We start from the raw sequence: 57,453 nt of genomic DNA on the forward strand, positions 1-57,453 counted from the left end.
GTACATACATACATATGTAAACCCAAACGTTTTTTTAATCTATAAAACCCGATTTTTTTGAGATTACAGTACGTGCAAACATATTTATTCACAAAAAATAAATATACAAATAAACACATCAAATCGCTGACATAGCGCAAAGCGCACACACAAAAAAGTGATTACGTGCGAACAATGAATAAAAAACCTGAAGAAAGCAAAGTCTTAAAAAATCTGCAAAACAAAAATAATTTCAATATAAACTCATACATATCTAAAAATAAGAATTCTGCAGCGCTGGGAGTTGCTTTTTCAGCTAAAATCTGCACTTGAACTTCATTTCTTCAATCACACTATACTCATTCTAAATAAATAAAACTAAACAGGGCTGACCGCTCATTACTTGAGCCCACTCTCAGATTGTGTACTATTTGTATTTATGTGCTTTTGAATGTCAGTTCTTATGTGTCATGTTCGAAAATCTTGCGAATCGTTCGCCCCATTGGCGCACTTCATTTCGACTCAAACGAATTGATGCGCAATCTAATCCCATCAATACGAATCGCATATAAAAACTCAACGTTCGCGGTTTTGACAGCTTAGTCGTTGTTCTGTCGTTTGCGTCTTCACATTTGTGTGTGCTGTGATAATTAACAAGTTCGTTACTCAAGTCTTTCGTTTGCCAAAAATTGTACGCTAATATTTGACTGAAATAATAAAAATTAATTATCATCATTGTCATTGTATAGCTAATGAACATTTTTGTTTATTTTTGAAGATTTATAATAATTTAAGTGGGGAAAAAAAACCGAAAATATGAAATTCTTTGTTGAATGTGTAATTGTTGTTGCAGCGGCTGTGTTTGCCACCGCATCAGCTGAAGCCGGTGAGTAATTTCTTCAGCATCATTAACAGTTAGTGGAAAATCTTTATTCAGAATATATTTGCATAGTGCGTGCATATTGTGTGTGTATGTATTTCTTAGCGTGTTTGTGTTTCCGCTTATGAATACAAAAAAACAAAAAAAAATCGTTAAACAATTGTTGGAGTAAAGCTCAACGCCAAGCTATGAAACATCTGCAAAATGAAAATAAACCGTTTATTAATATTTCAGTTGAAGCGTGCTTTAAGCATACCGCAGATTTATTACATCATCATCAGTTTTGGGATTCACCAGAGCTGAACGTGCTTTTTAAGCCTTTAGCTTACTGAAGTTTTCACAAAGGCGTTACCATAATTGAAATTTATTAGTAATTATTGATCAGTCATTGTTCTGCAGATTGTTTGGCTTTGGTTTTTTCCATTGACAGGTTGAAATTTCATAATTAAAAAATATTTATGTACATACATATGTGTGTGTTATTAAAATTTAGAAATTGGGAATATACAGCCTGTGTTAGTTTATAAGCGCACCTTACAAGGCTTAATATTTTTGTTTTTTTCCTTAATTTTAGTTATTTTTTTAATAAAATATTTTTTTATTTTTGAACAAAACCATATTAATCCATATTTCAAACTTTATGCAATATTAAAGAAATCAACAAACTTTCGCTAAGATTTGAAATTTTTTAATTAGATTTCTTAGAAAGATTTTTAGTATGCAGTTTTGTAGTCTATTACTTTTAGTACATACAAATATAAGTTTGAGGCAGCTAGGACTTAGCGTTGATTTTTGTGTTGCACAAAGTTTGAATTTTGGATTTATAAGGTTTTTGTTAAAAATTAAGCAACATATGGATATCTTAATAAAAAATAGCTAAAACTAAATAACAAACAAATATGCAATTTGTTAAAACTTGAAAATAATTAGTGCGCTTATAATTTTGACACGGGCTTTATGCACATAAATACATTTATACATACATACATCTGTGTGGGAAAAAAAAATTGTAATTAATAATATTTAAATATAGGTAAAATATAGAATTTTTGCAGAAATTTTATTACTAAAAGTTAAATGAAGTTCATATTTAAAAATATACGAATGTATAGATGAGCGTAGTATACATTATTAGGTACCCAGTCGGAAAAATTAGGAAAACGAGACGCCCTTTAGGAGTTCTACAAGTTCCCTAAGAAGGTTAAAATTTATGTATGAAATTATGCGTTTTTTCGCAAAAAAAGGCAAAAAAGCGGAATCCATACCAAAAGTAGGTATTTTGGAAATGCTAATTTTTCTAGAAAAATCAAATAAAGGGAAACCACTTTAATAAATTGAAAAATTTTCAATTTGTTGATTTTCCGTTTTCTCAAGCAGCTTTTAAAATTTCTCTGCCCTTTAAACACAAACTTTATTCTAAAAAAAAGTGCTAAACTCTTCTTATCTCTTAGACTGCATACCACCAGATTCATTTAAGAAAAAATTACTTTAATTTTGGAATTTTGGTTTCACCAATCAAGTTTAACTTGTTTTTAATTTTGATTTAAGTTACCTATGCTCTTCACTTAAATAAAAATTAAATCAGCATAATCATACTCAGAGATGTCACACGTGTAATCAGCTGATCAATATAATAATAATAATAATAGATTGGCGCTTACACATATGTTAGTGTTTGGCCGAGCTTCTCCTCCGATTTGTGGCGTGCGCCTTGATGTTGTCACACAGAGCGGAGGGACCTACAGTTTTACCCCGGCTCCGAACGGAGATAGTATTTTTATGAGAAGCTGTTATTCATGGCAGAAATACACTCGGAGGTTTGCCATTGCCTGCCGAGGGACGACCGCTGTTAAGAAAAAACCTTTTTCTATATTTTTATTCGATGTTGCTTTGACCAGGGTTTGAACCTTGGCGTTGCGGAGTGGAAGCGCGCACTGCTTACCACTACACCACAGCGGCCGACCAATATAAACACACCATAATATTGTGTATCAGCTGTTTACTGTATACCAGCTCTGCTTTTTCTATCACTTTTAGCACGGTTAAGAGCTTATTGAAACTGAAAAAATTTAATTGGGAATTGGATTAAAATTTATCTCCACTTAAATGAGTTTGGTGAAACGCAGCCTTAGCAGAAAAAAGTATGAGCTAAGCTACAAAAAAGCTCAGTCTTGCTACACGCATTTAAAATCTCCTGTACCGCTAAAAAAAGTTTCCAACTTCAAAAAATAAAATTAATTTGTTACTTTTAGAATAGGTGGCAACCTTAATAAAGAATATTTTCAAACTAAAGTTTTCCTTAAAAGTCAGTCTTTTGACACTCATATTTTAATATTTCGCTTAACTTGTGTATAAATTCGACTTTTAAAACAGGTGGCAGCCCTCATTAAAATTAGTTTAAAACTAAAATCTTTTTACATCTCATTCGTCTGACACTGATACATATTTAAGTTAACTGATGAATTTAATTGAGCTTCATTTTTTAAACAGCTGACAACTCTCCTAAATACCGTTCAGTTATACATATTTTTTTAAAGCCATTTAGCTTGTTTCCAATACTTTTAGTAATCCACTTAACTTTGCAATTGGTGGCAAATAACTACTCAAGAGGTGACAATCCTCTTGAAACATCTAAAATTTCTAAAGCTTCAAACTAAAGATTTATTAACAATCTTTCGTTTAACACCCATATCTTAGTATATCAAAGAACTTGTGTATAAGTTAACTAAATTGACTTTAAAAAGAGGTGGCAACCCTGTTAAAAATATATACACTACCTTCATAGACCTATGTCGTCTGGCACTCATTATGATACATACTTCAATCACCTAATTGCCTTTATTCCAATTGAATTAAATTTTTTAAACAGGTGGCAACCCTCCTATACTTAATATAATATAAAATAATTTGAAAAGGTGGATTGGTAAAGTTTTTCGATTCGGTGCTACTTGTTTGGTTAGTAGAGTAGATCCTTCCCTTACATAGATCAACACAGGCTCCACATTAGGGAGTGGCCCTCAAGAGTATTTAGATATTTAAGTGCTCCAAAGTTTAACGTATTTTTTTTTTGCATAAATAGCCTGAATAGCCTCATAATAACCTGAATGGCCTCCAACGATGCCAAGTCGGATGATATCGGTGTCCAAATGACATACCCTCCACGGGAATTGTGCGCCTGACAATCCTCTGCTGCAATGAAGCGTATCCATGACACTGTGAATGATCAGATGCCTTCAGCTGTTTTGTGTCATGAGCCTCATGCTTCATACCATTATATGCCATAAGCAGTACCAACTTAATAAAACAACAGCGCAATCAATGAATTTATTTCTTCGGCCGCACTTAAATTTGTGATCTTCGTCAAGATTCCCTGAGAAGCTTTCTGTGAGATTTTAACTTCATGATATCTGATAGCGACCCATTTTCGTCGGATATATGTACATTAGGGTGGTCCTCAAAGGTAGGAAGCAAATTTTTACATCAGATTTCCTAAGCCTCAACCTCTACGTCAATGCTACTATAGTCGAAATAATCAAATATAAATTTTGGCCCCCATTGTAGTCGGTTAAAACCTGTCGCACAGGGATAAAAGTTCAGATTACCCTGTCAAGAATCCTTCGACTATAGTAGTATTGATTTTGGATAATATATGAAAAGAAAAAAATTGATTTTAATTTGCTTAGCCTCTATAGAGGAGACTGAAATTTGCCCCCCTGTGCGGCACCCCATAACGGGTTCCAATCGGGACCAAAATTTATCCGTGGTATAACCGATTGAGGGGGTGAGACTGAAAAAATTTTTCATTTGGGTTTAAGGACCGCCCTAATGTGCATATGTATAGTTCTGCACATAAAATACATTTCGATATTTTTTGTTGAATATGGTAACTTTTTCGGGTGATTTTGGAAATCAAAAATCTATAGTTCACCGAGTTTCTAAGTGAAGTTGGTTTTTTGGGATATACAATATAAATACAGATATACAATTTTCAAGTCAAGCCAAGTCTAAGTCTTGCATAACTGAGCTTTAAGTTTCTAATAATTCTGAAAAAATTGAGCTTTAATGAAATTTTTTGAAATTTGTTAAATTTTCCTGATTTGGGCACATTGACTTATATGGCTTGTGTTATAGAATTTACTATATTTTTTTAAAAATTGACGAAGAAACGTATCACGGAAAACATTGTGAAAATTGTGAAAAATGAAAGTGCACTATTTACGTGAGCGCCACTGTAATATGTATAATCAAAAAATCTGCGAAGTCAGAGATTCGTTTTCTGCTATTTGTGCCTGGTATAAAAGATTAAGTCGCACCAGAACCTAGCTAGGGCCTATTTACTTGTTTTTCAGAGTTGATTGCTCACTGCCAATGACACTCGTATATATAAATAGTTAGCTTTAATCGTCGGCATAGAACTTAGAAGCATAACTAATAATTACGCCTAGCCATAAATATCTGGACCCGTATACGCCATTGCTATTATTATTAATATTTAATATTCTATTAATAATAGAAATTATACTATTTATAAGTAAGATGTGCTGCGACGTAAATATGTACAATAAATATTGATGCTAGACCAGCTGCTCGCTGGCGTAGAACTTATCTGCAATGCCCGGGCTGATTGATTAAATTTACCTAATCAGTTACATTAGCCAAGGGAAAACCTGATTTTCCCATGATTACTCAAAAGCATTTCTAACGATTCCAAGTAAAAAGATGCTTTTAAAATACTTGAAAGAGTAAATGCTTTCCTAGAGCAACATTTCCAAAGAATTGAACGCTTTCAGTTTAAGCTCGTGCAAAAGTTCATTGCTTAGCTATTAAAATATATAAAAAGTACAAAAAAAAAACACTACTTGAAGCGTAAGTACACACAAGCGTACAAACTGGTATTCTATGACTACTCAAATTGAGAATCTTAACTTGCACTCGCGAACGAAGTACAAGGTAATAAAAAAGAAAAAATTCACAAAAATATGTAGATATGTATACGCAGATTTTAAATACCTGATGTTTTTTCGTGTAATTCAAGCAGGAAAAAAAAACGAAAGAAGAAAAATACGAGAGCTTAGAAAGTTGGCTGCGAAAGAGATTTTGGCGATGGGCTACTTTCGCCACTTGAACGTCCATAAGTACCCAGTTCATTAGATATAAAATAAGGAGAGTATGTATTTTTTTTTGGAACTCAAATATGTAGAGCTCCTCTTGTAAAATAGAATTTGCTGGTTATTGCTGGTTTGTGAATTAAAGAAACGATATATACATATGTGTACAGTGGAGTTTCGCTCACGCGTAGAACAATAAGTGGAAAATCGTCACAACCCAAAATGAACTTCAGTATTTTGCGATAACTCATTCAAAATATAATTTCGCTCGTATTTTTTCGGCCGATCAGCTTCGTTAATTTTTTAAAGTCGTTCATTACTTCTAATTGTGTTTTTTTCCTAATAAGCTTGCACTTCGAGTTATAGAGCTTTCACTGTATTTGGATATTTTGCTGAATAAATAAACAAAAACAAAAACAAAAAAACAGTAAAGAAACAAAATCAAATCACAAAAATATTGTAATAAAGCCAAATCAGCTTAGCAAGAAAAAAATACGTAACAAAGAAATCAGCTTACACTTCTACATACGTACATACATACATGCATTCAAACAAAAAAAAAAACCTAAACGAACATGCGCGTGTAAATTTGAATCTATTCAGACTTTATATACCCTGCGAAAGCCGTTCAGCCAGTGGAGGCTACATCAACAATAAACAAACAAAAAATATCTAAAAATAATAAATATACATTACAATATCGAATGTCATTGGGAGTCATTAAAATCTGTCGTTCATAACAGATTATGGCATAATTTTAATTTTCATAAAGTTTTTGCTTGCATTTGGAATCAAATTTTAAAATGTTTCTTTTTAAACGACTTCAAAAAAAAAGGAGGAAGGTTATCAATTCAACGGAGTCTTTTTCGATTCACAATATATCTTATAATAAAATAACGGTTACCAAATTTTTAGGGCATTTGTAACTGCACCAAAATGTTGCCAAATGCACAGAAAATATATAAATAACTCTTATTATGACCTTTGAAATGCCTATAGCCATTTTAACTTGTATGTTACATTGAGCAACTTTACGATTTTAAGCAAGGGGAATTCATATAAGGTGGCAGCGGTAGTGCAAAACCCAAAACTGACATGTATTTTGTTTTTGCTTTCGGTACACAAACGTCATCAAGGAAGAAAATTCCAACGCTCTTACTTTCAGTTCTGATACTTTTTCGATAACTTTTTTCGAAAAGGATCATAGAGAAATTAACGGCGCTCCAAAATTTTTATATAAATAAGTTGTGTAGTCAGTGGTGTTTTTTGCTTAAAAATTACTTGTTTTCTTATATTTACAGATGCTGGTTATTTCATTCCGAAAGCTTTCTACACACTCGATGCTGAGGGTCATAAGACACAATCACATCCCGTTAGCCCACACGTAAGTACAGCGAATTGAGTGTATCTATTAGGGGTAGTCAGTTATCATATATTTTGGGTTTTGTGTGTAATGAATTGTGAGTTCGCAAGTGAATTGATTATTTCAGGAATCCGAAAGCGCCGAAATATACAAAAAGGACTAAACAAATGAGAGTATGGCTGACTTCCAAAACGCATAAAACAATGCGCTCAAAGTTTTACATGTATTTTTATATGGGAAAAATAAAGTTGTTCGTTGCAATGGTATAGAGTTTTTTAAAATCAAGATTTTTCGATCGGAAAACTCTGGTTCTCTTCAGGAGACTTTCGGTAATAATAAAGAATTGTTTATTTAACCATTTTTTAATACTTACCATTGCATTTTTCGGGGTTTTTGTGGTTTTTTGGCGGACCTATAAATTATAGTTGCGATGAACAAATGGTTTTATAAACCATCGGGTATTATTATTGTTATTTCCTGCAGATAAATAGAGTTTTCTGGTAGAAAAATATTGATTTTGAACTATTCTATACCATTTCTACGAAAAGTTGTTTTTTCCCCATATAAAATACATAGCAAATTTTGGGCGCTATGATCCACCTCTAAATATTTTTTGATTTCAAAATAAAAAAGGGGTATATTTTTTTCGGTATAGAAAAATTCTAAGGGGGTGAGAGCATAAAAATTCCGACTTTACTTTTTCACATGCATTTTTGAACCACCTCAATGAACATATTAGTATAAAAGCGTGAATGTATTGCTATATTGTCTTGTATAAACCCAAAGTAAGAATGTCAGGGGCAAAAATATGTCGATGTATTTCTTAGATTCGATGGGTTGAAATGTACATTGATATTTTTCAACACATCGGATTTGCATAAAATTTTTATATATTATTTCACAACAATTTGATGAGTTAAAGCTAGAGCTCTTTTTAAAAATCGACCATACGGCTATTCAATTAGTCGATTAGTCGATTAGCAAATTTTTTTACGGTTGCTAGTCAAATAGCAGTCTGAATTACCAACAAATGAGGTAATTCGCTCTCAAAATTTTATATGGCGAATTACGTAATTCGAAGGGTAATTGGAGTACGAATTACGAATGAGAAAGGGAACTACACAATTGGGGTGTCGTGGGACAGCCGTATTAGCTATTCGACTAATCGATTAGTCGACTAACAAGACTAAAAAATTTATACTTCGATGCGTCGACTATTTTCATAGCAAAACATCGATATTTTGGAATAATTATTTGCGTGTTTACCGCAGAAACTCGTTAAGTTAATAATTCAGAATTAAATTCAAATTAACATTTACAAAAGTACTCAATATTATAGTTATTTTCAATACAGACATCTTCAAACACCCAAAACAACTGCTTTTCTAATAGGGATTTTTTAACTTTTCCCTAAACCGCGTAATTGACGAGTTTCGGAAATAGTGTACCAAGTGCAGTAGGATGGACCAATTGCAGTTACCAGTCTGTTTTTAATTCTAAGGGCCAAATTTACTGGCCCTAAGTTGATTTCTACAAATTTTCACGAATTTACTTCAATATGTTGGTGTTGTTGGTATGTTGGACAATATTTTTGTATGGAAAAAAACAAAAATATATATAAAATCAACGCGATGAAAGGGAAATTAGAAAATTTTTAATAAACTTTTTAAGGTTGGGACAAGTAGTAGCCTAGTCGAGTATGTAGATTAAAACAGCATTCTCAGAATTTTTAATTGACCCTCAAAATCTTAGGTCATCTAATGATGAAAACCTAATATTCGGTAGGCTGGAGCTTACACTTGGCCTTAACTTCATATGTACACGTATACCTATGGTCAAAATAATATCAGCTTAAAGTTCATTATTCTTTTATAAAAGTATAGCTCGATATATAACAACAAGCATATAAATCCAAATTTCAAACTTTGTACGAAAATTAGAAAAAATCTAAAAATTTCTAGAAAATAGCATCAAAGATTCAAACTTTTTAATCCAAGATAAAAAATCCGAGATTTTGAAATTTTGTAATTAACTGGCATCGTTAAGAATTTTCTTCTATATACAAAAATTAACAAGCATTCTTTACAAGACGAAATTACAACTCACGGAGTTGCTATCAAACAAAAAAATGTTTGCAATTTTGCTATACGGGTTGCATTTTTAGACCAAGTTGGGTATTACAAATACTGGACTTTCATTTTGAACCGATCCAAACCATTTTTTGTAGTGAGTTTCGGTTCGGTTTTGGCAATTCAAAATAAAAATGGTTCGGTTCGAAGCCAGAGAAAAGCGGCGGTTCGGTTCAAAACCGGTTTGCAGCCCTGCTACAAACAAGCTAAATTTAAAAATATTTTGTTATACACAATTTTAAAGGTACATATATACATAAATCTCATTTTCACAACATGTTTGAATTTTAAAATTGGATCAAAAATGAAAGCTCTTAATAGATAAATGCACCAAGTTTTTTTTTTTTTTCTTAATACATAACATAAAAATGGAGGGTTCAGGAACTATAATAAATCTATTTTCATGTTGTACTCGACCCTGCCTACAACCTACACTAACTTGGTTTCGGGTATATTTCGTGATTTTTTTTTTTGTAGCACCGTGCCATTTCCCTATATATCGAGAAGTTATGCACATAAAATTCTCTGCTATGACTCGTTTTCTTTGATAAATATGTGTCTATATATATCATCACGTCACTACAAACGAATAAAGGCGCGCTAGTGTTTTGACGGCGAAAAAAGGCGCAGAAATAGATTTTGCGAAAAAGATGCTTATGAAAAACTTCGGCGAAGTATGTTAAGAGTCTAGGCGCTGAAGTTTTTTATTCGAGGTTTTTCGTCGTCAACTTTTGAGCTCGCGCCTTTATTCGTGTCTAGTGACGAAATACTTTCTTTTAAGAAATAGTCAGCTTTTAAAGTGAAATTTTTTATATTTTCTTAGCTACTTACATATTGCGTTAGCTAAATTTATACTTTTATCCCCACAGACTGCTAAATACCTGCATCGCTTACGTCGTCAAGTTTTCAGTTCGTCCTCATCTTCATCCTCTTCTGCATCGTCCAGCAATGGCGGGCCGGTCTACTTCAGTACTCATAATACAGTATCGCATACACCAGCTGGAACCACAAGGTAAGTGTTAACGGGTTATTTGGAGTTTTAACTAGTTATTTTAAGTATTTAAAGAATTTCATATTCTTCGAATGTGTATTTATCATTTTTTGGTTATATAAAAATTGCCTATGGGGATTTTTATTTGAAGTAGAATTTTGGTTTATTTAGGAACTATGAAAGAGAGACTTGTTGAACTCGTAAAATATTTAAAAAAAAAGTTCAAGTCATTGCTAATGGCTTTTACTAAGAATTCTACAACAAAACTTTATTAATGACTATCCGCCCTAAGTTAGACAGGCACACTAAGCATTTCCTGAAGGAGCATCTAGCCGTAACCAAGGATGTGCAATCACCGAGTAGTTTTTCACCTCGACCGGGTTGTATCTCTAAAAGCCAGCACTCTTTTTTTTTGGTTTAAAGATCCAATTTCTTTAGTCAGTTTTAAAAAGTGTCGATTTTATATTTCTTGCGACTAAGCTTATGTGTGTAAGTGTTCGGCCGAGCTTCTCCTACGATTCGGGGCTGCGCTTTGTTGTTGTAATACAAAGGGGAGGGACGTACAGTTTCACGCCGACTCCGAACGGCGATTGTATTTTTATGAGAAGCTGTTTTTCATGGCAGAAATACACTCGGAGGTTTGCCATTGCCTGCCGAGGGACGAGCGCTGTTAAGAAAAATTCTTTTTTCAAAATTTTTTTTTGCGATGTTACTTTAACCAGAGCTTGAACCCAGGCCCCGTGGAGTGTATGGAGTATTAAAAATAAATTATCTGCACACCAAAAATCGTCAGATGATCAAAATTGTATCGAATTTGTATTGAATCGAATTTTATATTTAATGAACTAATTTATTACCATTTTAATTTTTCCGCAGCTTTTCTCAACGCTTTGGGGATGATGGCTCCTCATATGATTCGGCCCTCAGTTCATCCGGCGTGGGTGGTGGCGCGCACAGCTCATCCGGTGTGGGTGTTGGTTTGAGTGCGGGAACTAGCGCTGGATATGATAACAGTTATGGTAGCAACTATGCTGGCGTTCACTTTCCCACCGGCAGTAATAGCTACGGCGCCAACAATGCTGGTTTTGCCGCAACAACAGGTGGTGGGAACTACAATACCGGCTATAATTCCATACCAGTGGCCAGCAGATTTGGCTCATCGGCTTCGTCAAGTTCATCGGTCTCATCCAATGGCGGCCCGGTTTATTTCAAAACGGAGCAGTCAGTGTCACATACGCCAGCTGCTAATGTTAAGTAAGTATCTATTTTTTATGTAAAAGATTTGTGTAGTGTGTCGTAAAAAAGATAAGCCTAATTGAAATTAATTTCTCTTAGTAAATTTAGCAGCCGCTTTGGAGACGAAGACACACCACAAACAGTCAGCAAAACCGTCTCAACTAGCGGTTATATAGATGAGAAAGGCGTTCACGCTAAAACCACTACCACGAAAAATTAGTTTATTTAAATTCCTAATTGAGCATTTCGCCTTTTATATGTATTTGTAGTAGAGTTTTTTCGCAATAAATATATGGTATTTATTTTCAAACATTTGATTGTGAGTTTTATTTTTATGAGGGCGTTTTCTTTGCTTCCATATTTAATTCCGAGAAGGCAGAACAGACGGTGCCCTTGTTTTTACCGATAATGTCGATGTCGTCGGCATACGCCAGCACTTGCACGCTCTTATAAAGTATTATGCCTGAGCAGTTCAGTTCAGCGGCTGTTATCATCTTCTCCAACATCGGATTAAAGAAATCAGACGAAAGGGAGTCACCTTGTGTGAAACTTCGTTTGGTATCCAACGACGCGGAGAGCTGCTTCTTAATTCCCACGATGCTGGTGGTATTGCTCAACGTAATTTTACCCAGCCGTTTCAGTTTCACAGCGATGTCGCGGCATAAAGACCACTTTCCGTGGTGTGTGTCGACTCTATTCTCTCAAGTCTTTTTTTAGGTTTGGCGTATTGTAAAAGCCTGGTGTATGATGGATTGACCAGGTCTAAAGTCATACTGATAAGAACCAATCAATTCGTTGACAGTGGGTATCAGTATTTCACACAATATACTCGATAACACCTTAAACGCGACGCTTAGTTGGAGGGAATGGTGGTATCACCTTTCTTGTCATAGTATGGCGGTGGGACATCGACTCCGTCTTCATCGACTGGGGTTAGGGTTCATCTCTTCCACTGCTTTCAATTATACTACTACCATTCAATAAGGCGGAAATAAGTTAAGTATGTTTTGCATATCGGTCACTAGGTCCCCTCTTCTGCTCCATACATCGGTCCACCAAAGCTTGCGTCGCGCCCGATCGCAGCGTAGCCCTGAAGGCGGAATCTCTTCCACAACTTCTTCGGCGGCGGTAAGGTGGTTCCACTGCTTTCATATGTGCAGGAGGAGGAATGAGAGTTAAATGGTGAATAAATTAGCCCGTATATTGGGTGCAAAAAGTCAGTGGTTCGAGTCGATGTTAATCCCTGGGGGTGTACGCACATCTAAAACATTGGAAGCGTACCTTCCGCCTATTACAACATGATCGATTTAGTTTTTGGTTTTTCGATTTGGAGCCAGCTTCATCGATCTTTTTATGCTTGATCCTAGTACTGCGTACTAAAAAGTTTTGGACCTTGGCGAAGTCAATCAGCCTCAGTGTGTTTTCGGGTCTTTCGTCGACGGACGTAGAAGTATAGAAGGTAATGAGTAGGCTGGTGAGCTGGCGAAGGCAGGAGCCGGTTTGGATGAATCCGATATTCCAAAGAGAGATGAATTCGTATTTCCTTGAACTGGCTAGACGCAGGTGGTCAGATATACAGACCTGTACAATATAGAGAAAACTATGGCCAGACTACAACAAGACGAAGACGAAGATCAAGGCCAGAGGTTTTCAGAATTGTAGCATCCATTACGGGGCACTGGCCGATAGGCAAACAAATGCGACAAAAATAGGACTACTTTCGAATACTAGACGTAAAACATTAGGCAGAAACTTGGTAACATCACTAACCGAACTATCAGGAGCTACCATTAGCGAAATCGGTAGATTCATCAGACAAAATGTCCCCCGGGAGAAGTGCTTTAAAGTGGTTTAAAAATACTCTAATTGTGACCTAGACACCACTGCAACGAACCAAACAAATTTGTAGAAGAAGAAAATTATACAGATTTTATTGATAATGTGTACTTATTGGAAGGATACGTCTACATACATAAATTTGCAGGATAAAAAGAAGTGTGAAAGGACAGAAGTATTCAGCGAAGGTAACATACATGAAAATCCTGATGTCGGTGGAAGTAGCGCGTCAGAAGAGAAGTTCCAAATATTGTCGAATATTTAATTAGTATCAGTTTTCGGTGTGTTAATGAGCGAAACACACAACAACCGTTTTGAAGAATGCTAGAGCATAATCAAAGACATAAGAGAGAAACTACAACTTTATATTCAAGCATGGTAAAGTATATTGGTACACTTAAATACATACATATCTGTGTTCGTATGGAATAGTAGCTTATATCGGGGAGTTAAACCCTCGAGGAATACACGCGGTTTTAATTCACGGAGCCTACTATTCCATACGAACACAGCTATGTATGTATCTAGCTCCTTTTGTATATTTCAAACTTTCACAAATTTTACATTGTACTCTGCAGAAGTGAGAAAAATGAATAAGATGTACGCATTATAGTCATAAAAGTGTTCATATTCATCGGTTTAAAACCACCAGCGGTGAGCTAAGGATTAAAGAAAAGAAGTTATATATGATTTTTGTGTAATAACATTTTAAACATAATTACTATTATGAAATCTACAAAAAATGTATTAAGAACAATTTACCGTCAAGGGACGTTGACTTCTGCCGATAATTAGTAAAATACATCTACGAAATTCTTTACCGCGATCCATCCAGTTAGTATTGTAGGCGACTTCAGCTACATGTAGACTCTTTAAATCCAAAGCGCATAAATACATGCATACATACATATATGTTGGAAAATATTAATTTTACCTCATGAGCGAAAATATCGGCCAGCCAATAGGTTAGAAATATTAAAATAGTTAAAATAAGTAAAATTCCGATGCCCTTAATCAAAAGTGGCAAAGTAAATTCCTAGGGGTGACAAAGGAACATAAAAGAAAAACATTTAATTAATTTAAAAGCAGCTTATCAACTAATTTTGTTGTAGTTTACTCACCATTGACGTATAAACTAACATCATGCAAAGCGTAAGACAGTACAAACTTGCGTCTAGCAAACTCATTAACGAAAAGAAGTCCTCCAAGTCTTCGCGGAATCTTAAAGTACAATTTATTATGCGCGCATTCTTTCTTGAAAGCGCATTCTGTCTTATCATGCCATACTCACTTGATGATCCGCATATGATAGGCCACGCATAATTTTACACTCTCCAATGCGTCCTTTTCATCCATTAAACATAAATCTGCCAATTTCTGTTGTAGATGTCTAATTGCGAAAATGCCGAAATATATGAAGATTAGCAGAAAACTCACATAAGGAATATATGAGCACGTTGATACGGGAACAACCCAACACGATTGCAAGAGGTACATTATTTCATATGCAGGACTCTTATGAAAATCGATGCCTGGTAACTCGACATCGGCCACAAATTCTTTGAAAATATATATGTACATATGTATATACAAGTTTTAGTTTGGCTCATAAAATTCACTATTTTACTTACTGCCATAACCAGTAGCTATTGGTTGAAGCGCAATAAAAATATTAACAAGTATCACACAACGCATCAAATATTTGGTACAAAAGCGTGCCTTCCAAGTAAGTTCATGCAATTTTTTCAAAGCGTTTTGATCATTTTGATGCTGAAAGTAACATACATATATATTAAATACGAATGTCTCTCACTTTATAAAATTATGTGCGAATTGCGCGCGAAATTAAAAACCAAATGGCGAAGCTGTTAAAAAACTGCATATTTACCTGCATTTCTTGGTACCAGTACTCAATTACGTTGCATAGGTCCACGAATTTACGTTGCTTCGTTAAGACCACCATAGCGCGCAATATGGCCGTGAAGCAAACCATGGTGATAAAGAAGCTATATATATCTTCTTCCAAATCATTTTCACTCAAACAAAGCGTGATTCCGATCATCATACATATCACCACCGGCACAGAGATTAAGAGATAGGCCAATCGTCTCTTTTGTTCATCCAAAAAGCCTATGCGTATCCAAATAGCTAAATTCCAACTGAATAATTTTGTGGAGAATTGCATTTTTTCACTTAGCATTGTTTGCAATTTTTTTTACTTTTCTGCGCGGCGTCTGCACAATTTGTGTGTTTCGCAAGTATAGAAGTTGGATATTTGTATGGCTTTGCTAAATAGAAAGAAGTATGTTTTTTTTTTTGTTTTCAAATAATAATAAATGTGCGTGGGAAATACCATATGTTTGATATTTTTTCGCATACTTTCTAATTAACAATTTCGAATGCTTATTAATTAGATTTGCAAGTAATTAAAGCCTTTTTATGTTAATTTGAATAATTTCCACGAAAAGTCATTTTGATTTGCAAATGGTTGTGCTTAACGTTGTGCACAGCGGTGCACAGATTTGGTGTGGGTTTTGTGGTTCATCGGAAACAGCGAACGAATTTTCACAATTTCGTTTTTAATTTAAATGCCACAACATCTATTTACTTTTTGTGCCCAGGGCTGCCAACTTGGCTCAAACCTTGCCATTTTTGGCCCTATTTTTATTCGAAATGGCACTTAATTTTTCAATTTCCCACTTTATTTAAATACATTTTTGTGAAATTTTTTGCGTGTACTTAATTTTCTCAACTAAAATTTTCTAATTTCTATTTCTGGTTTAACTTACTTTGGCATTGGAATTTTATTTTAGGAATGTGTTTCTAATTTGAATGCTAAATGGGAAGAATTAAAAAGAACGGCACCTTTTTTGGCACTTTTATTTTTCTATTTGGCACATTTTGGCACTTTTTTGTCCTCTATATGGTACTTCATAGCTAAGTATAGTTGGCAGCCCTGTTTGTGCCCACACCGCCCAGTGGGAGATCCTCATACATTTCTTGGAAAAAATTAGTAGGAGTTGGTGTTGGGTTTCAGTTTTTCATACATACATACATACGTAACTTTTATGGACAAATAAATCAAGAAAAATACGAAAAATGGATGAGATTGATTTATTAGAATAATAAGCAATATATATATATATTATTTTAAATTTTTTGAGTCCTTAGAGGCATGTGTTTTTTCTTTAACCCCTGTGCGACACACGTTAATTGACTTCAATTCGGACCAAAATTTGTATGTGATATCTTCAACTAGGGTAGTATCGATTTTGGGTATAAGACGAAAAAAAAATTAATTTTAATTTTTTGAGTCTCCATAGAGGAACTAGAACTTTGCCCCCTGTGCGACACGTCTCAACCGTGTGCTTATGGATTTGACTTTGCACTTCTCACTGAACAGCCTCCTTTGGGAATCTTATGGTGAATTCGTTGCTACCAAAAAATGTCTCCTTTTGTCTGCCCCTTTCTCTTTTCGACTTCGATTCTAAATCAAAGGCAAAGGGTGAGAAAATTTTGTCTTCGTTTCTTAAGATGACACACTTTTGAAATGCAAAAAAGGCACTCTGCCCTGTGAAACTTTGTCAAGGGAGATGGTTGCCCTGAAAATCAGATGATTGTTTAAAACAACTATATTATGAAATTCGTGAGCTGGACAAGGACAAGAAGGCAAAAACATGCCCTTTTACAAGGTTATGTGTAACATCAAACACATTTTGCACCGGGGAAGAGCAAAATTTTTCGTAAGAAAAAAAAAAATCACCATTATATTAAGTTCAGACAGAAATTTAATTGAGTCAATTAACTTTTTCATAGAGCTACCACTTCTTGGTGTCCACACACAGTTATCCGCTCCATTAGCTACGGTTATGGAAAAGTTGGTACAATCGTACCTTTATTTAGTTTGAAAGTACATTCGGTACAACCACAGCATTTAAGGTACATTTGGGACGTAGTCAAATAAGTTTTCAGGAAAGCAGTTCTTATTTTTTTTAGTCACATTTCAACGCATTTTCTGGTATAGGTCACTTGTCCAATAGTCTCCCTCCTTTGTGAAGGGGCATACAAATGATACAAAAGGGTAGTAAAAGTAACGAAACTGTAGTCGATTACGTCAGATAGACAGAGAATATTTCTTTTTAAAACGTTAGATCGAAGAACTCGAAGGAAAGTGATCGAAAACATAGTTTTGTCTCGAACTGCTCGAAGAAATCATTCAGTTTGAAGAGATTTTTTTTATAGCCAAATTTGTTTAATATGAGTCCGGAAGTGGAAAGACTATCCTCTTATGTACTATAATATATACATATAAAATTACATATTTACTTTGAAGGTTCATTTATCTACTTTTAGGTAATGCTTTACCGCAAATTAGGTACAAGTTTTGATTTAAATTTTCCATCACTAATGGGATATCAACTGAGAAGGAGGACCAGAAACAAGCAGCTGATTGCTATTTGTTCAATAAATATACCTCAAAGTCATAATTAAATATACCTATCAGGGATGCATTAAAAAATTCATTCAATTATCACTCAATTAAGTACTAATGGAGCCATTAAGAATTGAAATTTTGTATGGTAAATCGCTCTAGTTTAGCGCCTAAAGGAAAAGGCTTGGCTAATTGCTCAATTAGCGGCCTGTCTGAACATACTTTTACTCAATTGAGGAACTAATTGTACAATTTTTTAATCTAGCCCTTTAATGGTTGATAAACGGAGCTCAATTAAAATAAGGCACATGCTTTAACATAGTGTGAACCTAAAATTAATAAAACATTTTTTGGTTGCAATAAATATACTCTTTAGGTAATGTATGCTTTCGTTTTTGTGTCATACATATGTTATTATAATTAGATTTTTTTAAACGGAAGTTTTTTTTCTTTTTATAATAGTTGATTACTTAATATAACTGTACATTGACCCAGTAATAATCCTAAATATCAATTTTTAGAAATCCTACTATAAAAGTACGTGAATAATACTAACAACAATTATTAAAACCGCTGCGAAGCTACTTATCCCGGCAGCATTACGGCTTTCCAAGTAGTGTAACAATTTTGGTAAACGATCCTCAGCCCACTTTAAGTTCATTTCCACTGTCTTAACGGCATCGAGCAGTTTTGAGACGGAGCCACCAAACAGATCCCCTTTATTTGCAACGAAATCATCCAGCTTTTTCTTCTGCTCCAGTGTGGTAAAATAGTTTGTAATGTCACTGATGACATTTGCAGCATTTGACCAACCTCCAATTCTACAACAATAAAAAGAAGGTGACGTCAGCCCAAATACATATGTACATATGTATGTATGTACTTTGATGATTTTAAACCTAACCTTTCTGCTAATTTTTCTATAGTATTGCTGATCAGCGCGAATACGACATCCACATTTTCTGGATTCTGAGCATACATTGGTGTAATACCCATAACTGCATATTCGCTAGTTAAGTTCCCACTCAGAATCTTGGCGTAATGAAATTCATAGAAAAAACGCGTACATCCCATGGCTCGTATCAGCTTTTGCTTCTCACTGGGCAATTTCTCGTTGTCGAACCAAGCGTTCAGTGCTTTATAATAAGACATAGTGCCATCTCGAGCGGCACTGCAGTAGAGGGTTTCATGAAAATCTGGTGTCGGCTTGTTGCCGGCCGTTTTAAATGCGTCAAACACCTGCTGCGCTTGCTTTCCGCAATCGAATAAATGATACATGCACGCCCAGCTGATGACCTTGTTGCGATTGTAAATATCGAGAACGGTGTCATTGGAGCGTCCGAAGCCCAAATGCTTGTACACTTTGGCCATAATGTCACTTAAATAGCTGATCAAGTGTTTGTGCTGCTGCACCGTAAGTCGCTGTGAGACACGCGGCAAATTCGAGAACATCGCATTCCACGGTAAGTATTCGGTCTCATGCGCTAAATATTCCATAAATTCAAACACCCTATCGTAGTCCAGCATAGCGACCCGCGCAAAATTAAATAAATCGTCAACTAGCTGCGCGCGATTAGTGGGCGGTATGCCACTATGTTGCGACGCTAACAAAGCCTTTTGAATTTGCAGTAGTGTCGTGTTGTCGTAGAAAACACGATAATAGTTGGATTGCTGCAAATTAAATATGATCCACTTGTTCGGTTTCTCGGTGTGGAAAGTCATTTCGCTGTTCCTCGATAAGTAAAATCGGGCAGTGAGATCATCGAAATTTGGATCTGTGTCAGAGGCATAGGTGATGGGAATGATGTAAGAGAGCGTGCTGTCACTACCATCACTTGAATCAAGCAAGAATCTCCTTTGAGTAAGTTTAATGGTGTGCTCAGCAGTGACATTTACAAAAAGCACCGGAAACCCGGCCTGCGAGGTCCAATCGTAAAAGAACTGATCCAAATCCACAGCCGGTGTGGAAGGCCAGTAACGTTTTAAATGCTTGAAAAAATCATCCGGAACAGTGTTTTTCAAATGGCTGTGAACGGAAGCAAAAAAAATTATATTTAGTAGGCACTTCAAGTTAAAATACAAAAAAGAAGAAAGTTAAAGTTGAATATTTCCGAAGAACAATCTTGCAGATCTTAAGTACAGATTTGTATTAGAGAATTGATTTAAAATTTTTTCGAAAGTTTGTTTTTAACCCAAACTACTCTAAAGAATACGTAATAGCCGTTAACAAGAAAGTTTAAATCAATTTTCGACTATTCCAACCATGGAAATGAATTCCCGACGCAAGTACAGCAAAAATTTGACTTTCGAAGAGTTCAAATCTTCCATTTTTTAAGGTAATTTTAAGGGTAAGGCAATAGAATTACCCAACGAGACTATTTTTCCTGAACTCTCCATCACTTAGGCTCTAAAATACTGTTACATTTATTTCGTTATCTCATTATCGAAATATTTATTAGATTTTGCTACAGAAAAAAAGCTCATTTTGCACACTGTGCATCGGATGCTTAGACAGATGTTCACAAATGAAATACTCATTTGAACTCATTTGTCCAGGATAAGGAACAGGAAAATGGAACCAGTAATTGTTAAGCAAAATAAATTAGTCCTAAGGACTACCCTTAAGGTACCACCTTTCCGACAAAAAAGAGCTATCGAAAACGGTTCACTTGGACTTAGGTAATCCGGCAACATACATAAAAAATATTCCGCCTCCTCTTTTTTTGCAGTCGGTTAAAAAATAGTACTAAAGTTAGGCAGTTCAGTATTTAAGCTATTGAAGCCTCAGGAGTAAGGAATTCCCCTGAGAAAAACTTTCTCGCGCAAGTCGCTTCTAGAATGGACTGCTCTTCATAGTTTTGTACAAGCAACAGCTGCATCGATGGTACTGCAACTGCGAGTTTTAACGAAAACTTTATACAAAAAGGCTCCAGGCAGGTCTAAAGATGATGAAAAAAGCAAGGATAAGCAAATCGAATGAAACTATTAGATAGAGCCGCAAAAAGTGGCTAAATTTAATTAAAATACCAATATATGGGTGACCCGGAAAAAATCGAAAAACGCAACCAAACAATTTTCTAAAAAAGCTTAAGTGTACTAACACCAAAACACAGCCTCGCTTTAAGGTACATTTGCGGCGAGGTCCACCCAAAAGGTTACGAACTCACTCACAATATCATCCAAGCCTCTGGGGGTAACTTTAACCCGCCAAGTGACATGGCTCTGGGATGGTCTGTGCAAGACAAAGATTGGTACATTTTAAATCATAATTACTCGAAGCATTTTAGAATAAAAGTTCGCTTCCTTTACGATTCATTAGATAAGCTAAGGCATTTAGGGTTTGGGACACAAAAGATATTTTAGCTTGCACGGTTATTCGTTCTGCTACATTAAGTAACTAACCTCTTCCCATTAGAATTTTTGATTGGCAATAGAAAAAATATGGTTCATTATGCTCTAAAAATAATTCGTGTGAAGATGACAATTTTTGGTCAATATCTTCGACTCACCCAAGTCCATTAAAGTTCAATGTGCCCAAAAAATAAAAATTATTAGGTACATTAAATAATATTTTTTTTTTACTAAAATTACAATCTACTTCAAAAGTATTAGCCCTACATAATTTGGTATATGGACCTTTTTTGTAGAGAATCGAAGTAAGCTAATAAAAAAGTTTGTGAGCACTGGAACTTTGATGGCCTTGGGCGAGCCTAAGATATTGACCAAAAATTTTAATTTTTGACGCAGATTGTTTTTAGAGTATAATGAACCTTGTTTTTGCCATTACCAACCAGAATTTAAAAAAATCGGATTTTCGGCCCACGCTAGTATACATACATATAATTACATAAATGTGTTTACAATTACTTACAATTCCTTTAAATAAGCACGAATGGCTGTATCGAATTTGTCGACACCCATCAAGTTAGCAATCATACGCAATATAGACGCGCCTTTAGCATAAGCTATACTACTAAATTTATAACCGATTTCTATTGGATTTTGTATTTCTGTCTCTGGGCTAGTCATCGGCTGGGTACTATTGACTGCGTCGATGCCAAAGATCAAATGTATTTGATTTACAACGAATTGTTGATCTAACTGATATTCCGGATAGAGCTGAGAAATCATAAATAAATTTTGTCATAAATATGGTGAGTCAAGAAGTTAAAATTAATAATAAAAAGCAATGAGCATGATAAATTTTATGATAGCTACCTTGTGTGCCATAAAGTACTGATAGTAGCGTGCGAACGCCTCATTTAGCCAAAAATAACTCCACCAGGCAAATGTGACGCTGTCGCCGAACCACATATGGGCGGTTTCATGTACGATTATGCTGATAGTGTACTCCTTATTTGACCAGCCATCGGTGTATCCTGGTTCGTTTATCAGCACATCGTCACTAAGTACAGGCATTTAAAGACAGGAAAACAGAGGAGATATAAGCTGCGTTCCAGATGCTTCACGATTTGCAGATTTTACAGTATTTGCAGGAAAAGCTGTTTTCTCCATTAACAAACCTTATGGTAGGTGGTCACATGGAACGGCTTCCTGAGAAAATGTGCAAACCGTGAAGCATCTGGAACCTATAGTTACCTATAAATAACCAAACCCCAATTCTCCATGCCATTATATGGAAATTTAGGTGAACCCGCTTTTTGCATAATACTTAGCCCCAATTGCTTGTAGGGGAACTGTGTGTATTCATCATAAGCTTTGATCGCTTGTTCTGCAACCTGATAAGCGAAATCGGTTTTATTTATATATTCCGCGCGAGTAATAATCTTAAGATCTTCACTTCCACGTTTTGCGAATTCAGAAACGATAAATGCAAACAAGTAGGTAGACATGGGCGGCGTCGCAGCAAAACGATCTAGGGCACGGTCGTCACTGAAAATGTGCAAAAATAGATTCTTATTTTTATTAGTTTTTTTTTGTCGAAACAATTCCTGAAATATTGCAAAGGTACAGTGATAATTCAAAAGATGTGGGTGTATATATGTATATATGGGTCAATCCATGTTAAATCGAGCAATGGTTGGAATCGACCATTTTTTATTTTGATGAATAATGGAAGATTTCTGAATTTTCTAGATTTATCAATTTCCTGGATTTTGAAAATTTATTTTTTGAATATCTTAGATTTTTTTTAAGTTAAAAGCTGATATTTTGTGGCTATATAAAAAAATGTTTATAAAGAAATTCAAAAAAATTGCAGAATTTCGAAATCTAAAAAATCGCAAAAGAAAAAAACGTATGTAAGTAAATTTTTGGCAAATTTTTTTTATACAATGCCTTCAACTTAGCTTAAAAGTTCCTGAAATTTTCAAGAACGTGATATGAATTTTTAAACAAAAAAAAATGTTTTGCAAATTCTAAATCAAAAATAAATTTAAATTGAATGAAAATTGTTTAACATAACTTTATTTAGAGTTTGCAAAAATAATCTTCAAATTAAAAAAAAAAATCATATTTATCAACGAAAAATGATATCGACGTCGACAACGACAACCATAATAGGGCCGAATATTTTATATCCTAAATTTAATCGCCACTAAATAAATGAGTTAATCTTAGCAGCAAATTAGTTTTGACAGTCTAGACAATCTTATCAGTGAGTTTTAATTTAAGTACTCACCCGTCTGGTATACTATCCAACAATTTGCTATTGAAAACTACATTGTATTGGGTTGGTCGACTTAGTTGTAAGCGGAACGTAGCCTTAAAGGCTGGTTCGTCAAAGCATGGAAATATAGTGCGTGCATCGATGCGCTGGGACTGCGTTAATCCGATCCATCTGTAATGCGAAAACATAAAAAAACAAGTAAGAGCAGCGCTGTCTTCGGCTATGCCGAAGGCTTCGTACCTTTCATGAACATCTGCAAATTTTACTTTGACAGATTACTGCTTTTGAATACATCTGCATACATCGATAGAGGAGTTACATACTTATATAAAAAATCGCATCTAAACAATCAGAGGTATGGAAGATATACTTTATATGGCACCAATCTAAGTGATTTTCACTGCTATGTGATCGGTATGTAAACCGGTAACACAATTTATTGGGTTAAGTTTCCTACATAAAGGAGATATATGGCAAAAACTGGTATCTGAACAATCAGTGCTATAGGAGATAAAGCTTATACAGTATAGATTTTGATGATTTTCTCAGTAGACTTTGTATTATTATTTATAAAATATCTTACGAAATTTATCGGTTTTAGCTGTTCAAATAAAGAAGTTTTACAGTAAAATCCCATATCTGAACAATCAGATGTATGGAAGATATATGTTGTAGTCATCCGATCCTTGTTATTTTCACTGTAAGTATTCTGTTGATAATGAGTGAAAATGGTGCGAAGTTTCATGTTCCTAGCTGCATAAATGGAGGAGTTATGATAAAAGACCTCATATCTGAACAATCAGTTGTATGGGGGCTGCAGGTTATAGTGACCCGATCTTTGTTATTTTCGCTGTAAGTCTTCTGTTGATAATGAGTGAAAACAGTGCGAAATTTCATGGTCCTAGCTACATAAATGGATGAATTATAACGAAAAATCTCATATCTGAACAATCAGTTGTATGGGTGCTATAGGTTATAGTTACCCGATCTTTTTAATTTTCACTGTAAGTTTTCTGTTGATAATTATTGAAAATAGTGCGGAATTTCATGTTCCTAGCTATATAAATGGAGGAGTTATAACGAAAAATTTTATATCTGAACAATCAGTTGTATGGGAGCTATAGGTTATAGTGACCCGATCTTTGTAATTTTCACTGTAAGTATTCTGTTGATAATGGGTGCAAGTACTGCAAAATTTCATGTTCGTAGCTGCATAAATGGAGAAGTTATAACGAAAAATCTCATATCTGAACAATCAGTTGTATGGGAGCTATATGTTATAGTGGTCCGATTCTGCCGGTTCCGACAAATGATTAATACATTATAAAAATACACCCACCTACCAAATTTGATACGGATATCTCGAAAACTGAGAGACTAGATTGCATACAAACAGACGGACAGACGGACAGACGGACAGACGGACATGGCTAAATCAACTCAGCTCGACGTTCTGATCATATAAGTATACATTTTAATGGGTCTATCTCTTTTTGTTCTGGTACTTACAAACATCGGACCAAAGTTATAATACCATTTCATGCTCATGAAAGGTATAAATATCAAATATTTTTGCTTAGATACTGAAATAGCTATTTATCATTTCACAAACTTTTCATTGCCGGAGCTATCGGTGTAATTAGCACGGAAAAATCCCTGCAGACCATCACGTATCTGCCCAGTGTACTTGAAGCGCAGCGTATAGTTGTTGTTCGATATTTGCTGATCCCCCAAATGCACTGTTAGTTTATGAGTTGTCTCATTGTAGGTTAAATCATCGTTGTCGAACGACTTTATAAGCCCACCACCGACAATGCTGCTGTTATAAAGCCAAGCGCCATTGATCTCAATAAGGTTTTTATGCAAAGTAATTTCGCGTATACTTGCGCGCGTGGAGTGCAACGTTATATTGACTTCGCCATCGAAAGTGAAGCGACGCGTTCCATCTGTAGCCAGCAGGTATGGCTTTAACCAAATGTCATAGGCGTCGGGTACCGCATCATCACCCAACCGGTACGATGTTTCGAAGACGCCGTTATTAGCTTTCACAGAGCTGCAGGCCAGCAACAAAAGAAGTATTGTGATTTTAGAATTCATTGGATACACATGCACTCATACGTAAGAGATTGGATCAATTAATCGAATAAAGCACATAATTAAAACTTCCAAAATACTTTTACTTAGTTAAAAAATTAGACGGTCGAAATTAAGAAAAATCCCCTTTGACCAAACTACGCATGGAGGCTGGTGAAGACGTTCTGCAATTTTTCGTATGATATTCTCATTGCTTCGTGCTTGGTATTTGGTGTCTGCTCATTATCTCTTATATTAGCGTGAATTAACAACAACGTACTAATCTTACAACCAACATGTACATATAAATATACATATGTATTTACATTAGGGTGATAAAAAATGCATTCACACTATTAAGTACGGAATTTTAATGCTTCAAACCTCTGGAATTGTTTTATATCGTAAAAAATAATCCTCCGTTTTTTTTTTTTTGTTTTGGAATCACAAAATATTTAGAGATCAGTCAAAGTTTCCCATGCATTTTATGTTTTCGTAGATATGGTTTAGAATCCCTTGTAATCAATATTTTTAAACCGGCAAACTATGTTTCTCTTCAGGAGACTTCAAAGAATAATACTCAATTATGTATTTAATAACTTTTTAAGATTAACGATTTTTTATTATTTTTTGGGGGGGATTTCGGGGACCCTTAAAAAATAATATTAGAAAATGTTTAAATAAACAATTACAATATTACAATACATAAACAGACAGGTGTGAACACTTACATTGTTTTTTCCCATATAAAATAAGTACATGGAAAACTTTGAGCGTTTATTTGAGGGTTAATTTTTTCGATGTAGAAATGTACTTTGGGTTGAAAATATTAAAATTCCGATTTTTCTTTGTTTGGACCACCGTAATGTACATGCACACATATATATAGTAAAAGTATGTTTACAAATTGTATTCTGTCGCTATCACTGTTTAATTTATGATTGTATTTACTCCAATTCGTACACATTTTATGATCATTTTGCATTTAACAGCGCAACAATAAACAAATTGCTTAGGTAACGATTGCAGGTGATAATCGGATAAGGCAGAAGATCTGCTAATATATTATTTAATGGCGCACATATACACATATGCATATACACAGTGCCGCCAAGAAAAAATCCGGTTCTTGTAATAAATGCATATGGGGGAGGCCCTCTTCCCTTACACTTTTTTTTTTTAATTTTTAAACGAATTTCGTAGTCAGAGATATTTAAAAAGTTTTAAATGGAAGAAATTTTTACTGAGTAAAAAATGTTGTTAGGATAAATATATATTTTTTCACTCAAAGTGCATTTTAATTTCTTTTTTTGAAAACAATGATTAATTTGTGTAGCTTAATATCCACATATGGCGAATTCAATAAGCATTTTTACGTTATTGACTTTGGGTTTTTCCACTAACCGGCCTCTGTATATTTTCTACAAAACGGTTCGCTTGTTTAGATTATCTTCGGTGCGCTTTTTATGGCGTTTTTGAGGTGGGGTAAAATACGACTATAAATCGAGTATATTTTTGTTTACTTTTAAAATTTTTTGGTAAATTTACACGATAAATATTTTTTTTTCGTTTACACATTTTCGTGTGTAAAAATCCTTTTTGTTAGCGGCTTTACACAATTCTACGGGTGAAATCAAACTGCTTTGTAGCTTGTACACACTTTCGTAGTAAATTTACGCCAACCACAGCACTCTAAAAAGTCCGAAATTTAAACAAACTATTCGCTGAATAATCGAACATGTAATTTCGCGAATAATAAGGTAGGAAATCAGTAACCTACCTTTTAGTTAGGAAATTTACACAATTTTTTTTTTACAGTGTAAGCATTTTCACTGTATGAAAGCTATGTAAAATAAACCCAGTTTATGCGGTTTGTAATTTTCGAATAACCCGAAAACCGGTTTTGGAAAAAAGTGAGTAATCGAACATCCCACTATTTACGCATTGGCACAAAGGCGTGTTCGCGTAAACAGCCTCGTAAAGTTACGAGTTTACAAGGTTTAAGACTTTACGTGTTTAAGAAAATCCCCTCTAAGTGTATTGTTCTTTGGCAAAGCTGTGCATCCTTGTCACGGTTTTATATCTGTGGCCATAAGCAATTACCGCCTAAATGTTCACCTTATGGGGAAACTAAAATATGTCCGTCTATAAATTTTTAAATAGCCTAGCTGGCGAGATGGGGATACACACACATACACATGGAATAGTAGTTGCAGAATACGATAGCATACACAACAAAATTTTTTCTTAAGTCGACTAAGGCGGTTATTGCTTATGACTACAGATATTATCCTAACGGCAAATAAGTTTTAGTTGAAGATCATTTATTTTACCACTATAGTTTTTACACTGAAATTAAGCAACAAAAACTTGAGTAAAAATGTCGAACGCAATTTCGAAGTTTGGCTTTAAAAGCGTTTTAATGTGGCTCTCAAGCAATAAAAAAAAAATCACTCAATGCTTCTCATTCTTTAATTGCAGCTCGATCGAAATTTTGTTTAATTTAATTTCAGTAATTTAGGTAAAATTATTTAAATACATTTTTTATATTTAGAGAAAATATGGAGTGGGAAAACATTATATGGCTAAATTTTTTAGGGAATTTGGTAGGGAAAGAATATATTAGCGTAGGAAAAAATAGGAATTTTTATTCGGATGCGCGGTGATTTATCAAACAGCCTGGAGTATGATTAGGAAACATCTCTCTATGTTCCACAAATCTGGTCAGATTGGCGGTTAATTTAACTATATATGACGACTTTGCCAGGTGAAATAGGTGAAATTAAATAATCAAATTTATCAAGCTAGCAAATTATAATTTTTATATTCCAAACTTAATTTTCAAAAAATTAGGACCCTTTGAAAACTACGAAAAAAATCCCTTTAAAACTGCGGCAGAACTCGTTAAAATGTATAACAAAAATATTTGTCGTAAGATTCGACTATGCGCCTTTGGATTCACCGAATCTCCCCGTTTACATAATCTGTTGTCAGAACCACGTTATTTTGGTGTTGTACACCGTAGAATTGAAATCGTCTAACATGATAAATGTATTGTTTAAAGAAGAAGTCTTTGGTCGCATCGTCTTTCTGTTCCGCCGAAGCTTGTTCGCAAACAAAGGAGATGTTGAAAAACCTCGATTTGATAGGGATTGCGGCGAGAAACTCCTTCACCGGGGTGATCGATGGTACACGTCGATGGATTCCCTCGCCCATCATGGAAGATGTCAGTGGCGGATCCAGCGGGGGAGGGGGGGGGGGGGCTTTTGGGGGTTAAACTACGTGTCAGTCAGTGGCGGACCCATGGGGGGTGTTTTAATACATAGACGCCATATTATACATACATATGTGCCATATTAAAACACCCCCCGACCGTGGGTCCGCCACTGACTGACACGTAGTTTAACCCCCGATACCCCCCGCTGGATCCGCCACTGGAAGATGTAGTAGACGTCGCAAGGGCATTTGGTTTGTAATGCCTGCTTTAGTATTCTCGGCGACACTAACCAACCGGGCAGACGCAACTTCTCAATTAAAGGTCCTGACACTCCAGAAGCATGTCCTCAAATGTTGGGCCTTTGTCTGTGTGCAGTGGCTGTCATCAAGAGAAGGGGGTGTCATACGAGGATTTTTTTTGCGTAACGAGGCTCAAAACAACGTGTGCAATGTATTCAATGAGATATTCTGGGGAAGAGGAATGCATTTGCTATTGAGTAACCATTTGGAGAAGGACTTGGCATTACTCGCTATATACAACTGACGTCGGCTGGCATAGATGAAAGTGACTGGCGTGTTTTATTGGAAATCGCTTAAACGATTACAGCGAGAAACGAGTGCCACCAGGTACCGCTGGCAGAGTTTCAGTGCGATAAGAATGAAAACTAAGTAACTCTTTTATTCCGACGTAATATTTGAAAATAAACCACCCAAACGTAAAATACCGCCTATGTATGTATGTATATAGTATATTGTTTAATTAATATACGTTTTTATTCCAGACTTGAATTCTTACTCACAAATTCATATTCAACTTATCATTTTTACATACAAAATCTATCAACGAGAAAACAGATTGACATTTTCAGAAGCTTTTAACCTACTAAATTACAAAAGCCTTTATATTTATATAGGAATATACCTATGTATTACTACTTAACGACCGAAGATGAATTTACTGCAGGAAGCGACCGACAGCCGCACAGACAACCAGTGTTAGTACAGCAAAAGTATTGGCAGTCGCACCGTTGCTCTTGCGTTTCAGCAAATAGTTCTTAAAGCTTGTTAGTCTAGTCGTGGCCCACGCTAAATTCTCCTCCGCCGTAGTCTCAGCCGCCACCAATGTTGACTGGGAACTGCCAAAATTGGACTTGTTCCTTTCATTAAACTCTTTCAAATTCTGAAGTTGGCTCTCAGTGGTAAAGCGTGCGGCTAGATTTGAAATTACTGTAGCAACTGTGGAATAGCTGCCCAATCTGTAAAATTAGAAGTTAAGTAGGCAGATTTTCCAGCATTGTATGAATGAAAATAAAAAACAATGTATATATAAATAGTACCTAGTATATGTTTAGAGAAGGAAAATACTTACGATTCAGCAAGTGCGTCATAGTTTTCAGTAACCAGTTTATAGACAGGTTCCACATTTTCATTGTTTTCAGTGTACAGGCTGCTTAGTGCGCTCGATTTATCCTGACGACGAATTTGATCGCCTACAATGGCCCAGAAGTATTTCTCAATGAGTTTACTATCCGTAACACATCCCAGTGTGCTAAGGATCAGCGTTTGCTCAGTTGCAGACGTGCTGGTCAAAAATTTGTTGAACAGTGTATCGTAATCGCTTTCATTACCGTAACGCAGAGCATTACAGTACACAGCTGAACGTATGTTCACAGGCACTGCTGTCGTATTGATTTTGGCAAAATGTTCTTTTGACTTTTGAATGCAATCTTCACGACCATACTTGCAGGACCAGGAGAGAATTTTTGCACGATTATAGATATCCAGTGAAGTATCATTACTGCGTGGCTCAAAACCGAGCTCTTCATAGGCTTTTGCGGTGAGTTCGAGAATGTACGAAGCGAAGCTTTCAGTGTCGCTGCCCAAACGAATGCCGATGTAAGAGAAGGCATTGAAGGCCGCAGTCCATGGCAGGTAATTAGTTTCGCTCTCCAAGTACTCGAGTACGTTAAGTGCCAATTCGTACTCGATAATATGAGCACGCGCCAAATTCAGCAGATCATCGACTATTTGCGCACGATTCAGCTGGTGGATATTACTGTAGTTTGCAGAGGTTAGGGCATGATGGATGGCATGCCAAGTAGTTTCATCGTAGTTAACGCGATAGTAGCCAGACTCTTGTACGTTAACAATGAGCCAATCTACGCTGTTCGGCAGATCCACATTTACATTTAATTTCGCGGCAGGGAGATACAATTTAGGCGTTGTGTCTTCGAAGTTGCTTTCTATGTTGGTCGTATATGAAATTGGGACGGTGTATAGTAAGTTAGGGTCTGATGTGCTCTGATCTCTCAGCAGGAAACGGGTCTGATTGATGAGGAAAGAACTCTTGTCACTAGACAACTTTACAGTGATGAGCGGGTAGCCCACTTGAGTGGTGAAGCTGTTGAATACGGCTTCTGAATACTGTTTTGTTTCAGCAGGCCAATAGTCTTGCCAAACCTCGAGAAGATAAGCAGGAACGGTATTATTGTATTTGCTAAGCGAGAAAAAATGAAATCTCAAATGAAAAACTGAACTGCATTATACAAGTTTTGATAAGACATACTATTTCGCCAAGTAAGTTTGCAACGATTTTCTGAAATTTTCTTCGCCTATAGCATATTTAACCATGCGGATAATGCTCGCACCCTTGTTGTATGAAATGCTGTTGAACATGCGACTCAAGTCCGAAGGCGTGTGAGTGTTTTCATCGCTCATTGGGTTGGTGCTATTGGTAGAGTCCATGCTCATTACCACTTGTAATTGATCGACTAAGAATTGTTGATCCAGCGACATGTGAGTTTCAACCTGCAGGATAAAAAACAAAACGAAATTCTTAACAATAAATAACTGCAGGCACAATATTCAATACGCACCATATGTGTGCCAAAGTATTGGAAGTAGCGTGCGAAGCCCTCATTCAACCATGTATAGCTCCACCAGTCGCATGTCACCAAATCACCGAACCACATATGGGTCTGCTCGTGAGCAACGACAGCGGCAATAGATTGCTGAGCACTTAGCGTTGTGGAGTTTGAGTCGTAAAGTAATGCGCGTTCTCTGTAGGTCAATAGACCCCAGTTTTCCATGGCACCGGCTGAAAAGTCGGGAATGGCAGCCATGTCCATTTTATCGTTGCCCATGCTATAATAATCAATGCCTAAGTAGTCACTCAATTTATCTAAAATTTCTTGACCAACAGTAAAACTGTATTCTGTCTGATCATAATATTCTTCGCGAGCAATTACGCCGAATTTGTCGTTTTTACGTTGCTTAAATTCGGAAACGATATATGCCAATAAATAGGTGGACATGCGTGGCGTTGGTGCGTACACGTCTTCCTCATAATCACTGCAATATTGGAAATTAAATTTCGTTAAATTAAAGCGAAAGCACTCACTGGACAAATTTAAGTATTGTATAACTCACGTAAAATTGTCTGTTCGTAAAATACGGGTATTGCCAAAAGAATTAAACGTTTTAGGGCGACGGATTGTCACGTCGAAGGTGGCCTTGAATTTCGGCTCGTCGAACGAGGGGAAGGCACGTCTCGCATGGTGCGTTTGGAATTGCGTAGAACCAATCCACCTGTAAGCAAAATAAGTTATTTATAAATGTGAAATTGGACGCATACCATGCAGAGGAATTTTTATAAATAGGGGCGGTGAAAAATAAAAGATTTTGTAAAAGTTAATGGGTTGTATTAGTTGAGCCGTATAAAACAGCGATGGGTAGAGAGAGCTTTTACTCTGCTCGCGCCTATACATAATGTACAGAAAGCTTAAGGAGCTTTGCCCGCGGGCAAGGCAGTGCCTATCAGTGATATGAAATAAATGCCAGAGAGAGCCTTTGACAATCACATAAAATATTAACTTACTTGGTATTATTATTGGCATCCACATAGGAGCTGCGGTAGAAACCATGCATATCATCATCCATGGTGCCATTATAGACAAAATGTAAAATATACGTTATGCCGGCTTGTATGGGCGTTGCCAATGTATATTGCAATTTGTCAGTTACATTATTCCATGTGCCCTCGCCCAAATTAATTTTAGTGAGGTTAGTTTCAGACCAATATTCGCGTGTTGTATAGTTTAGGTTTTTCGAATGTAAAATGAGTGTATTTGTATTTTCGGTTGAATTGATTTGGATTGTAACTTCACCATCAAATGTGAATCGTTTGCTGCCATCGCTTTCCTGCAGGTATGGCGTCAACTTCAGTGTGTAATTCCATGGACGAATCGTAAATGGTAAGCGATAGTCTTCGCCATCGGAAGCAACTGCTTTACCGGTTATTTCATTGAGTTCTTCGAAGGGGGCGGCGAGCGTGTGAACGTTTAAAAGTGCCACTACCGCGGCAATGAGGTACAGTTTGGACATTCTAAAAAAAAAATAATGAATAGATATAAATCAATGAATCAATACAGTTACTAAAAATCTGAAAATTAGGGGTTTCTAGCTGCACTTAAATTGACGATCATTAGTTTTTGGTAGCTTTTCTGTACTAATCATTTTTCTATTCATATATAAAGATAATATATGTATGTATTAGGGCTCTTTTCTCGCGGCTATTTTTTTCCCTACAACATCGAAATTTTGTGGGAAATAGCTATAAAAAAATCTCAGAAAATGTGAGCCCTCAATATTGATATTAAGTGCTCGACCAAGGCGTGCAAAGACTTCGCGTTTAAAATAAACGAACGCTTAGATTTGTTTTCTTCAAAATTCTACAGTTCAGAGGAATTTCATGGTATAAACTTGGTCAATGATAGGATTTCTTCAGAACTGAATGCACCAGCGAGGTAGTACGGGCCACTAAACCCATTTTTCATGCAATTTTTTGCCCCTATATCGTAAATAACAAGAACAACAACAAGAATAACAAGCGTTTTTTTTTTTTTGAAAAATTAGGAGGCGTTTATAGTTAATCATTGTAAATTCAGAGAACCATATTCTTGGAACCATTGCGAATATAGAGTTAAACGGAATATTCTATTTTTAGAACCCATCTGGGACTTAACTGTCATCATTGATGTTAATTGGAACTATGCAATTCGATGAAAAATTCTTCGGACCAACGACATACATAAGTGGAAATTGCAGATAGCTTGTATTTAATATAATACCTCGATATAGGGAACAGAGCACGCGAAGCAGTGCCTTTGTATGATTACTAGTATGACTTGGGAAATTGTTCGTCTAACTATTTTCTTTTTAGACGCCAAAATATTATACGACAAAACGGAATTCATTTATAAATTATTTAGTATAGTACGTGATGCTCCTTATGTTCAAAGGTATATACATGTGTATATACATATTTATGAAATATTTATTAGGTCTCTAATCGAATATACCATAAATTTGATTGAAATATTTACAAACGTCAGCATTTCATAATCATACGCTATAAACGTAGCTTTGATTATAGATTTTTATGATATGGAATTAAAGTTACAAACTGAAATGATCTTAGTCACAGCAGTAAATTAAGCACTTAACTTTAAGAGCGCTAACTTCGATAACCGGCATACTAACTGCTTTGGGTATCAAAAACTTAGTTAAGGGAAATTAATTTCTGAACACCAAGAACAATGTCGTAATTGTCTAGGCAAACTGTCTTCAGATTCGGCAGGAAACGCCATCCCAGAAGATTAAACCCCAGCCTGCTGTTGCTGGTACAATTTCTGCGAAGCAATAAAGACAACAAATAAGGCATTAAGGCAAAACAGAATACTTTGTTAAACCGAAATATCAGCAAACCAGGTGTTTCATGAGCCGAATCTAGCTAGGAATACTTGGAAATCCTGATGGAAACACTTTTCCAATGCTCCACGGAACCGATTGACCCGGCTTCAACAGTTTTTTGTTTTTAATAATTTTGGACACTTTTCGAATCACGACTAAACCCGATTTTTATAATCGAGCAAAGCGGGATTTCACGTAGTTTATCTCACCAGATTCTAAATATATATTTTATTGAAAATGGAACAAAGATTTTTTATTAGGGCAATTCATCTAAACGCATAAAAGCCTCATATCCACGTAAACCTCGTAAAATTGTTAAATTTTGTACGGAAATCCGGTTTATTTTCGAGGTTTACACAGTTACGAGGCAGTTACGCGTTTATATGAATACCCTGATTAATTTGATATCTGAATACAGGAAAATTTTCCACTGCAGGAAATTACTTAAAAAAAAAAAGAAAACCTGAACGAAAATCTTTCACGATAGGTTTTTAGTAAAGTCTATATTTTTTTTTTGTATTTTTAACAGACTTCACAAAAAGGAGAAGATTATCAATACGTAGGAATATTTTTTAAATTTATTTTTATTTCTATTTTTATTTTATGTATGTTACCGCATAACTTTGAACCACGCTAACCGAAATTTTGTTCTAAAAAAAGGGTGTTTGGGCGGATAAATTCTAAAGCTACTTGAGAAAACGATACTAAGATTAAAGTAAAGACATAAAATAATGGTATGTTTTCGTTTTGTGTTTATTGATCACCTCGGAGAGGGAGACCATAGTTCCCTTCCCTTGGCAATGTGCGGCGCGCTCCTGGCGCGATGGGATTACAGTCAGCTTGGCGAACGCTGGGAAAAAATACTGCAATGCAAAGTTGCGAGGTTCTTTCGGCCGAATGTTGATCGCAGGCGGTCAAGGAAGCCTCTCCTGCTGCCTAAGAGCCTACTCTCGATTATTTCAGCTGTACTGACTGAACATTGCCCCTTAGGAACCCACGCAGTGCGACTTAATATCGTCACGGATCCCTACAGTCGTAGCTGTAAGGTTTAAATAGAGTAGTCTCCTTAATAATAAATTGTTGCGATCCCGTACGATCGATGGAAATCGATCTCGTACTCGGTTCACTGACTATTGAGAGGGCAAAAAGAGAGTAAATAAGGTCCTCTCTCTGTCAGAAGCTACCAGTTACAGTTGGAAGATTTTTTGATGGTAAATTCTGGTAAATGTGTGTTTGGAAACCAAATTGTAAACAACAGAAAAGTGCATTCTGCTAATTCGTGTTGAAAAGTATTTAATTACTTGTTTAAGTGGATTCTAATAAATTTGAAAGCATTTTTGGTTATTTGCATGTGTGAGCTGAGTGTGTTTACATACGAAATCAGCAAAAATTTACAACCAAAATTTTGAGGTTATGTTGAAGTTGACAGAAGTTACCATTTTTTACTAGAAAGCGATTCCGTACTTTTCAATCTTACTCTCTCGCTCTGAGCGAATTTTTATTTTTTGACAGTTTTACTAGTTTTAGTCCGAAGAATACGGGATTGCACCTAATAATGAGGCCGAAAAATGTTTTTTTGTTTTTTGTTGTGGAAATGCTCTTGAATGCTATTGCCAGCTGCAATGCAAACATTATGCGACAAGTTTTGCAATAATACAATTTTTTTTGATAAGGTTTTAGGTATGAATTAATCCACAACCGGCTTGATTGGTAGGAAAAGAATCGGCAACGGCGGCTGTCCAATACTACACATTTTGCACATAAATTATACCGTAACTAGACACGAATAAAGGCGCAAGCTCAAAAGTTGACCGCGTAAAAAGACGCATAAGAAAAAGTCAGCGAAGGAAGACTCTAAAAAGTCAGCGAAGGAAGACTCTAAACATAGTTGACGGCGAAGAAAGACGCGTTAAAATATTTGACGGCGAAGAAAGACCCGTAAACTTACTTTCGCGATCGACTATATTTGCGGGTGTAGCAGCATGTAAATTCCCCAAAGCGTATTTAGGGAATGATGCTGAAGTGACAGTCCTTGGTCTTGGTCAGGTATAAATCTATGTTTACGCTTCTTTCTTCGTAAACAACTAGATTTCGCGTCTTTCTTCGCCAAAGTTTTCCTTAAGCGTCTTTTTTCGTAAACTTTTTTGGGCGCGTTTTTTTTTCGCCGTCAAAACTTTATAGCGCACCTTTATTCGTTTGTAGTGACAATACGCTCTTGAATCAAATTCACTATTTGTCACTATTGGCATATAAGTAAAATTTCCTTTTGTTTCGAAATTTTTTAATATGAATGTAAATATGTATGAACTTAAATTTCCCACATTTTCACTAAGTATTTCAATTCACCGCCTTTGTATCTATACACATCCTTTGAGTTGCTAACCTTATGATCTATGTATATGTTTTCACCAAACCTGCAGTTTGAGGTGGTTAAATGTCTTAAACTGGCATTTCAATATGACAGCAAAGACCTTTATAGTTAGGCCACTTAATCGCTTATCTGCTGTTTAAAACAAATTTTATTACAAATGATAAGGACAATTATCTCTATTGCTGACAAGAACCACGCTCTGTATGGATGTATGCACATATGTATTATCGTGAGCAATCATAGCCACTCGATATCAGCATACCAGCGTTGACTTCATTACTTTGCTTAGCTGATTGCGTGCAAAACCATTTTTTTTATTGCCCCTTATGCCCACCGGTTTAAATGCATAGGTTGTACAACGTACATACATACATACATACATACATAGATATTTAAAGTTTATTGAAATTGGAAAATGAGTGTGCACCATTAATAACTCATAGCTCGTAAGTATTTTGTTAGGTTTTGTGGTTTCTGGAAGATCGCAAAAAATACATACATAAAATAAAAAAGCGCTCATATTTAAGGGGCAAAAATTCTTCGAACTCATTCCAGCTGATTCGAGTTTATAAGCACAGACCGATGGTCAAAGAATTAGGTAGTGCTTTTCTGAGATAATAGGTATTTTGCCCGATATTACTATGGACACTCGCTATCGTTAATTTTAAGCATACAGTGTCATAAAGCTCATTCATTCATTTTGATACTTGTGTATATTTACATAAGCCGTCATCATCAAAACTTCTACGTCATAAAATCGAACGTCTTAGCCATCCAGAGCGTACTTTAATACTTAGTTGCATACTACTTAATTATCAAGTCCAAGTTAATAATTTTTAATACTTTTCAAATACTTTAATATACTCGTCATTTACTTTGAAGAGCTGCATGAATACTGTAAGAGGTGTTATTAGCAGGTTTTTTTTTTTTTTTGTATAAACATAAGTGCATTAGACCGTAACGGAAAAAAGTTCGGTAATTTTCTCTGCTAAAATGTTCATTGACCTCAAGTATACCGTTCTAGTACTTACCCATTTCTCAGTTCTCAGTTCTTACCACTCTTATATCAGTAAATCTAATCTCATCAAAAATCATAGAACTTCTCCTGTGGATGTATTTTGATTAAGAAAAAATGTTTTATTGACAAATGTAGGTGATGTTGTCACACAAAAGGAAGGGACCTACAGCTTTACGTCGACTCAGCACGTCGAATGTATTTTTATAAGAAACTTTTTTCATGGGAGAATACACTAGGAGGTTTGCCATTGCCTGACGAGGGGCGGCGACCGCGCTTTTAGAAACAACTTTTTCCTTTCTTTTGTTGTTGGTGTTAGTCGGAAACTGGGGTCGATCCCAAGCCCAGCGAAATGGTAGCGCCTACTTCTAACCACTACACCTCCGCGGACACCTAGGTTCGGTAGAAAAATAATTTTTAGAAATTGCTTTGAAAAATTTCTGTAGGCTGAGGGGTGTACGGTGAACTTTTTTTGCTTGTAAGATAGTGCGGTCTTATTTACATAGAATATTCAGCCGCCGCACATTACAAGATCTTCACACTCTATAGGGCAAAAGCAGTAATCGTGCTCTAAAATTAAGTCTAAATCTTTGCCACTGCAAGCACGCATTTTTTAGGCCTCAAGCCCTCACCGAGAATGAAAATATTTAGTGCTGGTATGTATTTAGTACCAGTATGAGGTGACGCAAAATTCTTTTTTGTTTTTCTATAACCGCCAATATGATTTCATCGCGTCACTAAAAACCCCCTAAGACTAATCTAGTGCAATTAATAGTGCATCAATTGATAATGGCAATTGATTTATTGACCGATTGTGTTATCACTTTTTTCGTGCAAAACTTTGAATTGCAATTATTGCACTTGCCGACAAATAGATTCCAAATGCAAACACAACATTTCGAGTTTTTATACCTTTCATAAAGTATGAAGTTGTATTATAAGCTTGGTCCGATATTTGTAAGTACCAGAGGGAGAAGAGATAGAACCGTAAAACAGCATACCGAAATGAACGTCGAGCTAAGTCGATTGATTCATGTCCGTCTGTCTGGCTGTGTGAACCCAAAAAAAATCCCTATAATAATATTTCCAAACTTTTCCACAAAAGCTAGAGGATTATCCTATATTTATAAGCCCCGAAACAGCATCTTTATTTGGCATATATTTTTCGATCTCTTGTGAAAGCAATACATAAATATTCAGTTGTAACGTCACGTAAACGGATAATTTTCGGACTCGAGCGCAATGTAGTGAATAGAATCCGGAACGAGCTGAATGGCAAAGCGTACCATTGAACTGTTCCACTTCCCTTCCATCTTTGAGAACTTCTTTACCTTACAACATTCTGCCTGGCAGCCTTCTCTCTGCACAAAATTTTAAATAAAACTTTCTTTCACACCACTGCACATTGTACAGGTAATAGTACCGGAAAAGAAATAGAAAGCCGTGGTTATTGGTTTTGGGATCTATGTACGTACACAAAGTTTGAAATTCTAGAGTAAAATGTAAAAAAATGACCATTTAATGACTAATAGCAACGACAGATGGCAACGTTGATCCACATTAACGTTGCAATTGATCTGATCAAAATTGTGCCTTGACAGGCGGCAGTAATGCGGATTAACGAACCGCGAGGTCGTAGGCTCGAGTCCCACGGCCAGTAAAATATTCATTTAATTTTTTTTTCGATTCAACTTGTATATTTCTAAAAGTTTTTTCAGTTAGTTGTTTTTGATTTTTTTAGTAAAATTGAACTCCAAAAATTTAAAGTAACTAATAATAAAATAAAAAATGTGAAATAAAATAAAACTAACGAAAAGAAAGCAAAGTTAAATTAAATTAAATCAAATAAAACTAAAAAAAATAAAACAAATAATAAACACAAAAAATTTGTTGGCAATCGCTCCAACCGAGGATCGGATCTGGGACCTGCAGAACTAACTAACTAGCTAGCATGGACATCCATCTTGTCGTCGGTAATGCAGTGACCATACCATTTCAAATAAGTTCATTTTCAATTTGATTTGGATTCCTATCTGAGGGCCGGTTGTAGGTAGAAGATCCGCTTAAATACAACGACTGCTTTATCGATCACATGTTGTATGCATGATGTCGAAAACGTCGGTAATGATGTTTAACCGGGAAAGTAGTGATAACCAGACATTGAAAAACCGGCCCTAAATCAGTATGGCAACTGTGTTGCCATGCAGTGCCTTGCCATCCTGCTTTTCTCCCATGAGGACTAGCATGGTAAAAAATGTTGCCTTTTCATTGCCCAGTTTTTATTGATTGTGCTGAGAGGGCAATGAAAAGGTAACGTTTTTCAGTAGAAGCGAAAACAGCATTATATATAAAGGGAAAAGATTTTATTTGAAGCAGCTATAATTAGAAATATACATATATGTATTTAGCAAAAACTGAAAAAATTTTTAAACAACATTTTTTTCCGATAACGCCGTATTGAATTCGCCATTTTGAATTTCAAAAATCGACATCAGAATTAAAATTATTGAAATTAAAAACCCTCCTTATATATAAGTTTTTGGTGAAAAATAAAAAATTATAAAATTTGGTCGCCAATTTATGACTAGATTCGAAATCAGCGACCTCGAAAACTCCCCATTTATGTATATCAGTTTGTCGTGAAAACGAAAAAATTATAAAAGTGGTTCGCCATATTGGATCCGCTATTTTAAATGCCAAAATTCTTACATGATTAGAGTGGCCCAAACAATTTTTTTCCGAGATAGGGTTTGGGGCACCTTCAAAAATTTTTCCTCTTGCCAAACGAGGTGCTAGTACCAAACTTTACGTTTCTAAGTATAAATTTATAGGATGCTCATGATTCTCATATTTTATACTAGAAGTATTTTTTTGCATATATTAATCAAACCACTAGTTAAGCAACTTAAGAAAATTTCAAATTTAAACTCTCTAAAAAAATATCAGAACCTTCAATTGTCACGGCAACCAGTTTCACAGCTATCCAGTAGCGCATTTCAAGGCTATTGAGCACCATGTATTGGTTACAGTGGAAAATTTAAATTGTTATAGATATTATAAATATGGGGGATGACATTTTTTCCCCCACACAAAAATTGGACCACTCTAGTGGTGATGTTTAGATGTACTTTGCACTTGCACTGCTCCTAAAGCAGTTCTGTAATACCTTATAGAGCAATAAATTTATTGTCTAAAGTTTAATTGCCCTGCACAAAATGGGACTAATCCGGAAGGGTATAAAAAGCGACTACTCAATTTTAAAATATGAAAATAAATATTTGCGCTAGCTGCGATTCGACCGGGGTTAACAGTTTTGTTAAGCGAATACTCTCTCTTTGTGCCAACGCCGCACATAAAATTTCATTGAGTAGGTATGTCATTAAATCGTTAATAGTACCCGTTAGCGATAAGTCGGGGATTGATAATTGATCTTCAATTATATACGTAAGGGATGAGTCGAGACTAATTGATCTCCAATTATACCCGCATGAGACTAGTTGCGACTAATTTATGCGATTGAGAGTAGTATCGGAAGAAGCTCATTAGAGATTAGTCTCACAATTTTTTGCAGGGTGGTTTCTTTCCAGATACATATATACATATGTCGTGTGGCCATATATTTAATCCCTTTGACATAAAGAATTGTAATTTATGAATGAGACAAATTGCTTGCAGTAACTATTCGCGCTTACGTATGTATGCTATATACAGTAGGGTGACTCAAGGCATACGAAGAAAATATTTGATGCTTTTTTGTGAAATTCGATTGGCATATACTCCATTTTTTGAGGAAATAACGCAAATATATAGTTTTATTACTTACTTATCGAAGAGTGAATTTATAGTAAAAACTTGTACTGGAAATATTATACCAGATCGTGCATAGCACTTACTAAATGTTTTAAGACCGGGGTAGATTTCTGTAAAAAGGCGATCTGAGAGCTGGTTGCTGATATTCACAGCACACTTGAGTTATACAGGAAATACTTCTTTAATGCTTCCCGTGAACACGACGACTCGCACCCTCCATTCGATGATGATAAAATTTGAGTTCCGTTTCTCGAAAATTACGAAATTCGAGTAGAAGAGGAGGCGTTGGTCTGTCAGCTGAGCGATGGCGATGAGCTGTAAAATATGGTGGGACTAAAGCATGCTTGCCGATTGGAATTGAGTGTACTCTGTAAAGTTGTGTAAGTTGTAAATTCCTTACACACCTTATTTAATTATCGCCATAAGGCCTGAATTGAATATCTCTGCCTCAGCAATACTCCCACTGCATCAGAATTGGGAAGGACCTCTACGAGCCGTTTAATATACATAAAACAGTGAGAAGATTATAGAGCTGCAGTACTGAACCGTTCAGGTAGCACTTCCTTTAAAAACGTACAATCGCTAGAGTATAGCCATGACATCGATATTATCAGTCTCAAAAGGAGGGACGCTTATTTTTCTGCCTCGAACTAACAGTATAGGCGGGGTCTGTTGGTGAACTAGGACAAAGCGAATGAGTCAAATTGCGCGATGCACAGAGTGACTTCTATCGATGGCACTATCGATAGTATCGATGGCACTATCGATAGCATCGATGGTTTTTGACTATCGAAATCATCGATGGTTTTATAATCACTATCAATAGTTTTCACTCATACATACATTATTCAGTAACATACATATTTCAGAGCGCAGGTGCTGCTTGGAGCCAAAAATCGTTGATAAACTTTTGTTCCTTAACAAAAATATCGACATATTTTAGCAATTCTGATCTCAATTTCAATAAAAGTTGTTATATTTAACTTTTGGACTTTTTCAATCAAAACTATCGATAGTGTCGACATTTTCGATAGTATCAAACCTATCGATGGTTGTGACTGTCGGATGTGACAGTGTCCAGAAATCAATTTATAATCTTACTGAAACCCAAAAATATTTTAGTTGATTTTCTATGTTTTTTGAGAAACCTCTCTTTGTGGAAGTGTGTGATTTTGTGTAAAGTTTTAATAATGGATCACATTTATAGTGGTATTTTTTGCATCTACCCAACTAAAATAAACTTGCAGTATTTCTGATATTGTGACAATTGGATTAGAAAATTAAAAAAAAATGTAAGCTGCACGTAGGGCTGAAAGGGATATGCATAACAAGGAAGGATGTATTTACTCCCTACATGTGTACATTAGGGTGGTCCAAAAATGTATGGGAGAAAAGTAAAATCGGAAATTTAATGCTCTCACCCCTAGGATTGTTCTATACCGAAAAAAGTTTACCCCTGTTTTTTTATTTTAAAATCAAAATATATTTAGAGGTCGCTCAAAGCGCTCAAAGTTTCCCATGTATTTTGTATGGGGAAAAAATACTTTTCGTAGAAATGGCATAGAATCCATGAAAATCAAAATTTTTCAATCTGAAAACTCTGCTTCTCGTCAGAGGACTTCAGAGAATAATGCCCAATTGTTTATTTAAACGTTTTTTAATTTAAACTCTTTTTTCTTTTTTTCTTTTGTATATTTCTGTTTGTATATTTGATTTTTTTTTGGGATATTTCGGATACCCTTAACCCTTAACCCTTAACTTATGTACACTGTACATACATGCACTTATACATATAATTATATAAATTTTGCAGAGATTTGGCGAAACTGTACCTGCTGAGACACATTATAGGGCATAAAAGAAATCCATGTCGTAAGTAACCATTCACATTTCTAAGAATCGGCTTATATATGTGTTAAAATTGGTCACGTGTGGCAAATAACACAAATATTATTTCTTTAATAACTAGATTGGGATACTAGTTGTTATCAATATTTCCGATAAGGAATTATAAATTATTATTATTAGATATTATTGGCAAACGTGTCGATGTTGCATTAATTTCACAATCAGGTAAAAATCGCAAGCGAACTATGTAGCTGTAATAAAAATATCAGAAGATAATAAAGGGTAAGTCTTTATTACCTTTGCTACAGAGATAAGCCAATTTGTCGTTTTCGAGTGGCGGAATAGTAAAATTTTCAACTATCGCATAACGAAAATGTTTTATAAAATTACCCGGTGTACATATTTACTATTAATTATTATGTATTAACAGCGGCACATATAATTTTCTAGTAGGATTTTTCGGAACGTGCTACCAAAAGGGTAGAAACAGAGGGGGAAGGAACAGGACGATGACCGTGCTCACCACGAAGCTTCACACGCGAAAGCTCAACGGGAGTGTGGAAGAAATGCGAGCCGACGTGCTCCAGAGCAGCAGGTGTTAAGTTGATTCTACCGCCCCATCCTCCGTGGACCTGTTGCACTAAGGGTCATCGATGATATTCAGTCTTACTTCAGTCGTATCTATTACGCAATGATCAGTTAGAACTCCCACCAGTAGTGAGAGATATAACTTGCTGAGTCTCAAGAGCTTCCTTGGCCGCCCCCGATCTGCACGTGGCTGAATGGATTTAGTCACCTTACATGCCAAGGTCTTCGCTTACCGCACGCTAAGCCGATTTATCGCCCCTCTGTCCAGAAGTAGACCGCATAAGGTCAGAGGAGCACCCAGACTTCCTCTTACCGGGAACAATTCGTCAAGGGTTCCCTGCCTTGCCAGCTCATCGACCATGCAGTTATCCGAAATTTCGCTATGAGCCGAAACCCAAATGAGTTTAATAGCGTAATTACCCGATGCAGTCGATAAGAAAGTCGAACAATCGCTAACCGTTTCAAACGAACCAACAAGGACCTAAGAGCCTTGATAGCTGCTTGGCTGTCGGAATAGATTTTAACCTCTTTAAAATGTGTTACACTAGAGAACAACCAACCTGAAGCCTCCTCTTTTGCAGATACCTAAATATGTTTACAGAACCCACAGGTGGTTAAAGATCCTCTCGGACCCACAAGCGGCGTGCAGTGGCCTCTTCGAATCGGCAGTAACTCGAAGCTTTTTAGAATAAAGGTGTGCCCATAGCTCGAGGCGAACATAAAGCCCACCCCTCTTAGAGCTGAGAAGTTTGCGTAAAAGGGCAGGGACTTCATTCCATCGGCATTAAGTTACTTTGTAATAGTTTTTATGTTTTTTTTTTTGTTTTATTCTACTTCAATTTTGTTATATAAAATGTTCCACCAAAAATTTATCACATCACAATTGGTAAGAGCTAAAAGGCTATTAAGCTCAAGTTCTACAAGTAACGCGCCAATGCAACCGTCAGCGTGGTAAAGACGGTTAACAATGAAGCACTAAGTGCGGCACTGCCACTTCGCGTGAAGTTGTTCACCCACTGCATGATCGGATCACGATTTCTGGTCAACCATTCAAAGTTTGATCTAATGTTCGTATTGACGACAGACTCCAAATTAGATTGCACCTTATCGCTGTCCTTCACCTTATCCACCAAATCCAAATACTGTAGAAATTTAAAACAAGTTGTATATTAAAATATTGATTTTGGTTCAAAAAAGTTGCTATACAACGTCTTACTCACTTTTTGTCTTTGCTCTTCATTAACTACATAGCTGGACATGGCAACCACGGCTGTATTGAGTGGATTATCTCCACCGAAACCGGGATTCAAATTACTATATGCTTCCCAATTGTCGCTGAGGAAATCAATGCTTACCAGCAATCCGGTACTGCTGCTCGAGTACGCTGCACTGAGTAAAGTGATGCGCTCTTGAGTACGCCAATCGGCTGAAGTATCAATTGAGCTGTTTACGAATTTTCGCAATTGGGACTCCGACTGCGAGCAGCCCAATGAAGTGATGTGTGTGCGACGGAATGCCTGATTATTGGACTGCAATACCTGGTTAAAAACGAAATCGAATACTGTATCATCGGACTGACGTAGACCATTGCAATATATTTGCGATTGTAGATTTGGTTCGATTGCGATGCCGTCTTCAATGAGCGCCCTTAATTTGTTGTTCGTCTCCTCTAGACAACTTTCAATGCCTGACAAACAGGCGAGGTTAATGGCGATACTGCGTATAGATTTCACCAGATGTTGCTCGCCAGTTGCATCATTCACACCCAACTTATCGAAGAGGTCTGATACTAAAGAGGCTACGAAACTTTGGAAATTTTTATAATCACTATCCCCATTCAGATATCTGTTTAATGTGTTGATCACCGAATAAGTCGTAGACCAAGGAGCAAATTGATCTTCATTAGGCAGATATTGTAGCAAATTGAAGAGTGTACTTTGGTCGAGACGTCCTGTTGAACTGAACTTATAGACATCATGAATAAGCTGACCACGATTGCGTGGATGAAACCTGTAAGGATTGGATTTGAGCGCATCAATAATTAGGTTCCAGTTACGTTCATCATAATTGATGCGATAGAAACCGGTGGACTGTTTATTGAGCAACAGCCAATCATCAGCGGCTAAATTGTTGTCGGTGATATGAATTTCTTTTGTCTTCAACAAATAATGCGAGGCGGTAGTGTTACGGTGGTCTGGATTTGATTTATGTGCATAATTAATTGGAATGTACCAAGTCTGGTTCGATGTTGTGGTGCTATTATCGTAGAAAGCTTCTTGTGTAACGGTGAATGAGTTATTTTCATAATGACGTGTAACGGTGAGAAGTGGGTAACTAGATTGTTGCGACCAACTTGAGAACATATTGGCCATTGTCGCTGGAAGCGGAACATTTTGTGCACCGGCTGCAATACTAAGAGCCTCGAAGAGCTGCCATTCATCAGCAGCACTGTATTGACTGTAGGAAAATGCAAAGCAGAAGTAATGAAAAAAGTCTTTGACATAAAAATTTAATTTGATTTTAAAGAAAACTTTTTAAGCTAACTAAAATTGTGGTTTTACTAACCGTCAGCTCCAAGCTAACCCTATTCACCTAACATTCTTTGTAGTTCATTTCTCTCAAGCCTTTTTATAAGAAGTCATTTTTAGTCTTCCACTTAGACCGCACACACTTACAGGAAAATAATATGCCGTGCACCTTCGCGTCTAAAGTAGTTTTGTAAGGCAACTTAGGGAATTTTTTTTTGATGAACCTACGGGGTACCTTTTTACATTTTTCTTTGAAACCTACGTACATTATTTAATATATATATATTTTTAAATAGTTCTACTGGAATAATGGAAATACTTTCTTGGCAAAAGTTTAATGACTTTGGGAGAGTTTTAATTTTCTGACATTAGGGTGTACGTTAGGGTGATAAGAACTGAGATCAATGAATTTTGAAACACAAAAAAGTGTTTTCTCGAGAATAAAGCATGGATATATCATAATTTAAGATTACTCTACGTTTGCTAGCTATAAGCCCTTTTCTCGCTAGAGATTTCTTAAAGGAGATAGGTGGACTCGAATCCATTAAAATTTAGTAAAATCAGGGACCGTAACCGTTCTGATTTTTATAATAAAAATCATAATTTAATAATTAGTTTGTGGATTTAATTATTTTCGATCAGAAATAACCGTTTTTTGGACTTTTACTATTTTCGATCATTCTTTACCGTTATAATAGACATCGGGGTTTTATTAACGATTTAAATCTTATGTGATCAAAAAAATGAAATCTGAAAATAGTTATAAAATGATAGAAAGAAAGTCCAAGAATATAGATTATTTTTATCCGAAAAATCTATGATTTTAATAACGGTTATTTTTAATCGAAAAAAATATCGGAAAATAACGATTAAAATGATCGCCGAGCTATTAATAAAAAATAAGGATTTTGCAATGATTTGAAAATAAAAATCCTTCATATTAATGATTATTTTCGTTCCCTGAATAAAATTCACTGATAGTATCTGATCCTAACCAATTTCTGCAGTGATAATACAAACCCAAAAGGAGCTAAATTATGTTAAAACCCAAAAACAATTTAACAAATCTTTGCATAGATTCCTCTGTATATAAACTTACTTTTCAGTCAAATAAAGGTTTAATCCCTGGCGGAATACTTCGTCGCCCAACGCACACTGCCACATATACAGCACCGAGCCGGCTTTCGAGTACGAAATAGAATCATAGCGGCTGGAGATCTCAGATGGCGTTTGCACATAATGACTCATTGGATTCATTAGACCTGTACCATCGGCGGTAAGTGCCCGTTGATAGTCATCGGTGAGGAACAACTGATAGATATCCCATTCAGGATAGGCCTAGTAGGAGTAAAGAAAACAAAATTGGAAATAAAAGCAGCCTTAAGCTAGTAAAATATCCCTTTCAAGCGCTTACCGCATCGGTTGCCTGCCAGGAGAACAAGGTGGCAAAACCTTCCTTAAGCCAAAGGTACGTCCACCATTTAATGGCTACCAAATTACCAAACCACTGATGACAGTATTCGTGTGCGATGATTGTGGCAATATTTGTTTGTGTACTAGTTGTGGATGTGTTCTTATTATATATTATATATTCTTCGCGATATGTAACTAAACCCCAGTTTTCCATGGCACCAGCTGCAAAATCTGGCACGCCTACTTGATACATTTTTGGTAGTGCGAAATCCACATCATAGTATTCGATAAGTCGCTGCAGCAGCAACAAACCGGAAACCAAACCGAATTCCTGACCGCTTACAGTGCCTGGTCGTGTGTAGACACGTTGTGGGCGTGAATACAGTACACCTTCTGAATATTCAAAATCGGACACAATAAACGCTACCAAGTAAGTGGGCATATTAACCGTCTTCTGGAAGACAGAGTAGCCGGGTCTAAATGAGAAAAAAGGAACATGTCATTGCTTTACATTTTTTTGTTTTCAAAAGATAATAATGCACTCTACCTGCTCGCCTCCTCGTCCAAAGGCATATTCGATATGGCATTATATGAGGGATCATGATTAATAACGATGGAGAATGTTGCACGCTTGGCTGGCTCGTCGTAGCAAGGGAAGGCATGGCGCGCATCGGTCGACTCGAATTGCGTCGTTGCTATATACCTGAAGGTACGGAATATTCGAAATTCTGCATATAAAAAAAAAAAAATGCCTGCGATATAAAACCAGTGTGCACTCACCGTTCCGTGCCGTTGTCATCATCGTAGGTGGACAAGTAAAATCCACCGTTATCAGTACGCAATTCACCTTGATAGGCGATGGTCAGAAGCCAGCTGCTGCCTTTATTGAACGTTAACGATTGGTTCGTTGGCGTCAAACTGAGAAATTCTCGTTCCTCTTCATATGAGATATTTAACGCTTGAACTTGTCCTCCCGTTACCGAAGCGTTTGAAATAGTTGCCGTGAAATTACTTAGCTGACGCGCATGCAAAACTATTGTTCTTGTATCTTCGTTAACGTTTATTTGAATTTTAACTGTACCATTGAATGCCGTTGTGCCATTGTGTACATTCGTAGTCACTTCGACGTCGTAGTGCACAGGTTCAGTTGTGTTCGGCAGCCGATAGTCCAGGACTGCACGCGCTGCACCGGAGGCAACAATTTTCCCATCTACGATGCGTGCGGAAGGATTCTCTCCAAAGAGTGGTGGAATGCCGTGTGTTGCCGCTTCACAGGATACAATGAAGGCCAATGAAGTGGCCAAAAGGACTGCAACACTCACGTTCATTTTGTTGCGGTACATTGCACGATCAGCTAAGCGGCCGCAACACAATTAACAAAATGTTCAGCTCCGAACGGAGGAATAGCCTTTTAAGATTGCTAAGTTAGTCATAAGTTAATTTGTAAGTGTAGGTTTTTATGACCGTAGGGTTTGATTAGAAATGCTTCAGATGTCGATTGTTTCAAAGACGCTGCTACATACTTATTTGATTATATACGCGCATATCATAAATATGTACATACATATATAAACCCATCGTAAATTTGAAGTACATACATACATATAAATGGCATATGTTCGAGTGATCAACTGGACTCTTGAAAGCACAATGTTTCACCATGTTAATAAACGCTTTGTGAAGATTATATACACACATATATAGAGGAAGTCGCTGTGGCTTTATACATATAGATATTTATATATATATATTGAAACGATCTTAAAGTATATCTAAGAGTGGCGTGTAAGTTGATTGCTAAATATCTTATTTATTATTTTTCATTTATCTACTTATGTATATGTGACATACTTTTTAAATAAATATGACCCTCGAACTAGTTTTACTAAATGAGTTTTTTATTTAAGTATATTCATACACATGTGTAAAATACATTATGATACTTGAGTGGATATTTAATTGGTCTACTTACACATACTTATGGGCAGTCGCTTGGCCTGTGTATGCATTATGATGCGCATATGTCCGACGAGAGCACCAGTGGTGATTCTAGACCACGAGCCATAGATCGGACAGCCCAGCGTACTCTCTTAGACTTTTCCAGATATGGCTTTGGCAGAGGAAAGGTATTATTAAACACGAGTATGGAAATGTTAAGAACCCAGGTCCCAGGATACCACTTCCCCAGAGAAGTAAGGAACAAGGTAGTTGCTTTCGAAAGGAAATTTGAAATATAGTTCTGCAGCAAAGCCTACTGGAGTAATTTAATTATGGACATGTACGCGTTATTCCCCACGAGTTGGCTTCCCTGACCAACATACATATAATGATGGTAGGTTAAAGTGCCATTAGCCTGGTCTAATGGGGTCTAACAGAACACCTTGATAGCAATTCCTAGTGAACTTTATAAACAAAGGCAATGCAGGTGATAATTAGGTCTCAGTTGAGAAGTTTTAATGGTGAAACAATAAATTTTTATTGTAAGGAACTAAAGGACATGAGATTAAACGGTTTGGCAAGGGGTCTCGCCCGTAGTTGAAGATTTGCGTTAATGTTTTTGACGAGCTATGGCTTTGCTCTTTGTATACAGAAACCTGTTCTTTTCCGATATCATACCTTAGAAGGACTTCGCTCAGCACCCTGTTTGGGAACAACAGAGTTGGAATATCAATTAATAATTATAACTACTTTGAGCCTCAGAGTAACATTTTGCGATTTCTAAAGTTTATTGGACCTCAAACAGTAGGTAGTAAATTGTTCTAATTAGCATCACCAAATCAAATTAGATCCGCAGAACAAAGCGAAATGCTGGCTTACATGCCTACAAAGATGCCATGTCCATAAGGACTTAATACCGTGGTTCTGATTTTAAAAGTACACCCCTTTTACAGCCTTACGCTATTTTAAGCATATTTTTTTGCAAACTTGTTGCCTTTTTTCGCATTTCTTTAGTAGGCTTTAAAAATAAAAATTTAAATTGCGGCGAGCTAACTTAATAATAATCCCAACGATAGGCAGGAGTTTGTTAAGTGTCGAGATCTAAAACTGTTCAGCTACAGAACTAAATTCAACAGCTGATTTTATGTCTTTATTACTACGTTTATACGTAAGTCACCTGCAAATAAAAATAATTTGCAAATACCTGACTCACTGTTTATTCGACGGTGAAAAATTATTTTTTAATATTGCCTGCTTATAATATAATAACATGACCATCGAAAAAAACAAAGTTAAAAATGGCAACGTCTTGATTATAAAAAGGCAATAACATGACCATCGAAAAAGAAAACAAACTGAAGAATGGCGGCGTCTTGTGCTTATTTGCAACTAGTACCACTAATCGAAACTTATTTGCGTAATTTAGTTATTTGCAAATAAAAAAATTAACTCAGCGTTTGTACGACAAAGTTTACGATTTTGCAAATTATTATTTGCAAACAATATGTGCGCATAAACGTAGTATGTGTTAATGATTCTTTTATTGAGAGAGGATAGTATCGCTTTCTTAATGCTGAAAAGCAAGTCACATATGTATATCAAATATGCTGGAATGAGAGTCAAAATCCTGGCATAAGCAACGGAAAATTAGTTTTACCAGTTTTCAAAAATAGGGGATACAACTGCCTTGATACACGGGAGGGAACATTAAGGCTAACTTCACCCATAAGAAGCGGACTTGAAACTGAGCCTGTCAGTAATTCAACCATAAAAGTTGTACCAAGCATTTCCCTGCGACTGACAAGTGTAGGAAGATTTATAAATTTTAATCGGCTCGTATAAGGCCGTATAAGGGTTATATTGAGAAACCCAACGGAAATTTCTTAAAGCAAAAATTATAAATGGTTTTTGAATTTATTCTATCTTGTCTGAGTAAATTTGATACCTTGGATTCCAAAACACCGAACCGTACTACAGAATCGGTCTAACTAATGTTGTAAACAGGGTTTTAGCTCAGCTAAGTTCAACGAATAGAAAAGTGGCTTCGTATGTCGGAGCTCACAGTTCAAATACCTCCTATTTTATTGGTAATTAACGACTAACTACTTTTAATGAAATCGCCGACCCTGGAGTTGTTTTTTACTCAGAATCTTTGTTTCACAGCCAAATAAATTACATCATTGCACGCAAAGTCATATCCTCTACTAGCCTTCAATCGAAGGCTAGGTTGTGACTTTACTTACTAATGGGCTACTCTTATATGGGGACCACATTAAAAGACTTGAACGCGTTCGAAAGGCGTTTGTTTGTTCTGCTCTTAGATCTATAAATTTCGATTACCAATTTTCGTCTTGTAACGCTACTATTTACTAATTAATTTAGATTCTCTATATATTTTCAGAGGAGAAATTGATATAATTCTACCAATGTAAGTCCTTATTGATTGTTTTTTGAGGCCAGTGTTAAAATTTCCTATTGGGTCATTGGTAGAGCTTTCCGGCCGGTATATTAAAAAGGCAAACTGTGTTTCCTCTTTCTCCTACGCGTTTCGGCGTACTTCACGCCTTCATCAGGGAGTCTGATTTATTGCAAAAAAAAAAAACAAAACATAATACCCACAACAATTAGACATAGTTACATATGACTGGAAATTATACATACATATACATATACATATCTTTTTTATCACAATAGCACTTACATATTAAATTAGTGTAACTATTTACATTACAATAAACGCAAAACATTTAACTAAACACTTTTTCTTTTGTTATTCCATAATAATTACATAGGCTTACAAAAAAAATTTTCCACATATTAAACCAAACAACTGTATCTCTATGTTCTACGACGCGCTGAATGCGAATCCGAGGTTCGAACGTCAGGTTCGTGGTCATTTAAAGGTTAGGTAGGAAAAAACTCATTGAATAAACCTGAAAATTCAAAACAATTATTTTTAATTTGACTTCTAAATAACCTTGGCCGGACGTCTGGACGATCTAGAAGAATCAAGGGATCCCCATAAGTATTCGGATTCAGCGACAACAAAAACCTATGTATATAAATTTTTATCTTTATTCAATAAATCTTTCCATATTTGACGTCCAACTGACTCCGAACCTGACATTACGGAGGTTAAGAGACCTCGGATAAAAAGGTTTGGTTCAATATGCAGAAACCGTACTTTCGTTGAAATTTAATCCTTAGAATTAAAGTATTCGCAATCAAGCATGTTATAAGTGCAATTAAAGTAATCGTTATCGTATATAATTTAAGGATTACAATTAAGCATCCTAAGTGAAATGTAATCGTTATCATAAAGTCCCCAGCTCTGCTTGCAAAATCCTACATAAGTGAGTTAACTAGAAACCTATAAGTCTATAATTCGCCTATTCATTCGCAAATAAGAGCTCGTGTTGCTATACGGTATTCACCTAGAAGAGATTTATTGCGTATCGCTTATCGGAGTTCGAGGCTTCATCGCGAAATCGATAACAAATAAATCTAAAACATTGATTCCAAGTAGATAAATATATAGCGCAAATCACAATTATACGTCGCCCAAATATTCAGAAGTTTTGTCTATAAATTTTGTTATTATTTAATCTTCTTTTAATTTTTTATGAAAACATAGTTTGTTCTTTCACAAAAACAGTATAAATGCAAGTGGCTCATTCCACGGTAATCGATACCGAATGAAACGAAAATAAACTAAGGAATATGACTGCATTATTTCCAGTAAGTAATAGTAAATAAATCCAACTTTCAAGACTGAAAGCCAAAATTCTCAAATTTATCTAAAAATCAGATATTTTTTTACTTTAGGTTGTACCATTTACAAACCCATATAAGAGGTTAATGTTTTTCAAAATTTACAAGACTAATTTTCGTAGTCTATTACCTTTTTTGCATTGTTTAAACCGTCAGTGGAGAGACAAATTCGTTAGCATTGTAACGGCGTAATTTTCAAATTTTTCGTGCAAGTACTAAATATTTTATTATATATTGAAGAAAAGCATATTTTAATGTCACGACCGTCACAAGATACACAAAATAGTTATTTTTTGAAGGAAAACACATCTTGGACAGTGTAAAAAAAGCTGACGAAAGTAACGCTATGACACAGGGAAATATGTGCGAATTGCTTTTAAGTATTTATATGATTTTATTTTCGAAAAAAGAACCGATTATGTTGGTCACGCCGTCACAATTTAAAGTTTGACAAACTTCAATAAATTCGGCCAGGGACTGCTACCGTTACTTATCAGCTAATCTGAAATGTGTCATATATCTGTTTGTGATCAGCGATGATAAAGCTAATCATAAAGATATGTTGCTCGAGCGATGGGAAAACTTAAGCTGTGCTGTCACGGATAAAAATATATCATTACTTCGCTTGTCAGGGCAAAAAAAGTATCTGAAACGGTTTTTTCAGGTAACGGCCTCGGTTTGACAGGTAATAGCCTCATACTATTTAAAAATAAGGTACTTTACAATTACTAAGACATACAATGGAGAAGAAGAGTCCGATCAAGGATTATCCCGCCTTTAGGTGGCAGAATCTTGTATGTGTTCGTAAAATCCGATTTTTTGAGAAATAAAGTTAGCTTAGTTGTCTAATAATGTGTATTTATGCATTCATGCTCAACTTGTCACACCCGTCACAGTTTAATTTGGAACATATAATCTATAATTTCCAATAGGGGCAAGCAACTTTGGCGTAAATGTTGAGAATGTTTATTTAACTATACAACAAACTATTTAAAACCATAAGCAGAAGACATAATTAGCAGAAAAACTGTGGTGCAAGTAAGGAGTAGTTAATTTGGTTTGCGTACTCTTCACACCCGTCACAGTGACTAAAATTCAGATAACTCGTTCGGATTAAATTGGTTTTGGAATTTTTATTCCAGGCATTGTGTATATCTCGGAAACCTATTGCAAAATACTCGTTTTAAAGAATTTTGTATTACAGTTTAAGAATTAACCCTTAAAATGTGAGTTGAAATATCACACCCGTCACCGTGGAATGAGCCAAGTTTTAAACTATGCTTAAAGTAGCTAAGACTTCCGTTTATTTTTTACAAATCATTTTTTTTTGAAGGTAACTAAAAACATCATACTAAAAATCTTTCAAAGAAATCTAACCATAAAACTCGAAATTTTTGCGAAATTTGGTTTCTTTTATTTGAATATTGCAAAAAGTATTTGTTAGAGTATAACATGTCAATATGTGGGTGGCATATAATTGTGATAAGCACTATAAATATTAGGGTTATGACTTTCTTTGAATTTTGAAAACGTTTGTGTCATATGATACTCCTTGGTAGATAGCTTCGGGAAACATCCTAATTTTGTGAAGACTTAAAAACATGTCGCGCACAAGGACATTTAGAAAAGGTAGATCAAAAAACCTTTACTGAAAATGAATACCTTTACCTTATCGACTATTTGGCTATATCCTTACCAGGCAAGACTAGATGCTTTTTGAATGCATGTCAGATAAAAGCAAAAGTTCAAAGCTATTGTTAAGACATACGTATGCCGTGAAAGCACGATAAAAATTATGTGTTTTTCGCTGAATTAAATTTAAGAAAAGTAGTAATTTTATCAGAAAATCACCTGATTTTTGGCGTGTTTGCTAAGATACGCGTTAACCAGAATGTACCAAATTTTTTCTGGACTGACCCCTCAAAGCATCCTATGGCAAAATTTTTATGTTAAAAATTATGGAAATTTCGCAATAATTTGCAAACTATAGCTCAAAGAAAAAAACTTAATAAATGGAGTACACTACTGGCCATATTTTAGGTTCTGACAAATAAATCGTAATGGTTGTGGAGACTATTGGTTGTATTAGAATTGGATTTTCATAAAATGCATCTTTATTGACCTGCGTTCGTACCTTAAACCTGTATGGTAAACTTTGTGACGCTATTTTCGTTACTTCTATTCCTTATGTGGGATTCTCAAGTGAAATAAAAACATCGAGCGATGTCGATTTTATTTGAGTTTATAAAAATAGAAATTCTGTAATGCGCGACACTTTTTTTTATATCCGAACAAAGTAATGTAATTTTTCGGCTTTTGAATCTAAATAATAAAAGTCATAACCCTAATGTATGTATATGTATGTATTGATTATGTGAAAATAATTGTTAATACCCACATACAAGTGTACATAAAAAAGTTCATAAATATCTCAGGGACCTATTGACATACATCTGTAAATTACCTTCAATTTCCTTTCGTCATAATCACGTACGTGATTAAAAAGTGAGATTGCCATTGATTGGGGAAACCCTATAAACTTTGTATAGGACCCGAAAAAAGGTAGTTGATGTTAAGAAAAGTTGTGTGATGAATGTGACTTATGACAACATAACAAATTTCTCATATATATGCATACAAAAGTACATATTGAAAATAATAATAATTACAATTTCGCATTGCTGTATACTTGGGTTTGTTGACTATGGACTCAAGATATGATGAAAAATGTATGCATTCCACTTGCACTTTTCATTCGCAGTTACGCACGTACTTGATAAAACTTAAATTGCAATGTTTATACCCTGCAGGCAAGAGTACCGGTACTTGCTATATGACTTACCGATAACAAAAACAAAACAATGGTCTTAGTTACGGTTCTTATGTACAAAACGAACGGCAACTTTAACATGAGATTGTCATAATAATTTTTTTAATCTCGCCATGGCGTCACACAGTGTAACCTGAATATATGGAAGGGGGGGGGGGGCATCCTACATAAATGGCTTTCAGAAGAATGCCGTGACTTGTCTCCGTCGCATTAAAACCCTGGAAGGCCTCGAAGTACGTTCAGATCATGTTGCCGTTAAGTTGGTTATTGTAGGCAACGGTTGAGTCGCCCCTCCCATCGTCTGGCACTGAGTTTTCGCCAGATAAGGCTAAGGCGTCAATCAATCCTACCCGTTCTTATAGACAACACTTGACCTTATAGTGACTACAAAGCTCGATTGAGGATAGTGAAATCGAGTTGGGTCTCCCAAATCGGGGAAAGGCAGTGCCTAATTCTCCTTCTAGCCCTTTGGAGGGAATTTCAGGAACGGCTCTGGGGTAACCTCTGTAGCCCTGGGTGCCTATTAAATGCTGGAACGGCCGCGAAGCCAGTCTTCAATGGGATAGGGGGGGTCTAACGGCATGGATCTTGTGGGGAAAGGCGACAAGCGGCCGCAAATAATAGCGCAGGGGGAGTCGCTGCGAGGGAACTACGGGCGGCTCTAACATCTAATCTCTAATATCTAACAGGCCACTGCCTTATAGGTAAAAACATAGAA

General features: G+C 35.8%; 5 protein-coding genes and 1 pseudogene across 6 annotated transcripts; 1 reads left to right on the forward strand and 5 right to left on the reverse strand.

The window, feature by feature from the left end:
- The first annotated feature begins 528 nt into the window (after positions 1–528).
- On the forward strand, positions 529–11,998 carry LOC118751416 (uncharacterized serine-rich protein C215.13-like). Of its 2 annotated transcripts, none has more exons than XM_036486242.1 (6): positions 529–636; positions 758–865; positions 7,269–7,351; positions 10,329–10,471; positions 11,327–11,704; positions 11,786–11,998. In XM_036486242.1, exons 2-6 carry the CDS (start codon positions 796–798, stop codon positions 11,904–11,906), a joined length of 795 nt encoding a protein of 264 aa, XP_036342135.1. In that variant the 5' UTR covers positions 529–636; positions 758–795; the 3' UTR covers positions 11,907–11,998. The 2 variants fall into 2 exon arrangements, with proteins under 2 accessions (XP_036342135.1, XP_036342134.1); XM_036486241.1 differs by having other exon boundaries at positions 565–670.
- A 2,084-nt stretch (positions 11,999–14,082) lies between these two features.
- Positions 14,083–15,515, reverse strand: LOC118751419 (odorant receptor Or2-like). Its single transcript, XM_036486244.1, has 5 exons — positions 15,411–15,515; positions 15,154–15,292; positions 14,814–15,081; positions 14,644–14,743; positions 14,083–14,181 (listed from the first exon to the last, which is right to left on the reverse strand). The coding sequence occupies exons 1-5, from the start codon at positions 15,513–15,515 to the stop codon at positions 14,083–14,085; spliced, it is 711 nt and encodes a 236-aa protein (XP_036342137.1).
- Positions 15,516–17,952: 2,437 nt separating this feature from the next.
- On the reverse strand, positions 17,953–25,825 carry LOC118751420 (aminopeptidase N-like). The gene is made up of 7 exons (XM_036486246.1): positions 25,196–25,825; positions 23,596–23,754; positions 22,554–22,847; positions 22,173–22,359; positions 21,826–22,073; positions 18,859–19,980; positions 17,953–18,775 (listed from the first exon to the last, which is right to left on the reverse strand). The coding sequence occupies exons 1-7, from the start codon at positions 25,678–25,680 to the stop codon at positions 18,484–18,486; spliced, it is 2,787 nt and encodes a 928-aa protein (XP_036342139.1). The 5' UTR covers positions 25,681–25,825; the 3' UTR covers positions 17,953–18,483.
- A 3,782-nt stretch (positions 25,826–29,607) lies between these two features.
- Positions 29,608–37,113, reverse strand: LOC118751421 (membrane alanyl aminopeptidase-like). Its single transcript, XM_036486247.1, has 7 exons — positions 37,007–37,113; positions 32,750–33,256; positions 32,302–32,460; positions 31,749–32,223; positions 31,439–31,680; positions 30,242–31,369; positions 29,608–30,128 (listed from the first exon to the last, which is right to left on the reverse strand). Exons 2-7 carry the CDS (start codon positions 33,253–33,255, stop codon positions 29,828–29,830), a joined length of 2,811 nt encoding a protein of 936 aa, XP_036342140.1. The 5' UTR covers position 33,256; positions 37,007–37,113; the 3' UTR covers positions 29,608–29,827.
- A 7,965-nt stretch (positions 37,114–45,078) lies between these two features.
- LOC118751422 (aminopeptidase N-like) lies at positions 45,079–49,601 on the reverse strand. The gene is made up of 6 exons (XM_036486248.1): positions 48,977–49,601; positions 48,744–48,899; positions 48,198–48,672; positions 47,883–48,121; positions 45,476–46,712; positions 45,079–45,397 (listed from the first exon to the last, which is right to left on the reverse strand). The coding sequence occupies exons 1-6, from the start codon at positions 49,537–49,539 to the stop codon at positions 45,173–45,175; spliced, it is 2,895 nt and encodes a 964-aa protein (XP_036342141.1). The 5' UTR covers positions 49,540–49,601; the 3' UTR covers positions 45,079–45,172.
- Positions 49,602–56,854: 7,253 nt separating this feature from the next.
- Positions 56,855–57,453, reverse strand: part of LOC118751423 — a 3,275-nt pseudogene continuing 2,676 nt past the window's right edge.

Source organism: Rhagoletis pomonella, unplaced genomic scaffold (genome assembly GCF_013731165.1).
Source record: "Rhagoletis pomonella isolate Grant_MI unplaced genomic scaffold, Rhpom_1.0 Rhpom_scaffold_00693, whole genome shotgun sequence".
Taxonomy (NCBI): domain Eukaryota; kingdom Metazoa; phylum Arthropoda; class Insecta; order Diptera; family Tephritidae; genus Rhagoletis; species Rhagoletis pomonella.

Bases quoted from the DNA above. Each gene is read 5' to 3' on its own strand.
- LOC118751421 (XM_036486247.1), bottom strand. From the start codon at position 33,255: ATGTCCAAACTGTACCTCATTGCCGCGGTAGTGGCACTTTTAAACGTT. The intron at 32,224-32,301 runs GTGAGTTATACA...CCAATATTGCAG, and splicing joins TTACGAACAGACAATTTTAC to TGATTATGAGGAAGACGTGT. The intron at 30,129-30,241 runs GTAAGTATTTTC...CTAATTTTACAG, and splicing joins TATGACGCACTTGCTGAATC to ATTGGGCAGCTATTCCACAG.
- LOC118751416 (XM_036486242.1), top strand. From the start codon at position 796: ATGAAATTCTTTGTTGAATGTGTAATTGTTGTTGCAGCGGCTGTGTTT. The intron at 866-7,268 runs GTGAGTAATTTC...TTATATTTACAG, and splicing joins CACCGCATCAGCTGAAGCCG to ATGCTGGTTATTTCATTCCG. The intron at 11,705-11,785 runs GTAAGTATCTAT...AATTTCTCTTAG, and splicing joins ACGCCAGCTGCTAATGTTAA to TAAATTTAGCAGCCGCTTTG.
- LOC118751420 (XM_036486246.1), bottom strand. From the start codon at position 25,680: ATGAATTCTAAAATCACAATACTTCTTTTGTTGCTGGCCTGCAGCTCT. The intron at 22,360-22,553 runs GTAACTATAGGT...GCCTGTACTTAG, and splicing joins TGGGGTTTGGTTATTTATAG to TGACGATGTGCTGATAAACG. The intron at 18,776-18,858 runs GTTAGGTTTAAA...TTATTGTTGTAG, and splicing joins ATAGAAAAATTAGCAGAAAG to AATTGGAGGTTGGTCAAATG.
- LOC118751422 (XM_036486248.1), bottom strand. From the start codon at position 49,539: ATGTACCGCAACAAAATGAACGTGAGTGTTGCAGTCCTTTTGGCCACT. The intron at 48,122-48,197 runs GTAAGCGCTTGA...TACTCCTACTAG, and splicing joins CCTGGCAGGCAACCGATGCG to GCCTATCCTGAATGGGATAT. The intron at 46,713-47,882 runs GTAAGTTTATAT...ATTTTCCTACAG, and splicing joins AACCTTTATTTGACTGAAAA to TCAATACAGTGCTGCTGATG.
- LOC118751419 (XM_036486244.1), bottom strand. From the start codon at position 15,515: ATGGTTTGCTTCACGGCCATATTGCGCGCTATGGTGGTCTTAACGAAG. The intron at 15,293-15,410 runs GTAAATATGCAG...TGTTACTTTCAG, and splicing joins ACTGGTACCAAGAAATGCAG to CATCAAAATGATCAAAACGC. The intron at 15,082-15,153 runs GTAAGTAAAATA...ATATTTTCAAAG, and splicing joins AATAGCTACTGGTTATGGCA to AATTTGTGGCCGATGTCGAG.